The following is a 70,627-nucleotide window of genomic DNA, read 5'->3' on the forward strand; positions in this document are numbered from 1 at the left end:
GCCTCCTTCCCAAATAAGTCTCTTTCTTAGAAGAGTTTTGGGTAAAGATCTTCTTTTGTTGATGTTCCCTTAGGGAGACTGAGCAGAAAAAACAAAGAACCTTTGCTGAGATGTTCCCTTGGGGGGGGGGGGAAGGGCTGAGGAGAAAAAAGTAACAACTTTTCCCCAGAGCCAGAGGAGATTGCTACATTTCTGCAGGGATTTTCCCTTGAGCAGAGTGAAGCAGAAGTTACATCTGGGGCTGGAGCAGAAGGAGAAACATAGAGCTCTGCGAGGATGTTCCCATAAGGGAACTGAGCAGAGCTCAGCTGTAATGGCTCTCTCTAGGAGAGGACCAGGATTGACACATCCTGCACGGAGACCATCCTCCACCCCTGTACCCAGCTTCAGATACAGCCTGGCTTCCCTATAAGTCAGGATACCGTTCCCTCCAGAGCTGTAACACTCACAATAAAGACACTTTTCATAACAGTTGAGGCAAAAGCTTTGTTCCTCCATCCCAGCGTAGCCTCAACTAGCTGCACTCTATGAGACGATATTCAGAAATAAAGCTGTCACACCCTTTACTGGGTTAGGGCTTCAATGTCTGAAAACACACAGATCACCAAGCAGCATTCCTCAGGCCTAGGTTCCAAGGAAAACACTTTGGAGAAAAGAAAAAAAAAACATCCAGAGATCTGGAGAACGTGCACTCCAGGCTGATCATGGGCCAGCTCCTCTTTACAGGGCCTCTCAGGATAAGTAAAAAGGTGAGGTGTGGCTTAAATAAACCTTTGTGTTGCATGAACCCCGAGCCTCTCCTGTTGGCTGCCCCTTGCCTGTCCTTTTCACGTTCTAATAGATACTGTACCCAGAAATAGCAAGGACACCTTTAAAATAGCATGGAAATTGTCACCAGAGGTTCAGATTTGGCTTTTGTTGAATGATTGAAATACCACAGCAGAGAACTACATCATGTTCTCCCCTTGGCAGAGTGCTGGTGTGTGTGTGTGTGTGTGTGTGTGTGTGTGTGTGTGTGTGTGTGTTCTTTTCCTCCTGATGCCTCTACACAGCCCAGGTTGGTCTCTTACTTACCACTATTCTTTTCCTCAGCCTCCTGGTTCCAGGTTTGGGCCTTCATAAGCTTTCTGGGAGTGTTTGCTTTGACATCTGAGGACTCACTGTTGGTTTTAAATACGGCACTTTTTTATGGCACTTTTACTCTGTGAGGAAAGGTCATGAGGCATGACAGAACCCAGTATCAGAGCTTTATTAGGAGAGGGGGTTACAGAAGAGAGTGACCAGGCCTGTGAAAGGCAGGGAGAGAGGAGGGGAGGAGGAGAGAGCAGAAGAAAGGGGAGGAGTCTGTGACAGGCTTTTTAAGGATTCACCTGCACATGTGCATGTGGGTTTATGGAGCTACACCACGCATGCACAGATTGCATAATCATGCAGCACACTGATGACGTAAAGATGTAAGACCCCTTGCTTAGCTAGTGAACCGCATGTGCGGTCATATAGCTGGAGGAGTGGCAGAATCCTAACACTCATCTCGGCTCAGGTGGCTCCAGGCAAACCTGTCAACAGCTCCTCACATTGTCACCAACAGCTTTATGGCTGACATGAGCTCTGTTGAAGCTCTACAGGAAAATTTTTATCATTACATATGTGATTTCTCTTTGGTTTGACGGCCTCACAACTGCAAGAGTTCACTGATCTTCCCCAGGGGCTTGTTCACTTCAGGAGATGCATCTTTCCTCAACTGCATCATCCTGACCTACCTTTTCAGGATCTTTTATTTCTCATCCTATAGAGTATGGGTCTTAAGGAGAGAAAGGGTAAATCCTGGGCACTGTTTTGAAAGTGAACCGTTAACTCCCCACAGATAAAAAGTTTGTAATGGAGCAGAGACTTAGATCTCTGGCTTTGGGAGGAGGAGATATTCAAGGGCTTCCCCTGTGACCCTGGGGAGTCTCCTTAAAGAGCACCTGTTGGGGTCCTAGAGACGTCCCACAAAGGACCACCATCCACATATGCAATTGGCAAGAGTATTTTTATTATTCCAGTATACTGAGGCCATCTGACCAGCCCAAAGGCAGAATGTCAGCAACCCAGGGGAAGGGGTGATGGGTCCTTTTAAACCTAATTTTGGGGAGTGTCTAGGGAAGTTAGCTCATCTTAGGTATAATAGTTTGTGCAAGTGGCATTATTGTTATTAATGTCTATTGGCTAAAAGTTAGCTGGGGGCTGGTCAGGGTTATACTTTTTCTTTGGACAAGCCTGGATGTTTTTCAGGCTTTGTCCTTATTTGGTTATTTGTCCCTGTTATCTGGGACTTTAGTGATTAATGGCTTTTTGTTTTTGAGAAGCCGGAAGTGGGGTCCAGTGAGGCCTAGTTTTTAGACTTATGTGTCTAGATATTTGTCTGGCCTTTTCATACCTTGTATTAAGGTCAGTTTGGGGTGAGCTAGTTAGCAGGGAGGCAAGGACTATACAATATGACATCAGCAGTCTCTTTCTGAAACATTCTATCGTATCCTGGAGAGCCTTGGCATCTCCTGTGATGTCACCAGTGTTGTGACAACACCAAATGCCGGTGGGGGCATTTGTTCAGTGCCCTTATATTGATCCATACACGTTTGCAAGACTGTGCAGGATGCTTTGGAGAGAGAATGGAGAACATAAGGAGACCAGAGAGAGGCAGAAGAAAGCTGGCCTTCAGCCTCAGTGTCAGACACTGGGAAATAAGTGGTCAGGGGAAAGGCACAGTGAGTTCTGGTCAGGGGATGGGTGTTTCTTAGAGGATGTGGGGCTCAATCTGGCTCTTCCAGGAGTGGGGCTCAGGAACTGGCAGCTTCTGGTCAGCAATGGGCCTATCCTGCTTCTTTAGGTTCCTAAAGAGCAGACCCTGAGTCAAGGATTTCTGATGATTAGTTTGTCAAAGTGTCAGGGATGGTCAGTGCTGAAGCTGCAGTTCTGGGGGCCCTCTGCTTTCACACTGAGTGGGAAGGAAGCACCGAGGGACTAATGAGGTTTCAGTACCAGCACTGTACTTCACCTCCACTGGAATGATTTACATTGTGTGTCACTAATAATTGGGAGTTAAAGGATCCCTGGCCAAAGCTGGAGATTCTCACACTTTACATTATAGCTATTAGCAGACTAGGAACCACCAAGTACCACTGTATGCCACTGACACCTAAGGCTTCTGAGTTCCTAACTGTGGGTGGCACAAAGATCTCTTGTGAAGTCTGGGAGCTGTTAGAGGCAATGGACTATGACAGAGACTGTCCCTTTCTTGGCTCTGGATGTCCTGGGCTGTCAATGAGGGTGGTTTTGTGAATCTGGTCCATCAACATGAAGGTCTGAAGCATCCAGCAAGTGACTTGGGCATCTGAACACCACCTGAGTGCTTGTGAACAATGCAAATTTTCTCCTGTCTTCTGAAACTATATGGCCAAGGACTTTGAAGCCAAGTTGCATCCTGTACAGCTGTGAATAAGCCAGAGGAGGCTGTTGTAACCACTCATCCCAATGGCACAGGTTGGGGTGGGTTTGGATATTACAAAACAGGAGTTCTAGAACCTCCCAAGACCCTGAGGATATGCCATCTTGATAGACCCAGTGCAATCAAGGCAGAACTGTGTACAGACGTCTTCACAGAGCAGCTGGATTCTCAGATGAGAGTCCAATGACCTTTCCAATCCCTCTTCTGAGGAAATGCAACAGTCCACAGGCTTCTCCTGTTGCTCTCTTGCAAGTGGGCACAGATAATCTGATCATGGTAGCTGTTTTGTTTGGAGGACCATACTCCAGGACATCTGTCTTGAAATATCACCGCCCATGTGTTGTGCCGTAAGTCTTAAATCTGATGATCTAAGGCTTAGATTATTACTGTACTAACAGTATGTTGGATCTGGCTTTGCTGCAATCCACTAGGAAAGAACACTTCTGGTCCATGAAGACCATTGAGAGTCCTGCCTCCTTGGAGTTACTTCCCTGGCATCTGAGAATGGCTTGGGGATGATGCTATAGTCGGTTTCTGTTGAGGACCTGGTCACTGACTCCACCAAGATGGATGAGGTCTTGTTGACTGAGCCTGGGCTGACAAGACACTGGCCTGTCAACTTGGCATTGAATGGACTACACATGATGTGATTGGGCCCACCATATTTGACACCAATCAGGTGGTTTCCAGGGGTCACTGGAGTGTACATGACTTTGTACACTTGTGGGGTTTGCTGGTGATCCATTTTGACTTTGGTGGTTTTTCAGTGGCAATAGATAACCTGCTTGATTGGTTTTGATAAAGAATTCTGACTGGATATCTATGGTACTCTCCTCAAGCCCAGAACCTTAGTTCAGGTTATGTCAGGAGCATGACACTTGGCCAGGCCCTCCAACATGCACGTTGAAAGGGTTCCCAACCATATGGCTCTCATTGAACTCAACATTGATTATCTGGCTCTAGTTCAGACACATGGCATTCCTCCACTGCTCCTGAGGGTTTATGCACCTTTGCATCAAGCTTTCTTTTTGCATCATTCAGCCTTATAGCAAAGGATGCTGGCTGGTTAACTTTTAATCCTGATTCCAGTGGCTTATAACAGTGAGGCAGTGAGTGTCATCTAGATGTGATGATGAGCATCAGGTAGGGTCTATCAGAGATGGCCTCATGGTTAAACTTTATAGATACCTCATAGTTACCAGGCTCTTGGGCAATATAAGAAATACCACATGACACATTTTTATGGTTAACAAATGTAATCTCTGCCTTTCTAGGCACTTAACTACAATGGAGAGGCCTCCAGAACCTGCTTTCCAAGTCATGATGCTGGATACCTGCTTCTCTCCTCTCCAGGCTAGGGCCTCCTGCCTGGACCTTCTGAGCACTCCCTTCACCAAGGAGTACCATGGGAATTGGAAGGGGTTTCCTGTTACATGCCGTCTGTGGTACTTTACACTGATTGTGTGAATGCCCATCTCCTGGCACAAATTGGACACAGTGAGAGTTCTTCCCCACAGATACAATCTCCACCTTGGGTGACATGGCCAGAGGGGCTGGGGACATGGGCAGATATGTCACTACTGTTGACTTCTGGGGTCTTCAGGTTCAGGTCACAGATACTGCCTACTGTGGTCACAGATAGAGCCTGGCTAGTCCAAGTGATGTTCTCTTTGACTCTTCCCTTACCCATGATCTTCACAGTGAATGGGCTTCTAGGCACATGCTCATCAGCAAATTTGGTGGAGATGATATAGACCCCAGACACAGTGGGGAGGTAGGATACCTTGCAGGCAATATATTCCAGGTCATCTCTCTGGATGTCCACATTGCTGGATTCTTCTACTACCAAGGACATACCACCATAACCTGCATATCTTGTGTCCACAATGATGTAAGATATCTCAAAAATCTGGCCTTCTGACAGGCTTCAGCCATAGACTTTGGTGCAGTACAAATTGTCAGTTTCAGACTGGACCACCATAATGGATATGGGGCTCTGGCCACACGGTTGCCATTCTTGATGCTGACTAGAGATTTACCCACCTCTCAGAGGATGAAAGAAATGCCAATGTGGCTGTTGGGCAGCCTCTTCAGCAGACAGGGCTCGTTATGTCCAGATGGGGCTTGATCCTGGCTGTCATGTGTTGAGGTCAGTCTCACTGATGTCCAGAAGGAAGTTGGCAGCTGATCCTAGCTTCACTTGTGAGTAGTGTCTGCTCTCATTGGTGATCTTGACAGTGAAGAGGCTGCCAGGGATGTGCTTGTCATTATACTTGACCAGGATGCTGTAGTCACCAGGCAGGGTGGGCAAGTAGGTCACTGTACATAACCCATCTTTGTTGTCAATGCAGCTGATGTCTGCTTTTGAGGGTCAGTCCTTCAGTAGCAAAATCCAGACCACCTTCTCCTGCATCTTCTGTGACAATGGTAAATGAGGCATTTTTTGTTGGCTACTCCATACACAGGGCCTAGACTGTATACAGAAAGGCTCCCACTATTTTACAGTTCACATAGAACAGGAGAGGGCTTTCAGGGATGTGGCTGCCCATGTATTTGATGTGCATCTTGTGAAGCCTGACTTCAGTGTGGGCATATCTGACAGTGACCATGCCATCTTTGTTGTCCATGATCTCAGGTGTTGCTTTCTTCCCAGAGGCATATACACCTCTCCTGTGATTTCTCCTTTCTTGACAGCAAATGAAATCACCAAGTCAAAGGGCTTAAAGCCTAGACCATTCACTGACTGGAACAGAGGCCTCTTCAGTCACCTAGTACCTAAAGGACATGCATTTACCTGGGCCTGCTCCCTGGCTATGACTTCTCTATCAGTGGCCATGACTGTGAAGCAGCTGTTGGGAATATCAACACCACAGAAGAGCACATGGATCCCATAGGTGCCTGGCTTGGCAGCAGTGTAGAAAATGTCATAGGTGCCATCTTCATTTTCAATTACATCAGCCTCAGCCTCTGTGACATTCAGAATCATGCAGGCCACTTTTCCCTTCCCAGCAGTCTTGGCACCCAGTACGAAGCCCATTTTCTCTCCAGTTTTCACAGTGGGGCAATCTCAGGACCTGTGGCCAGGCACCTGCTGGATCCACCTGTCTGCATGGCCCAGATAAGGTAAGGAGAATGTTGTCTCCACTATAGCCAACCCAAATTACATAGTGTCTGGTCTTATCAGAGATATAGGTAATGGCGTATGTGGCGCTTTTATTCTTGTGGGCAGTGACTCTCTGAGGCTTTCCGACCAAACCTCAGCCGCTGCAATAGCCGTGGCCAGCCCCGAATGCCAGCTGCACCCCTTCACTTTGGCTGTTAAATTTAGTCTGAAATTTTTCTGTAAAGAAGTAACTTGAAGAATAGACTCTGCCTTTTTATCAGACAAAGAGAGGCGATTGATTCCAAAGAATACATAATTAAAATAGAGCCCTGGCAGCAATTAAGGCATGGCATAGTTTTATCTATACAAAGAAGCTTAAACATTTTTAAATTTAAATTTAAATTTTAGGGGACTAAGTGAGGAATTGATCATATTAATATTGAGAATATTTATAGATACAGTTTTGAATATAATAGATTATGATCATTTCTAATATGATCAAGCAACAAATTGTATTATTTAATTAGCTTATAATTTAAGTTGTATTGTTTAATTGTCCTTAATAGTTTACAATTTAAGTAAACCTGTTTTTAACAATTTATAACTTAGTTGTCTCTATAAATTTAGGACTTTGTTTTATCCTGTTAGATTTAGCCTTAAAAATAATAAGCTTGAGTTGAAATTGTAGTATGGAAATAAAGACTCTTAATCATGAATCAATAAAGAAACAAAAATAGCTGTTTCATGAGTGAAGGGGGGGAAGTTCATTTTTAAATTAAGAGGAAAGATTTTTAGAGCTGATGAGAACTGGAGAGTTTAACTTAAGAGGCAGGCAGCAGCAGGGTGCCTGTTTAGGCCAGCCAGCCACCTGGGACCACAGGGGGGAGGAGGGGATGTTGGAGATGCAGACAGGCAGTCAGAGTTGGAAGAAAAAGGCAGAGACGCAAAGAGAGTAAGTGTCTATGCAGCAAGGTTTTTCAGTTCTGAGGACATCTCCAATCAAACTGAAAGACCTTTAGAATTTTCCAACTCATAGGGAAAGCGTCCCCTCCCTAGTGACTTGGTTTGAATGAGTTAACCGGAAGTTACTGGACACAGCCATAATTTTGTAAACAAACAGAAGCTTCATAGTAACAGTTAACCCAAAAACAGAAAGGGGGAAGGGAGAGAGGAAGAGAGAGAAAGAGAGAGAGAGAGAGGGGGGGGAAGGAGGGAGGGGGAGGGAGGGAGGGAGGGAGGGAGGGAGGAAGGGAGAGAGACAGAGACAGAGACAGAGACAGAGACAGAGACAGAGAAGAAATAGGAGAAAACAGCCAGCGGGAGAAATAAATTTATGGTGCTGGGAGTGAGAGTTGGGGAATCTTCTCTTGAGTTTCCAAACCAGCATAACTGTCTGGGCCAACACAGCCAAGGCTGTCAGCCTATCAGGGAAACTTATTTTGTTATTTAAATGAAGAGCTGTCCCAGCTCCAAGCTTCCCAGTACCAACAGTTTGCAAGTTAACCCTTTTGTTTTCAGTGAATCATTTCACTGAGAGCTCTGATTGTAGCAAACCCCACCAATTTTTATTTATGTTCTCAGGGGATTGTGTGGAGTGATTTATAATTAGGCAGAACAGAGGAAGCCAAATGTGGGTTTTTATCTTGCTCAGATCTATTGGAGCAGCAATGCCCACAGTGAAAGGACTTAGGAATGGGATCACCACTGTGTGTCACTAGACCCTGCATGTTGCCCTGCTCAGTTGGGGTGTCTTTAACAGCATGTGAGTAGTTGTAATTATTGATGATATCCAAGTCCTTCACTGCATCATCAGGAAGGAGGCTGCTGAACTGTACATTGAGTGGGGCTTTTTTGGCTCCCTTGGTGTAAACTGTGAAGTGGGTTGGCTTCCCATTTTCTACACCTGCTTTACTCACACCCAGGCCTTTCTGTCTTCACTTTGTTGGCATTGTGGGAAGAGTCAACTTGACTCTGAAAGGGCTGGCAAGGATTTTCCGAGATGCAAAGAGGAATATTGATAGTGTATCACCCAGCAACAGGAATCAGGTATTTAAGTGTAAATGTGTCACTGATGTGAAGACCTAGACTTAACTTTACAGGCTCAGGAATATACCATAATAACTCAAACGAACAGGATCCTGTCTGTGGTTTATGGCCCTTGGAGATATCTAGATAATCTTGCTGAGCAGTCCAGATAATCCTGCTCAGTGGGTTGTGGTTCCCTGCCAAAAGTCTAGACCAATAGTTTCAAAAAATCACCTTACCCCCTCTACCCAATCCCAAATTGCCAATTCCTGGCTTGTGGGTTTTCCCTATAAAAAACCCTCTACACTTGGGCTCATGGCCATTGCCACATTTCCTTCCATCTGCCTTGTGGCGGCCCAGGTTGAACCTGAATAAAAGGGCCCTTATGTGCTTGGATTGGAAACCGGCTCCTTGGTGGTCTCTGGGGATTTTGAGAAACAGGTACAACAACTGACATTGTAAATAATGTCAAAATCCACATCTTCCTCATCCTCACTTAACACTTGGGCATCACACTTAATGCCAACACTGACATCAGCTTCCCTGGCCTCTGTACAATCCACTGTGAAGTGAGTAGGCTCATTTGCCTTCAGACTACTTCTTTCCACACCTGGTCCAAACACTTTGACCTTCTGTGAATGGCCACCTTGCCAGATGTTGACCCTGTAAGTCACACTTCTCTAGACCATAGCTGTGGTGTGCTTGATGAGTTTAACTGGGGTATATGAGTAGGCATATGTGCCATCCATGTGACTCTTCATCTGGATGTCAATGAGCTGGCCTTCTCTATCTTGACCCAGTATCTACAAGGGAGTTTTTCCAGCACCCTTAGGATTTATAATGAACTCAACTGGGTTGTTGACATTGCAACCAGATTTCTTAAACCCAGGCCATATGCTTGGACTAGATCTGGGTTATAGTCTCTGGTAGCAAGGTGGATGAAAGCCATGTATTGGGCTGTTCTTCATGTCTTCATCATCATATCTGATGTGAACAGCATATTCTCCAGGCTCCTAGGGCCAATATTTGACATCCAATGATCTAATATTCTGATAATCACATTCCATCTTTGCCTAGGAACAGTCTTCAATTGTGAAACTCAGAGTCCCAACCTCAGAACCAGTGGACTCTACCACAAAGTCTTCTGACTGACCAACAATCTACCATGGAGACCAGGGGCCCATGCATGAACTTTCTGTATGCCTGCTTCTGGGCCACCTTGAACTTCAAAGGAGCTCTTTAGAATGAAACGCCCTCCCTGCCCAACCCAAGTAACTGAAATACTCTATTTCCTTGGTGTGCTGTTGTAGTACTAAACAAGTAGATCCCATCGGAAAGTCCTTCCGCATATGACCTCCTCCAGACCCTTAGGGCCATTCACAGTTACACCAAGCTCCCCGACTCCAGCAGCTTTGGTGTCCACTTTAAAGTTTGCAGTCTCCCAGATCTGGAGTCCTTTGAGCTATAGGCCTTAGCCACTGGCCCAGGAGGCATTTGGATTGCAGGCTTCCCCAACTTGCACGCTAAAGGGACTCTCAGGAATGGCATCTTTAGCAAAGGAGACCTCGACCACATGGGGGATGGATTTTACTTGTTTCCTCTGTCTTCCACCAGCAGCTCCACAGTGTTCTTGCCCTAGGAATCCTCCACCTCAATGTCATTGTCACTCATGCCAGTTCCAGCCGTGTAGCTGTCAAAGCAGGTGGGCTTATTGGCAATGTTCCTGGAGTTTCCAACCCTGGGCCTTTTGCAGTGACCTTGCTGGCATCTCCTTGGGCTTTGTCAACATTCACTTCAAATGTGCTGTCCTGCAAAAAGGATATGACTTTGTGGAGCCAGGTGACCTGGGGCAGATACTCGACAGAGTATGCCTTGTTCTTGTCAGTGTCAGGGTCACATGTGCCTCTTGTTTGTTTCCTTCTGGGTCCTCAGCAAACACCATCACATCTCCTTGCCCAGAGGTGATGATACATATCTACAGTGAACTTGGCTGGCTGCCTTACCATGTTCCCATGGGTTTGATTCCTCTCTCACAGGCCCTGGATTTCACTGGATTGAGTTTGGATTTAAGAGGAGCACCTAGCTTGAGTGTGTCTTTGGGGAACTGAGACATGTCATCATGGAGTGCTCCTCTATTTCTAGGTGAAAATCTCCTCATGAATGATGACCTGTGCGATGCTCAGCCAGTCATCAGTCTGCTGCATGACTTCACAGGCATTATCCACTGGCTTTGTGGGCCTCAGGATTCCCAGTCTGGGCACAGACCTGGAGCACAGCTGTCTACCAGGGCTCCCAGGATTAGCCATCTTGCCAGTTCTGGTTGAAATTGGTGATGGGCAAGTATGGATCTTGTTCTGAATCCATCCTAGTAGCCTCTGATTTGGTGTCTGCTTCTTAGCATCATGATCCCCTTCATCTTTCCATACACACATGGGTGAAGGCAATATGAAAGCCTAGATACCTTGTCCCATACCCTTTTTACCTAATCTTAAGGCACCAAGGCATGTAATTCCCAGCTTGTGGTTTTTCCCTAAAAACTCTCCCAACCTAAGGCCTGCTGCTGCCACTGCACTTCTGTCTATCAGCTGGGTGGCAGCCATGGTTCAAACCTGACAATAAAAAGACCCTTGTGTGCTGGCATCAGAAACCAGCTCCTTGGTGGTCTCTGGGGGTTTTGCAACATGGGTACAACATTTGGTGCATTGGCCAGGAAACCCCACCACCCCACAGACTCCAGAGTGGAGGGTCCCTGACCAGCTGGTAAGTGTGTCTCTAAGCGTCTGTCTGTCCTGTCTGTCTGTGTTCAGTTTTATTTCTGTTGCATGCCTAAGTCGGTGAAATCGGTGACTGTGATCAGGAATGGTTAAGGGGTGGGTGTGCCCAAGGACCATGATCACAAGGGCCTAAAAGACATTTCAGACGCCGGTAGTGGGGCAGATACCACCACATCTGTTTAATTGAGGACAGAGGCCCTCAGATCTGTAGTGGGGCAGAGACCCCAACATCTGTTTGTGGTTAGCTGATACTGTTTCCCTGGGAAAATTGTTTGCCTTTCTGTTGAAATGTCCTGCCTATATGAATGTGTAAATGTGTGAAAAATGTGGCCACAGGTATTCGTGTTTTATGCCTGGGCTTGTGTGTACATTGTGACTCCTGATAGATGCTATGCAGGAACAGCCTTTGGGGCCAGATGGCCGGCAGAAGGGATGCAGGGTCCCTTTGGTTGGGCTGGGCTTGCTCTCTGGGTAGGAGTGCGGACAGCAGTGGGCCAGGAAGCTCACGGTTGTGGCAAGGCCAGGGCAGCCCAGGGGCTACTGTGGGGACCTAGGGTGCCACCGATCAGCTGGGAGCTAGGGCAGGGTGTGAGCCCCAGGCCTGGACATGGCAGGTTTGTGGCTGGGCTGCCACATGGGGAACCGCAGGGTGGAGCAGTATGGAGCAGGTGAGGTCTCATGTAGCTTGGAGCATGCTTCACCCAGGTGTGCTGTCATACTCAGGGCTAATGGAGAGCTGCCCCTCTGGGGCTGTGACCAGGTCATGGAGTCCCTTCTAGTCTGCCGATCTTGTGCACTTGAGAATCTGGGGTTGGTCGTGATTTTTTTGTCCCCATGCTGTTCTCCATTTCCCATGCTGAAGGGTGGGATGCCCAAGACATGCCCTGGGGCTGCCTGCTAAACCTGACCAAGGTTTGGCTCCAAGGGTGGAACAGAATGTTACTGCCTATGGTTGCTAAGCTATGGCTATGTTATAATGCTGTAGCCAGGGCTGCCTTGATCATTCAGATCCAATAAATTCTTCATGTTCGTACACTGTTGATGCAAATTTAGAGTTATTCTTGTTATGGTATAGGCATGTATTTCTGTTCTTGTTTAAAATAATGTAGCTTTATGATATATCCTAGACTACTGAGGGGAATCACAAAAAAGACCTTGGTAGGAGTTTCTGTATTTAAAAAATAAGAGAGAAAGCAGGAGACTAAAAAAATAAGAGGACAGAAAAAGAGAAATTTGAAGTAAATGTCTGAGGAATCAAAGGAATGGACTGAGGGTACATAGAAGGTTGTAGAAGGTCAGAGGGGAAGTGAACTGTGTTCGTTGTGGTTTCTTATACATACAAATACTAGATTTGAAAGTTAATTCTTGGTTGGATTTCATTTTAAAATTAGCTGATAATTCTTTACTGCAAACTGTTTGTTAAAAATGGAGATATATGTGTGTGTATATCGACAGGTATGTGACTTAGATTTAACTCTATTTGCAAATGTAAGCTAGTTTTAACTGTATGTATGTGTATGTAACTTGGATCCAACTGTACTTATGTGTGCCAATAATTATTGTCTAGAAAAACATGTTTTAAACAGCAAACATGTGGTTTTCCTCCATCTTGGCTGGTGAACTCCTCATGATGTAGGCAGCCACATGGCTGGCAACCATCTTTTACTAAGGTTATAAAGATGTATTCAGTTACAAAATCTAACTTAGAGATTTATCCCTAAGTCCTTATGTCTTTGCCAACTGTTCAGCAGCAAGCTTCTAGAGATTTTAAGTAGATGGCTACATGTGTTTAATAAATAAGGTGTTTGATAAATATTAAAGCTGCACCTCAGTGCTTTTATACACAAGAATATACCTTGCTCTGGCAGCTAAACTTTGTAATTTAGGAGCCACCCAGGTGATAGTAACCAGGAATTGAGATGTACATTTTTTCCTTTCTTTTTTTAAAAAGATTTATTTATTTATTTATTATGTATACAGCATATATTCCTGCAGGCCAGAAGAGGGCACCAGATCTCACTACAGATGGTTGTGAGCCACCATGTGGTTGCTGGGAATTGAACTCAGGACCTCTGGAAGAACAGTCAGTGCTCTTAACCTCTGAGCCATCTCTCCAGGCCAAGATGTACATTTCTTGTGATACAGCAAGACAATGACCTAGGCCAAAGGGCTTGGAACAGCTTCTGACTTCATGAGTCTCCACCCTTTGGGGGATGAAAAAACTTTTTTACAGGGTTAGCCTAGAATGACCTGTATGTCAGATGTTTGTATTGAGATTCAACAATGGCAAAACCACAGTTATGAAACAGCATTGAGAAAGTTGAGAACCAGTGACTTGGATTATGTTTCTCCATATTCAAGGTCTAGTCAGGCTTAAGAATGTATGTCTAGCCTCCTTGTCTTTGGTAAATTTTTTAAGTTTAAGCTACTTGGGTAAACTGAGTCATATAAATGTTTAAGATTGACATTTTGTTTTGGTTTCTTTACTGAACCTGTATTTGATACTAGAAGAGCTTCAATTTAAAATCATTGTTTTTAAGGCTACTTATTGTAGACCGTTAGAGAACATAAGTAAATAATCAGTCATCTTATAAATAATCAAGTTCTTTAATTATAGTCATGCTAAGTACTGATATAATTAATTACAGGGATTGTGGGGCATTTACCCACCACCCCCACAGTTCCGCAGAGTTTTCTTGAGTGCGAGCAGCAGGAAAGAAGGATTTATAGCAGAGAATCTTGCAGAGATAAACAGATAGAAAATAAAGGATAGCCTCGACTGTCTCTGGCCCAGGGTTTTTATAGAGACGCCAAGGGGTGGAGCAAAAGACCTCCTCCCCCAGCACAGCCAAGTGCAGACCATCTCAGACACCTGCACTCAGGCCCGTGGTCCTGATCATCCTCTATTTGGACCTGCTGGGTAAAGCCACAAGGAACCCGAGAATGGGCTCCCACAAGGGATAATCTTTACTCAGTCCCTTACATATGTTTTCAGGGTTGAGCTTAAAACAAGTAACTAGAAACAAAGTTTGTCTATTCAGATATACCTGGAAAGACTTCATACTTCAGAGATATGCAGAATATGGCATTTAAAATGTTGATCTAAAAGCTTATTATGTCAGACAGACATCAAGATCCTAGCTGACCCAAGGTCTTCAAAGAAGATTATGTACGAGGTACCACAATGCCTCTGCCTGGATTATGGCAACACTGACCACAAGGCAAGATGCCCCCAATGCAATGCCTGCCACCAGTATTGGGTCTTGACTGTGGACAAGCAGCAGGACTTTGGAAAATTGATTGCACTGTTTTGCCTAGATAAAGTAAGGTCAGTCTTCCCATGTGTTTCCCTCTTCCACAGGAAAAACTCTCCCTTATGGGTCTGATGGCCAAAGAAGATTGATGCTGTTCTGATACTTGGGCCTCCAACACTATAGAGACATGGGTATGGACTGGTCCCTGTCATTTATAGAATTGGAAGCTGCTTGCCCTGAACTCAGATATAATTTTTTAAAAGATTTATTTATTATGTATACAATGTTCTGCCAGCATGTATGCCTGCAGGCCAGAAGAGGGCACCAGATCTCATTACAGGTGGTTGTGAGCCACCATGTGGTTGCTGGGAATTGAACTCAGGACCTCTGGAAGAACAGTTGGTGCTCTTAACCTCTGAGCCATCTCTTCAGCCCTCAGATATAATTTATCCTTGGATCTCTGATAGTACTGACAGTAGGCTAGCTATAACTTTGTCAACTTGCAGCATCAGACAATCAGATCTATAGCCAGCTTGTTAGCTCATTTTTAAGAAAATGTTCTAAGATATAAAAGTTTAAATAAGTCATAAAGGTGTAAATATGGGTCTAAAATGTCTGAGGATATGAAAGCTTATAAGTTTTGAGAATCTCAAAAAATGATTTAAGATATAAATACAAGTTGTAATGAGAAATGCTTCAGATTGCTCTCTCCTATGATATAACAGTTCAAAGATTAACATTTAATAGAGTTCTGATAAGCTGGTAGAGCAATGAATACTTACTGTTCAGTCACAAGCTCAACATTTTAGATTTATTTTAGTTGTCATTTAAATATATCTAAATATAAACTCAAAAGTGCCTCTCATCAGGCCAAAGATCTCTGTCTAATTTTTACCTGGCTTTCTATACAGAAGGAAAATGCACATACTTTTAACCAAAATCTGTAGTTCTTGTTGGGACTCAAAATGAGTCCACTTCTGCTGTTTTACAGATACCCATCACCTGCTTTGTCTATGATATAGATTTCAGTACAGGTTGGTAATACTAATGTATCTAAAAATTCTATGTCATTTTGTAAGATAATTCATATAGGCCTCAGAGAATTAAAAGAGTCATAACTTGGATCTACTTTACAGAGGTCAAAAGGACCCCAGATAAGTACAGCTTAAATTTTACCCACTTGTCTATTCCTAAGAATGTTATTTTTTTCCCTCTCTTGTGGTCTTGGGACTCCTGCTCTTCCCAGTTACTAAGAATATGGGCCTAAACATTCCAAATCAGTTCATAAATTTTAACTGCAGTTCCTAGTTTAAGTTTGTCTCAACAGGTTTCCACTTGGCTGGCAGATACCTCCAAGCTTCAACTGCTGACTACACTGCTCTGGATGTGCTAAAACCTGACATGGACCAGCCCAGCCAATGTGATTGTTCCCTGTCTCTACAGCTGGGTCAGATAGCCACCTGCTTCTGACAGATGCCCCATTGCCCAGCCTTTGACTAGCCTTTCAGTCTTTTGGGGGTCCTGACAATGGTGCCCCAATGTCAGCTAGAAGCAGTTCCAGAAGAGAATACGACATCCTATGTTCCCTACCCAGAATAGGCTGAAATGCTGGGTCAAGAGGAAACTTCCTGGCATAGGGGCAAGATGGCCAATTATAATGCCCATTGACATATCAGGAAAATAGGTTCAGAGTCATCAGTAGATAAATTTATTAACTGAAATGGTTTTACAATAAGATAAGACACTTGACCTTCTTTTTGCAGAACCAAAGAGGTATTATCTAAGATCATAACCTGGTTGTTGTGGAAATCAGAACTACAGGGCCTTAAGAATGACTAGATACAGATGTCATTGCCCTAGAAAAATCTGTTAGCTAATTGTTCTTAGGTCCCAATACCCTTGAACCTCTGGACAGGAAGTACTCATTATTGTGTCTTATCATGGGTACTTATGAAGGGGGGAATGTGAAGGCAATATGAAGGCCTATACTTGACTTTACAGATTCCTTCTTAGGAAAGGGCTACCACCAGACCACCTGGTGACTAGGGGCTATACTCAGTTCCAGGAAGAACCTCAGGAATGTGCCATCACAATTCAAACAGATACCCTAGAAGCAACTAATTAAGAAACAGGGCAGTAAAGTTTAACAAGATCCAGATGCTCCTGCAGACATCCTGTTAGTAGTTTATGGCCCTTGAAGATATCCAGATAATCCTGTCAGCAGGTTGTGATTCTGTGCCAAAAATCTAACCCAATAGTTTCAAATGTGGTTTCATGCCAAAAGCCTAGACAATAGTTTCAAAAAAAATCTCCTTGCCCTGTATCCCTTTTACCCAATCTCAAGACACCAAGGCATGTAATCCCCAGCTTGTGTTTTTTCCTTTTGAAAACTCTCCTACCCCTGGGCCTGCTGCTGCTATCACATTTTCCTCCATCAGCTGGGTGGCAGCCCAGGTTTGAACTTGACAGAAAAATGACCCTTGTGTGCTTGCATCAGAAACCAGTTCCTTGGTGGTCTCTGGTGGGTTTGTGACACGGGTAGAACACATGAAAATGGAGTAGAGAAGGATCAAAGAACACAGCAAGCCCAAGATGAGCTTCAGGTTCCCATCCACAATGACTCTATCTGTGGACACCAACTTGATGCTTTCATGGCCCAGAAACTCCAGCACCACCAGCACGTTCTCCAGCTTCATCTGTTGGAAGGTGGGCTCCTCGTGGGACTTGTGGTGCCTGTGCTTCTGGCTGAGCACCTTGAGCAGCTCAATGAGCCATAACTTGTCAATCAGGTCTGTCTGCAGGTTCCGGATGCATTTGTTCACACATGAGGTGCTCATTGTACCAGTGAATGAACATGTTCTGCTGAATCTTGGCTCATCCTTCACCAGGTCCTTCTCAGTCACCAACATCCTCGAGGCAGAGAGTGTGATGAGACAGTGAGTTACAGGGGAAGATATAAAAAGCCCCAAGGACCCACAGAAGGGGACAGAGGCAAAAAGGAAGGGGGCTCAAACTTGCTGCTTCCAAGCCATTATAGGAGCTGCTCTCAATAAGCAACATTTTTGACAATATATTTTCATAGTTGAAAGTGCTTTGAAATACTTTAATTCTGACTTTCCAAAATATTGAGGAACAAATTTTAAAACAAAATAACTGTATTTATACTTAATTTTCTTAATTCTTTTCAGAGTACTAAAATTTTTACTTTTATTTATTTTATTTAGGGTAGGTAGGAACAGCTAGAGTAATTCACTATGAAAATCTTAATCTCTGTTAAACCTGACATTTTTTTCATTTCTCTCTTAAGGCTTTTTGGAAGATATCCTTTCACTGTGAAATATGCTTAAAAGTGATCATTATCTTACTATTCATATGAAAAACATTTAGCAAGTTTTAATTTTGAGTCCCTATATCATACATTTGATACTTACAAACAACAACTTTCTGATACAGGATGTCATTATGTAGCCCAATTTGAACTCAGAGAGATATGCCTGCCTTTTGCCCTGAGTTTTGGGATTAAAGGCATGGGCCAAAACATGGCACAAACAACTTTGAATTCATTCTTCAACAGTTGATTATGATTGATGACTGCTGTTCTTACCATCTTTTTTTCATTTAGAAAGAGCTAATCAATCTCATACCCAAACTGCTGGCAAATAGCTACCTTATTGAAGAGTGTTTAGAGGGCATCATCCTGGACATTAATGTTGCAGTTGCTTTTATTTAACAGCATAACCACATCTGGATAATTATGAGCACATACATAATGCAGTAAAGTCATACAAATTAAGAGGACATTTTTAAGAAATTACATAATACTATGTCAAAGGACATTCAAGTATAAGTACTAGATAGGATGTAGGTCATATCCCCTCAGGACAGTTCAACAGAGCCAACAGGCCTATTAGAGATTTGTTAAACTTGTTGAAGCCCTTAATTGTAATCTGGTTTGTTTTGCTTCTTAGGTAATTGATATAGGATGTTAACAGTGATTCATTTATGCTGGGGAAATGGAATTTTGCCACCTATGACTTCCTAACGCAGTGGGTAGCACTTATCTGGTTGACTGCCAATGGACAGACACCCTGCTTAGCTTTTGTATCTTATAGTGCATTCCATAAGCCATCGTCACCAACTTCCCTCCCACAGAAATCCCCCAAGTTCTTTAGGAAACAAACTATTCAACAACTAAGTGTTTCTCATTACAGTTGGGAATGAGATAATTAGAAAATATGCCACCAAGAAGCATTTCCTAAATTCCTCCTGGGTTTCTCTTTTTCCAGCACTTCTTATTTGCACATACAGTTGCCAGTGACTTCTTTCCTGACCCACATGCTCTCTTCTCATCTATTTCTTACACCATGCCCTGACGTTTTCCCTGGAGAGGTGCAATTTTCTCCCATGATGATGAATTTTCTTGAATATTCTCTTTTATCTTTGTCCTAACCATTGAGATTGTGAACAATCCAGTCCTCTCCCAATTCAAGATGCAGAAGAATGTCTTAGCAATACATCTGGAATGCAAACGTTGTTCACAGGTACAGCCCTTTGTATAATGTACAAAGTCCTTGGTTCTGTTGCCAACACTGGAAGAAGGAAAAGAAGGAAGGTAAAAATATGAGCATGGGAAAAAGAACAAATCCCAAATGTTTTTAAAAGGTGACACATTCCTTTAATCCCAGCACTCCAGAAGCAGACAAATCTCTGAGTTCAAGGCCAACCTGGTCTACAGAATGAGTCCAGGACAGCTAGGGCTACACAAAGAAACCCTATCTCAAAAAACAAAAACAAAAGGATGACATGATTTTTGTAGCATCAACTTCTTCCCCTAATTGTACCTATAGTAATTTAAGGATTATTGAACAGCTCTCTCTCTACCTCTGATTCTCTTAACAGTGTTTGCATTAGGACACTGAGCATGGATAATGTGTCTTTAGTCTCTGTGTGATTATGGAGGTCTCAGTACATGAACCATTGATCCTGAAACATGAGCTCCCTGATTCCTAGAGATTTGTGAAGACATTAAGGAGGACCTGTGGGTTTTCCCAAATATTTAATGAAAGTTCAATGGGCTCTGAAGACTGTCTAGGACATTAAAGTTTCTATGCTGACTTCCCAATCCATAATAAAAATTTCCATCTTAGTTCTCTTCTAAGGCAATATGGAAATGTTTAATTCAAAATATTATTAGAAAGAAAGTGATTTTTTGTTTTTCTAGTTTTATATAGCTTTTATGAAACTTACAAATCAGAACTTACTGTCCAAGTTGAAAGCATGCCTTCAACCTTTTTTCATATGATAAAATGGAAGTATATACTAACTATGCTTCAAACCTAAGACCTTCCATCTATAAAAGTGTCATTTTTTATTACATTTTGACTCTAGTATAAACAATTAGCAATGGCAGGCTGAAAAGCTTACCCAGGAAATAACTCTACTGAAAGTTCCGCAGTGTGAAGCTGAAGGCAGCTTGGATGAATGTCTCTCTGGTTTCTGTCCCAGGGAAACAGCTCGCCTCTGACTTTTATGCTCTTCCTGCCACATCTTGCACAATGATCCCTGAGACATAGGAGGGGATTGAGCTCTCTATGTCCATTAAAGCCTGAGCAGTCCCCAGTCACTGCAACTTTGCCAGTTGTGTACAACCATGTTAATCACAATCGGCTTCAATTGGAAATGTCTAAACTGAGAGATGGTAGATCCATTGCTCTATGGATCTGTTGGTAAGTTATTTTAAGTCATTTTCATTCCTATGTCCTTTTAGCAGCATACTAATAATACATTCTTCCTTAATGCCCATGACTTGTCCTTTGTTAGGTTCTTAGTCTGATAATGGTGCTTAGATAGTCAGGTAGTGGTTGCTTACCCCCACAATATTTGTACCACTATTGCACTAGGTCTGTTATTCTTGCAGGTAGAAATGTTTGTAGTTGAGCATGACTGATGATTACTGGTATCCTCAAGAAGCTTGCATAGCACCTTACAGCACTCTGAAAGCAAGTCAGGAGGGATAAATGTGCTTTTTTTACCACTTTGATTTTGCAGCGCTATCTGACTCAAACATATGGAGGCTTTAGCACTAGGGTCTTGTGGTTAGAGTTTTCCTGCCTGGCCCACAATCAGGACAAACCAGTCCCACAACCGCTCAGACCCGACCAAGTAAACACACAGAGACTTATATTGCTTACAAACTGTATGGCTGTGGCAGGCTTCTTGTTATCTAGTTCTTTTATCTTAAATTAACCCATTTCTATTAATCTATGTTGCCACCTGGCTCATGGCTTATGGTACCTTACATCTCGCTTGTCATGGCAGCACCTGGCAGTGTCTCCCTCCTCAGCCTTCCACTTCCCAGAATTTTCCTCTCTGCTTGTTCCACCTATACTTCCTGCCTGGCTACTGGCCAATCAGTGTTTTATTTACTAACCAATCAGAGAAACACATTTGACATACAGAACATCCCACAGCAGGGTCTTATCATCAAGTTCCTGAGAAGAGCCAAGAGCAATTGCAATACAATGTAATGTTTCAGGGGTTTTTGGGACCTAATTGACAAGAACTCCAAAAGAAGTAACTTATATGTGGCACAGAGTTATTATATGTTATCCTATGTTGTCTAGTAGGGGCATTGTTCCTCTGTTTAAGAGTAACTCCATTTTAATTTCTGTCTCTCTCTCTACTTTCTCTATTTTCTTTTCTGTGTATGTGTTTGTGACTCTCTGTGTGTGAGTGTATGTTAGTAATATTAAAGCACATTAAATTTTGATGTCTTTTTCAAAAGGTCTTTGGTTTTATTTATCCCTTCCTCTTCTCCCTCTGGTAGCCTACCTCCACTCCTCCAGCCCAGTTTAATTCCACTTGGTCCATGTTTCCTTTTTTATCTGTGTATTCTATCTCTGCTCTACTCATAGCCATTCCCATGGCACTTTATTAAATCATGAACATTATGAGTCTTGCAATTGAAACACATATCTGAAGATTTAATACCAACTTTCACAGGGATAGAAAACATGTGATGTTTATCTTCCTGGGTCTGGGTTTCTCAAAATAACTGTTCCAGCTCCATCTGTTTAGTTGTGAATTCCATAGTTTCATTTTTCTCAATATCTGAATAACATTACCCTGTACGACTCTAACAATTTTCATTATTCATTCATCAGTTGATGCAAATCTAGGGTGCTTCCATTTCCTGGCTATTGTAAATATAATCATAATGAACATGGACTAGTAGATGTCTCTAGAAGAGGATGTGGACTCCTTTTGTATATATATGGAAGTGGTATTGCTGGGTCATATGGCATATCTAGAATGACCTTTTTGAATAACCGCCACACTGATTTTTAAAATGGTTGTACCAGTTTGCATTCCCTCAAGACTTGAAATGGAGTTCCTTTTCCTCAATGACAGCATGTGTCATTTTTTGTTTTTTGTTTTTTCACCTTAGGCATTCTGACTGGGGTGAGATGAAATTAGAGAGAAGTTGTAATTTGCATTTCCTCACTAGCTTAGTAAGTTAAACACCTTTAATTGTCAGCCATCTCTATTTTGCTTTCTGAGAATTCACTATTTAGCTCTATATCCCATGATTAATATTTAAATTATAAAGACATTAATAATTGTCTTCTCCTTCCCTTTTCCAATCACTTCATGCCCCCCACTTACTCCATCTCAAATTGGTTGTTTCTTGTTTTTTGTTTGTTTGTTTGTTAATATTATTGCATTTATATTTAAATAAGGGCAACCATGTGGTCTAGCAGCCATCTTGGCTAAGGTCAAAACAGGTGGGTCATAAGACCTCACTGCCACCTTTACTAAGGGCAGCATGGGCGGGGTGCCCAGTGCTCTCCAGCCTCCAGCCATCTGGGAAGAGGGAAGTTCAGTTGCAGCCTCTGCAGCCATATGGGTGGGGACAGCATGCTCTTATGCTGGGATAGGATAGCAGCACTAATGCTTAAGATTTTACATGTCAGATTCTAACAATACAATTCTGATACACTTTGTGTCATAAGCTCAGGATTTTAAATTTTTCTTGGTTATCTATGACCTGTTTTTCTATGATTTGGATATCAATACTGATTGATAATGGTAATTCAGCTAAAACTTTTATGTTCTTTTATGTATTTTTCTCTCTCCTGATCTCCAATTACCAAAACCACAGGCCTGAAGATTTCAAATAAATTCATAAATTTTAACTCCTGTCTCTAGTATATATTCCAGCAAGCTGGCAGTGGTTATGGACCATAGCCAAACATAATTGTTCCCCGCCTCGACAGCCAGGTCAGACACTGACAAGTGCCCCATTACTTAACCTTTGACTAAGCCTTTCAGCCTTTTGGGAGGCCCTGACAACAATGCCCCAATGCCAACTCAAAGCAATTCCAGAAGAAATACATTGAGCCACATTCTCTGTCCAGAATAGGCTGAAATTCTGGGTTAAAAGCACAGAGGACCAATTGGCTATCTAATGCCCACTGATATTTATTGATTAAAATGGTTCTGCAATAAGGTAAAACACTTGCCCTTCTTTATGCAGAACCAGGGATATATTGTATGACCTTAAGGAATAATTATTTCTATATAATTCATTCAGGCTTATAATCTGGTTGTACTCAAAGATCACCTCCCCCCATCCTTGCTAACTTCATTAAGCTATAACTAACTGGGAAACCTGTATATTCAGATTTAAGTCATGTATATGCTCTCAAAGTTATAAATACATCTAACAGATTTTGTTCCCTCAGTCTTCAAACACCTGTAGAGAACTGAGAATATGGTATTATTAAACAAAGCTTTTTGTGGTAAAGAGACATGTCAGCTCCTGGTAGCATCCGGTATCTTCTCCTAAGAAGATGGATGGCCATAGAACCTTCACCTGGAAGCTAATGGAAAGGCCAGCCTAGCAGGAAAATGCTGAGATCCTGTCCAGACCATGATAAAGAGGAACAACAGAAATCAGTTGTCCTCTCTGCCAAGACAGGTAAGATGACCTCCCCAAATTTCTATTTCACAAAGAATCTGTCAGATCTTCTGGGCTTATCAGTTGAAAAAATGTTTCCTTTGGGGCTTCTGTCCAAGCCCCCAATGACCACTGAGAGACCTGGGATTGCTGCCCAGGTAGCTGGAAAGCTGTCTCAGTTCTTAAATTTATCCTTCTCATACCTGACAATGTTTGATGAGTAAGGTATATCAGTTGGACAGACCCAATCCCAAGACTACTGACAGTTCATTAATTAGTTTCCCATTAAAATTACAGACAGATATGCCTCATTCACAGGCTTCATGGTACATGACAGACCAGTTTTAGATATAACTCCAGAGGTTCAAAATTTTAATACTGATAAATGCAGCTTTGATAAACTGATAGAACATTGACTACAAAGAGTTTGTAAGAGTCCTTAAATGGATTTTGAACCCTTTTGCTATGATATGAATCTATTCCAGCTCTCGTACAGATACCTACAAGTCCCTGGGGGAAAGTTCTGCTACTGCATCAAAAGAAAAAAAAATCTGATCTGACAAAAATTAACAGTCTCCAGAGCCCATTTTGACCTCACCCATTTTCGAGCCTATCTTGCAGTTTCCCTCCTCCTGCCTGGGCCAAGGGACTCTCCAGATACACCAGCCCCTGCACCAGCTGGCACCAGCTCCAAGGATCCCAACCCCCAAATGTGGACACCAACTGAGATGGATGCATGCCCCCTTCCAGAGAAATGACAGATGTGATGACTCCTACCATCCTGAAGAACATTCCATTCCTCAGGTCACTGCTGGTACCACCTCTCCAGGCTCAGGTGCGCACCTGTCCAGCAACTGGTACCTGGTTTTCCAAGATGTCCCAAGGAAGGACATACCTGCTCTCATGTCTCACCCATTCACCCTTTGCCTTTTCTGTACAACCAGAGCACTTCCCTGTTCCATTCTTTCTGGCGGTTATCAATCTTTCCATGACTACCCCTGCTCATGAGGCCAATGATAACAAATCTTTTTTTTCCTCTCCTAGTAACTTGCCCTCTCAGCACATTCAAAGGAACAGATGCCTGAGATTTTCATGGTGACATGGCTCACTCAAGGTACAGATGCCTGAGATCTCCATGGTGACAGCTAACTAGATACTTCACACTCCTACCTCCCACCATGTGTGACTCCTGGTCTTCCTCCTCCCCACTTCACCCCTCGATAGCTTGAAGTAGCCTTGAGAATCCAGTGTCCTTGTTCCTTTACTTGCTTCCATAACTCATCTCTTTTTATAGTACTCAAAAGGGAGAAATGTTAATATTCTGACCAACCCCTTGGCTCCACTCTGTATCCTGACATAGAAGCTTCTTCTTAAGGGAAAACTACGCCCCTTTCTCCCTTTCTTCCTGTTTCCTCCCACAAGGTGTGTGCACCCCTCCCCCACCCCCTCTTCTCTTTTCTTCTTTCTGCACCCACTCCCCCCCACCACCACTAAATAAAACTCTTCAGTGAGCTCTGTCTGCATGGCGTCTCTGTCTCTCACCCACACCACTGGGCACCTTGGCTCTACCCACCAGGGCCTTCTGAGTACAATATAAGACCAGGTCTCCTCTTCCAGGGTGCTGTGGTTGCAGCTGATGGCTGCCCTGCTGTCTCCACTGACTTGGATCTTAGTGCAGCTCTCCAGTTTAGCAGACAAGCTCTCCCCATTCTGCATATATTCTAAGAGCCGAGGTCACTACAGGATTCTCAGGTCCTCTAATTCAGGATAAAAGAATGTCTGGAAGGGCCTTCCCTGGGAGGGGGTGGTATTTCTGTGAGCTTGTTGTGTGGATGTTTCTATGAGAGACTTACCTGGGGATGTACCTGAAGGTTACTGTGCTTCAGGAGATGAGTGGAGGAGTTTTTGCTGGGTTTGCCTCAGGGAGAGGGTGCATTTAGTAGGTGATTGGCAGCCTTGGCTCAGCAAGGCAGGAAGGCAGGGGCTGCACAAGCTCATAGGCCCTGCTCACCAACCCAGCTCTTGTCTTGCCTATATGTGAAGAATGTCAGTGGAGCTGAAGGAGATATTCCAGGAACATAACCCTGCCTGATCCCTTGCATCCCTGGAACTAGTCCCTGGAGATTTCCAGGACCCGAGTCTTGCTGAGCAAGGAGTCAACCAAATCTATGATGAAACACAGAGATGTGGAGGTCATACTGCTTCCACTGTAGCTGTCAGGAGTGGTGGGATGCTGGGAACAGCCCAGGAACAGCTCACCTTGGCCGTACAGGTGAACCTCTTGATGCAGGGAAAGTGAGGCAAGTATCTCTTTGCACTTTTTAAGGACCTTCTCACCACAAGGTTGCCTTCTGATTGCTTAGCCTGTAAACTACTCTTTAGAACCTTCTTTGAGCCCAAGTGCCTTCCAAATACTTCCTAGTGCCCAGCTACTTTACAAAGCTTTCCATGGGGCTTCTACTGCCTTATGAGCCTTTAGAAATTGCTAGAGTCAGGCCTGAGAGATGGCTCTGTCATTAAAGGCTAGGCTCATGACCAAAAATATAAGAAGTTGCTAAAGTTTTGAGTGTTCCTGGGGCAGCCTGGCTAATCCTCATAGGTGAGCTCCTTGGTAAAAGTGGAAATTTTATGAGACAGACAAACTCATAACTGTTGTCTTGAGGCATTTGCTGTTTTGTATTTTAAAAACTATTTATATTGGTCATTATCAGAATTATGGAGGTTATTATACATTGTTCCTCTTTCTAATAGAAATAGGAACAAGTTTTGGTCTCTAGGTAAGAATTGTAATTGCAGTCAGAATGGCAAAGACCCACTAATCAACTGACAACAAATGCTGGAGAGGAAGTGGGGAACAGAGAAACGTCATGAGCAAGAAGGCAGATGTGCATAGTTAGTATAACAAATGTTAGACTTTATTATGCTGATGGCCATCACACAAGGTTCACAGTCTGAATTCCTAACTATGGTCCTAAGCCTATTTCTCCAGGGCTGTGTGTAGTGTATCTTAGCTGGAAAGTCAGGTCCAGTCTCTGACAGAAATCTCTGATTAGAGGGTCAGGATCCTGGGGGAGACTCCCCAGCCACAGTACAGATCAAGGTGGCATATCTCCAGATGTGGAGAGCAGATCATTACTCTTGATCTCTGCTGATATACTGTCCAGTGAGCATTATGGGGTTTTAGGACTGTGTCCGGTTATCTTGAGTGAGTGATGTCATTGAATTCTGGTTGTCAGGTGCAGACTTGGGTGTAGTGGGGTTCCTGACTGAACTATTTTTACATGTCTAAAAGACATGTATGTTTTTACTATGCTCATTATAATAAGGCATATGATTTATATATATTTGTCCATGAATAACAAATAAAACACTAGGATGCCTTGGAATTAATAACAGTATGACTTTTTCTTGGGCAATGAAAAAATGGGAACAACAACAGTTTACCCTGTTCAAGTTATTGGAAGCAGAGTTATTAAAACCGGCATCTCAAAAAGCATAACTGTTATGCCCAGATTGTGACCCCCCCATCCCCCCCCCAAGAGACCACTGAAGACCTTGGATGTCCAGAATGCAACAGCAAGGTTTATTCTGCAGATACAAGTATAGACAGGGACTCATTCCTATACCCAATACAGTGAGGCAGGGAGGAGTCCCTCTTTCTTGGGGAAGTTAGTTTTTACAGGCAAAACCCATAAAATTTCTTAGATGGGAGGGGGTTAGTACGGGTCCATCCTTGATTGGTCCAGTTTTTCCCAGGCCTGGACTTTATCTTATTCTAGCTTATCTGTTTGCCCTGTCAGGAGTTTTACGACTCATCTCAGGGGTCTGGTCTTGTTATCTCTGGAGAGGGGCATCTCCTTGTTAATTGGTTACCATCAGACATCCTGACTCTGTTCTTTTGTTCCTGGGGCTGGCACCATCATTTCTGGTGACTTGAAACTGGCCTGGGTCTATCTATATTGAGATATCTTTGTCTAAGGCCCCCTTTTTGAGACAATAGAGTGAGGGTCTTGTTGTGCCTAGATCACAGTCCCCAAAGCCGCCACTGGAGACTTTAGGTACAGAATGCAAAAGTAAGGTGTTTTCTAAGTTTACAAACCTCCAGGGAGGCTCTTCTAAATCTCTCACAGCAGGGAGGTTGGAAGGAGCACTCCCCTTTCTTTGTGAGGCTAGTTCTTAAAGACACAGACCACATAATTCATCTCCCACCGCCCGCATCCCTCTTTTAAGTTCATATCAGTAGTTTTTTTATGTTATCTTTATTTCCCGTTTGTTCAGCAACCGTGTTTGGGAGTTTTATGAGCTGTTTCCGGGGTTTGGGGAGTTTGGGATGTTTTATGACCACTTAGTCTCTGCCAAATGGTCGTATAGCCTAACTCTGTGTTTTCTTAAGTTTTTGTAGTTGATAAAGCCACCTGGAAAAAGGCGTCTAAGTTCTTATCTACACTTAAGAATCCTGGTTTTAGCTTCTCTTTGTCTGTAGGGGATAGAGTGGGGGGTTTTACTGAGGTGATGTCATTGAATTCTGGTTGTCAGGTGCAGACTTGGGTGTAGTGGGGTTCCTGACTGAACTATTTTTACATGTCTAAAAGACATGTATGTTTTTACTGTGCTCATTATAATAAGGCATATGATTCATATATATTTGTCCATGAATAACAAATAAAACACTAGGATGCCTTGGAATTAATAACAGTACGACTTTTTCTTGGGCAATGAAAAAATGGGAACAACAACAGTTTACCCTGTTCAAGTTATTGGAAGCAGAGTTATTAAAACCGGCATCTCAAAAAGCATAACCAGTGTTCAAGAAGTGCCTCATTTCCTCTGTGTCCTGTTGGAGGACAAGGAGCAACCTCGTCATTATTCCTACATTGGGTTACATGTAAGCCGAATACTTTATATAATCTATCATGGGGCCTTGGGTGACGCCACAGAAAGTTTCATGGTCTTATAAGTTATGGTGTGGAAATAAATATTCTTTCTCAATAGTATGGGTGCATTGTTTCCTCACACAGGAGAACATATCATACTTCCTTGTGAGCACCAATACTTAGTACCTGTGGTAGTCTGAATATAATTGGATCCCATAAGCTCAAAGAGGTGGCACTATTAGGAGGTGTGTCTTTGTTGCAGTAGGTGTGGCCTTGTTGGAGGAAGGTTGTCACTGTGGGCATGGGTTTTGAGGTCTCATATGTGCTCAAGCCAAACCTAGTGTCCCAGACCACTTCCTTTTCCTATGGGTCAAGTTGTACAATGCCCAGCTCCCTATCCAGCACCATGTCTGCCTGCACCATGATGATAATGGACTAAATCTCTAAGAATGTAAGTCATTCAAATTAAATGTTTTCCTTTATAAGAGTTGCCATGGTCATGGTGTCTCTTCACAGCAGTAGAAATCCTACCTAAGGCAGTACACGATTCATTTATTACCCTTTAAGGAGAAAATATTGTGAGAACACTGCTAATTTTACTTGTTTCTTTTAAGTATGGAAGATCACATTTTTATTTTATATTTCAGCTTTGCAAGCATGGCACAGGTACAGTACAGCAGTCTCGTGTACATATCCTATTCCTCCACTTATAGCTTTGACATGTGTATTTTTAAAATTATTATTTACTTTAAAAATAACATATAGGTTGAGTTTTTCATTGCATATAATAACTAATGTTATGTTTTTCATAAAGATCATAAAAGGACACGAGCATTGTCAAGTAATTATGGATTGAGTCCTGTACAGTTAGTATAGGAGTTACAAAGCCCTGTGTTCAATGTCCAAAACCACATCAACTCCATATGTTAATATTAGCACTTAGGACTTGAAGTAAATCCATTTTAGCATCAACTCATTAACATTTTTCTTCTAATTGTTATAACAAATTAAATTCATAACATCTACATTTTCTTTTTATATTTTTAAATCTCAGCTAATTTTACTTTTGATACAATCATATCACACATAAGCTGGTGTTGTTGGTCCTCATGTGTTATTAATAGAAAACTCAGCAATCCAGTATAGTCATTCTTTATTTCATGTAACATACAATAACAGCTATTTAACTCAATGTGTTGATAGCACAACAAATAATGACATAATTTGTGAACAACAACCTCCTTTTAGTTTTTGATCACAGAAAAATGTAAAAAAGAGTGGTATTACAAAAATTTCAATACAATACTTGGAAAATTTGTAACTATTTAAAAAAATTTCTTAACAATTCATTACATTACTGGCAGCTGGAATATATACTCTAGCAGGCATTCTTTCAGCCTCCACAATTGGAATCTTAGCATAAAACAAAATGTGTGAACAGCTCAATTTACAAACTAGTTAAAATGTTTCTAAATTAGAAAAAGTTCAAGAAAAATTGATATTGATATTATAGAATAATTGGATGGAGGAAAACAACCTAGGAATGTAAACTGTAAAATTTCTCCCACTTCCAGTTCTCTTCAAATATGAGTAAATATACAGGAAATTCCTTGGAAGCTCCATATTATATAGAAAATTTCCATGCTTTGAATAATGAGCCAATGGTATAGAAATGGTTGCTGGAATTTGTTTTAAAATATCCAGTAGATTATTTATTAAGCTGTTTGTAGATAGTGTTCTAAGCCAGCTGGAACTTTTTAATGAGATCCTGTAACAAACAAAAGTAAAATTATGTTCAACTGTATTTGTGAGTGTGTGTGTGTGTGTGTGTGTGTTATAAGACATGTCTTACTATCATACTCACTATGTAGACCAATCTGTCTCAAATTCAAGGAAATCTGCCTGGCTCTGCTACCTACTGTGCTTGGCTACATTCATTTCTGAGAATTTGACAGGAACCAGTGGTGACACCTGAAATGACCTAAAGAGATATCGTCCTGAATCTGCTGTGCTCTTCGTAATTTAGTTTTGTTCTTCTTTCACTCGTGCTTGTGTGTGTATGTGTGTGTGTGTGTGTGTGTGCCCGTGTGTGTGTGTGTGTGTGTGTGTGTGTGCGCGCGCGCGTGTGTGTGCATGTGTGTGCCCGTGTGTGTATGTGTGTGTGTGTGTCCGTGTGTGTGCCCGTGTGTGTATGTGTGTGTGTGCCCGTGTGTATGTGTGTGTGTGCCCATGTGTGTGCCCGTGTGTGTGTGCCCGTGTGCGTGTGTGCCCGTGTGTGTGTGCCCATGTGTGTGCCCGTGTGTGTGTGTGTGTGTGTGCCCGTGTGTGTGTGTGTGTGCCCATGTGTGTGCCCGTGTGTGTGTGTGTGCCCGTGTGTGTGCCCGCGTGTGTGCCCGCGTGTGTGTGTGCCCGTGTGTGTATGTGTGTGTGTGTGCCCATGTGTGTGTGTGTGCCCATGTGTGTGTGTGTGCCCATGTGTGTGCCCATGTGTGTGCCCATGTGTGTGCGTGTGTGTGTGTGCCCGTGTGTGTGCCCGTGTGTGTGTGCCCGTGTGTGTGTGTGTGTGTGTGTGTGTGTGTTTATATAGCACAAGTTTTCCTCAAACTGCCAGTGGTCTTCCTGCCTCTGTACTCCCATTTATGGCTCAAGTGGGCTCTCCTAAAATTATTTAGTGAGACTTGAGAATAGTCAGACAAAAACAGCAGTTCTGTGAAAGGATGAAAGACTCAGAGACACAGCCTCATGCTGTGTTGCTGCAAAGTAGGTATTTATTTATACGGACCTTCTCTACCTGGGACTGTGGTAATCCGTCCCAGCCACTGTGGACTTTGTTTATAATGTTCTAGAGATACCTTGTGTTACTCTTGTGCAATATTATCAGATTAGCCTCCTTCTGAAATTGTATACTTCCTTTTAAAACTGAACCCATAGGTTTACATAAACTAGAGACTTGCTGTGGAATTTGGTGCAAATCTCCAGCATTTATGGATAGGTTTGTGCTAAAGGTGGACGCTAGGGCAGAAATCCACGGAACTGCCTCCCTCAGCTCACCCGATCCTGTCACTCAGCCCTCACTAGCCAATCAGAGCTTCGAGCAGATCTGCCAGTCAGAGGGAAGGGTTCTTCCTCCCGACGCTAGGGTTCCCGCTTAGCTCTTTTGCTGAGGAAATCGGAAGTTGGCTCATGTGTTGTTCCTTGGGTTCTGCTGAGGCTAGAGCTCTCTGCACCCGCGACACGGTGATCAAGGGCTTCTGTTCCCATAGTGGGAGGAGTGGCCGGCCATGGTGAGCGAGGGGATGCTTTCTGCAGACTGGGAGGAGTGGCCAGCTGAGCCGTGGGAACCGGGTGTTGGGTCCTCCCGGGTCTGAGTGAGAGCCAACAGCCAGACGCAGAGTTTGGTCTGATCTTGCCCGGTTCTGTGTGTCCTGCGAGTCCCACATGTTCCTTCTCGGTCCTGCGTGTCGCGCCTGTTTCTTCCTGATCCTGTGTGTTCTACATGGTTCTTGCAACCCTGTGGGCTGGGGCAGAAGCCTCTGAATAACTTAACTCCGTGGGCTGTGTTTGTGCAGAGCACTGGGAACAAGACTTAGAAATATCCATGTTGTTGATGTCACTGTGAAATGCTGGCTCCTGTAGTCCCTGTATTGTCACCTTGGAAGGCAGATTTGCCAAACACAGAGAACTCTGGTCTCTCTAGTATCTTTCAGGAGTTCTGCACTTTCAACATTTAACATTTAGGTTTAGTATCTGTCAGTGGTTAATTTTGTGGAGCTGGTACAGGACATCTCCTGTGTAGAGTAGCACTCCACTGCTAAACTGTGATGTAGAAGAGTAGAACGATGGTAATAGAATTGATGGTAAAATGATTTACCCATTCTTAGGAGACATTAAGTCACAAAGTAGAATTAAGTTAAGGGAGGGCTGTCTCCCAGATATTCCTAAGATAAGTAGTATGCCAACCTTGCCTTTTAGAGATTAGTATAAGAGTAAATGCTTGTTCCCCAGAATTAACCAGCCATTAAGCAACATTCCCATAACAAAGGAGAAAATGCTAATTTACAACCAGCAAAAAGGGTCCCCCCATTGCCTGCCCCCTGTCAAAGAACAGGCCTCTAACATGCTGCTCAAGGGCTTGTAACAGGGTCACAAACAACATTAAGTCCTGATGTTCCTTCAAGGATATTTTAACTCTAGAACAGCTGTATCTCCAGTCTCTTTGAAAAGTGGTTTTGAGTCAACGTCTCTGATGTAGATTGAGGTGGACTTGAACCCTGTCTGTATCCCTACAGGGCATTCCCTTTGCTATTGTCCTGACTAAGCACCAGGAATTCTTGGACTGCAGGTCTGTAGCACCACAGAGTTCTAAAGTCACCACTTTGAGTCACATAGTGGACTGTCTGTCCATTGCAGTAACAGGAAAGGATTTGTGTGTGGATCATGGCATCTCCCTTCAGACCAAAAGAGGAGGAACAGTGTCCTGTGTACACTGCACGGGGAACAGAGTAGGCAATAGCTAGACCATGGGCTGGAGTTTAAGGCAGTGAGCTGCAGAGGTCTCCATCATAAAAAAGGACCTGCTGGGCAGGGGGAGTGACTTCCTGTGTAATTTAACTCCTGGTATTATTCCTTCCATGTGAATGAAGATAGGCCGAATTGGTGGGTGTACAATTTAGGGAGGGTAACTTGAAGTACTGAGTCTTCAGTTTCCAGTTAGGGAACTCCCCTGTGCAGATATGTGCAATCCTGGTTGACACAGTTAAGTCAGCTCAGAGGTTTGAGACACAGGCCACTGGCTTTACCTCCATGTGTCAGCTTATAGCACCCAGCAGCTGACAGTTTACATGGGAAAGTCATGCAGTGTCTTATGAATGGCATTCTCTCTAGCAGGGAAGTGCCTACTCTGTTGCAAAGTCAGTACTGCTAAGTGTTCTTCCAGTTATTTCTATCATTTTAAAAAGTCAATTAGGGTTATCATTTTTAAAATTTCACTTTCTTTAAATGCATTACAGCTTGAATCTCTATTTCCCAATGTTTCCCTTATTTCCTTAGGTGCTATTTATTTATTTATATTGGTTTATAGAGCAGTGGTTCTCAACCTGAGGGATAAGGCTACCTTTAACAGGAGTGGCCTAAAACCATTGGAATACACAGATATTTTTATTACAATTCATAACAGTAGCCAAGTTTTAGTCATGAAGTAGCAATGAAAATAATTTTATAGTTGGGGGCTCACCACCTCATAAGGGACTGTATTAAAGCATGAGAGCATTAGGAAGGTTGGGAACCACTGGTTTAGACCAGTGTCCCCTGTAGCCCAGGCTTGCCTCACACTACATAATTGAGAATTGCTTAGAACACCACATCCTGCCTCTGCTGCCCAGTGCTGGGAAGACAGTCCTGCAAATCCTTCCATGCTGGGCCTTGACTGCTCAGTGAGATGGAAAATAGACCAGTGAATGAGTGTCCTCCAACCTCTCTAGATTTCACTGTGAAATTACAGATGAAGTGGGACCTGTGTAAGAGTTGAGTTCACTGACCCACTGTAAAGCAGGTGTAGTCACAGCACGGAAAGGGATGGCAAGAAGAGGGCGAAAGCTTTCCTGCTGTGACAGTTGACAGACAGCAGCAATGAGTATTGAGGTCATCGATTTTAGACATTCCATAAATGTCCTAACTGGCCATTTCTCTGTTCCACAGACTAGACAATCAAGAATCTGGATAAAGAACTGAATTTTCGTGAAACAAAATTACAGTCGTTACACCAGTTCAACCTAAATAGAAAAACTGGATAAAATGGTCTGGCCCTGCCTCACGTGACTCTTTTCCAGGTTTAAGATTTACAGCCTGGGAGAAATGCATGAGTAGTACTTAGTGTGCTCTAGTACACATCCCTAGTCTCTGGAGCACATGGCCATAAAGCCTGTTTCAACTTTCTAACATAATTTTTGGAATTATAATTACCTAATTTCCACTATCTCTTTCCTGGTTCCAAGCCCTCCCATAGATCCTTCATTGTGTTCTAATCCATGACCTCATTTTGGTTCTACAATAGTTACTGTTTGAATGTGACCTGTGTTTGGCTTCAGGACCTCTCAGCTATGAAGCAAAGGGTTGGCTTCACTGGGCATTGAGTGTGTAATGGAATGTGCATGCAAAGGACCCAGTGCCTTGAAAGAGGAATAGGAAGTGCTCTAGAGAATGGAATATTCTCTAAACTACAAGTTTCTCACACTAGATACCTGTCCAACCCTAGTGTGGAAGGGCAGAGCTGGGAAGGCTTGTGCTGTTTGAGTCATTGGATCTCTGCTCACCCAGTAGGTGGTGATGTCCTGAGATAATGTCCTGAGATACAACTGGGTGGTCCTGACTAATGAGGAGCTTTGGGAAGGCTTAGCCATCAGGAGCACCAGTGGGAGGTAGCTTCCAAGTTCTCTTTGGGATTCTCCTCTGCTTCTGCTATAGGGAGCTCTAATGAACACCATAGCTATGCCATGGTGAGTGTGGGGGCCACTGTCCAGGAAGAGCAGGTTGGCTGAGCTGTCAGAGTCTGAACTGCTGGGACTGGGATAGACCATGAGCCAGACTGTGTTTCTGTTGGTCCCTGTGGTGACCTGGGTAGTGTCCCTTGGCCTCTGATCCTTACTGAGTATGAATTCCCTGGGGATGAGAAGGCTCTGCCACCCTGGCATGGGAGGCTATGATGCTTGTAATATCACTGTCCAGTGTGCACACACAGTCTTTGCTTCTGTGACAGTGGGAATCTGGGAAGACAGATTGGAAAACTGAAGGTTTGGTTTCTGCAAGTTCTGGATGTTTACTTTTCCCTTTCAGGTTTGTCTTATAAATGTTACAGACAGTTTAGAAAATGGTAGAAAGGGAGTGATGGGGATCATCCTTCAGCAATACATGATGAGAATGCTTTTAGCTTTCTGTTACTGCCAGCCACTGTGATGTGATTCAGTGAAGGTCAGTTCCAGGGGACAAAAGGAAGCTCTGAGCTGCAGAGGTATCTCAGGTTGCATGGTTTTGGGCAGGTGGATAGGGCAGATGCCACATCTTGTGACATAATCTATGTGGTTGGAATCAGACATTAAATTACTCTTCTACAGTGTTTTCCGTGTGGGCATCACTGGGGCTGGGTTTGCCTGAAAACACAAGGGAGCATGAAGGCTGCAGAGCTATAGCAGGGTCTGCAGGAGATCACCTCCCTTTGCAGAGAGAGCTCTAGAACATGGGGCCTCTCTTAGAGAAGTATCAGTAGCTAGAGGGTCAGAAACAACAGGTTAAGGTCACTTTGAGTTGAAAGTCGTGAAATCTGTGTTTATTTAATTTCTATACACATAGAGTCTTAGGCAGCTGCCTGCCTTTCATCTTGCCTTAAAAGCACTGGGCTATAGGCATGCACTGTTGCAACTGGCTTTATAATGCAGAAGTAAAGGGGTAGTTGCAAGATGAGTACTGTATATGTTAACCCACTTTCTTAGTCCTGATGTTTACTAAGAAGAGTTTTTGGAGTGATCTTTTGGATAGTGTAGTCTTGTGAGGGAGAGCCACACTTAAGAATTGACACAAAGCCATGTATACAGTTCTGTTGACTTTGTAAGTTCCATTTCAATGGATCCTTAGGGAGTCTCTCTCTCTGTCTCTCTCTCTCTCCTTCTCTCTGCCTTTCTGTCCCTCTGTCTCCCCCTTTCCTTCTCTTTGGTAAAAAAGATCATCAGTCAGTTGCTGAGGTGGCTTGGGTAGGATTCTGATTTAATGAAGTAAAAACATGGGCAGAAGGGTTCTGCACTGTGCCTTGCTCTACATGGAGTTCATAATCCTGTCCTGGAGGTTCTCAGCAAATTGCTGCTTACATCTGGGAAAGGAGCAAGTCCATACTCCTATGTTTTATGTACTTTGTCTTCAAACATGGCTCATTGGTATTTGAGAAATCACTAAAAAAAGGAATAGTGTCACTGTCTACACAGGCAGTCTACACAGCAAATTTTATTAATTTTGTGTGATGGCTAATATTGATTTTCACCTTGATAAGAGTCAGTCAAGGGACACTCTTCCAGTCACACCTCTGAGGGCTTATTTATATCATGTTATGCTCTGAGGTGTGCTTATGAGAGATTATCTTGTATATTAAGTTCATTGAGATGAGAAGACTCTTCTGCCTTTTAGAAATGATAGCACCATTCCATTCCATGGATTTGGTACTGAATTATATAATAATGACCAACATTTATCACCATCTGCTTCTTGACTATGGATACAGTGTGATCAATCACCATTACCTGGCACCATGGTTACTTCTTATAAACCTTCTTTTTATTGACTTTTAAATTTTTACCTTTTGAGTGTCCACATGTTTACACCGCAACATTCAGTAAAGTGGAATAAGTCACCAAAGCAGATATGGTGTCCCAACCCTGTCATCACAAAACTTAGGAGGCAGAGGCTGGAGTTTGAAGGTTTCAACAACATCCAAGGACTGAGTGTACAATGGGTTATGGAGACAGGCCCCCAGGAACAGACAAGTCTAAGGTAGGCTCAGGAAACTGTCACTTGTTGTCCCCTACAGACCAGAACAAGCCTGTGGGCCTCTGCGTAATCTCACTCCTGATGCTGGGAATAGGAGCACTTCCCAGGCTCCATCAGTGCACCATCTCCAGGTCAGGACTAGATGGACCAGACAGGAGAGACTCCCGGGAGCTGATACTGGATCTCAGAGAAATGAAGCACCTCCAGTGCCCTGGGAACACTCAGGTCCTTTCCTGTCTCCTCCTGTCCTTTCCCATCTCCTTCATGTCTCCTCCTGTCTGCTGTGTTTATTCTTTACCCCTTTAGATCCCCTCAAATTCAGTAAGCTGTCAGGTAAAAGTAGAATCCACATACAGTAGACCGAAGGAATAGATACTACCTTTGCTTGATATCTGGGCAGAGCCCAGACAGTTTGGTAATTTGCTGGGATTCTTCTGCCTCGGTATCTTACCTGCCAATCCAAGACTGAAGGGCTCATGAAGAGCTGATGACACTGTAACAGATATGAAACACCTGCGGAGAGACCCTGAGAGGTCAGTGAGTACAGTGGACACCTGAAGGGGTGGTAGGTTCTTGGACTGTAGGATGACCAAGGAGAGCTGCAGTTGTGGAGTAGAACTGGGGTGGTAGGCAAGCTGTGTGTGCTAGGTGTTATGCCCAGATCATAACCCCTAGAGAGACCACCAAGGACGAGCATACCAGAATGCAAAAGCAAGGTTTATTTGTTACAAGTCATGACAGGGAACTCATCTCAAGCCATCTCAAGTGAGGCAGAGAAGAGTTACTCTTTCTTGGGGAAGTTAGTTTTTATAGGCAAAACCCATAAAATTTCTTAGAGGGGAGGGGGTTAGTACGGGTCCATCCTTGATTGATCAAGTTTTTCCCAGGCCTGGAATTTATCTTATTCTAGCTTATCTGTTTGCCCTGTCAGGAGTTTTACAACTCATCTCCAGGGTCTGGTCATGTTATCTCCAGAGAGGGGCATTTTGTGGTTAATTGGTTACCATCAGACATTCTGACTTTGTTCTTTTGAGTTCCTGGGGCTGGCGCCATCATTTCTGGTGACTTGAAACTGGCCTGGGTCTATCTATATTGAGATATCTTTGTCTAAGGCCCCCTTTTTGAGACAATAGAGTGAGGGTCTTGTGCCTAGATCGCATCCCCAAAGCTGCCACTGGAGACTTTAGGTACAGAATGCAAAAGTAAGGTGTTTTCTAAGTTTACAAGCCTCCAGGGAGGCTCTTCCAAATCTCTCACTCACAGCAGGGAAGTTGAAAGGAGTGCTCCCCTTTCTTTGTGAGGCTAGTTCTTAAAGGCACAGACCATATAATTTATTTTAACCCGCCTCCCTTTTTTTAGTCTTTTGGTCGAATATCCTGACTCTGCGTTTTCCAAAGTCCCTGTAGCAGATACAGCCACCTGGGGAAAAGGAGTCTAAGTTCTCATCTATACTTAGGAATTCTGGTTTAAGCTTCTCTTTGTCTGTAGGGGATAGAGTTGGGGGGGGGGGGTTACTGAGGTATCACACTAGGGATGGCAATAGGAGCATTTCTCAGGCAGAGCCTGAAACATGGAGCTTCTGCAGTCTCTGAGAGCCCAGGATATCATTAGAGTCTCAGAACCTATGGGATTTAGTCTATCAGTCTGTTCAAGCAGAGAACCTTACTAATACTGTTTTGTTTCGTTTTCTCTTGCCCAGGGGAAGATGTTGTAGATAACAGTAGTACTCATAAAGCACTTGTTCCATTTCTCTCTAGGTATTCAACTTACTGTGTAACGAGGACTATTGGGGTCCAGCCTCCTCTATTCGTCTTCTTCCCAGAGTTTCCAGAAGAGACACTATGCCAGAATAATCTGAGGGAAAGGAATCTAAGTACACCGAGCTCTTTTGTCCATCCACTTTATTTTTCTGAGACAAAATTTGCCAGTTCTCTTGGGGAACTGGTCCACAACCTTAAAAGCAGTAACTCTTTTTTAGTACAGTAAAAAGCTTTCAAGGTCCCCACAAGAGCAGTGATAGCTTCCTTTGCATCTCAAAAGGGGAGTGAATAAAGGAGGTGGATCAAATACAGCCTGGAATGAGTCAGAAAGGGAATTTATGTGTTCAAAATATATTCTTTTTTTTCATTTTTTATTTTATAATTAAATTTAATTTTACATATCAGCCATGGATTCCCCTGTCCTTCCCCCTCTCACCCCTCACCCCCACCTTCCCCCCAGCCCACCCCATTCCCATCTCCTCCAGGGCAAAGACTCCCCTGGGGATTCAGCTCAAAATATATTCTTCTAAGTGGTTAGGTGAAACGTTACAAGTTTATCATAAATGTGCTCAGACTGCAATCTTACATGTGATTAGGTAAAAGAGCCTAAGAATCACTAAAATATAATTGCTTTTCTTTTTCTATGTTGCCATTTTTTGCAGGGTGCGCATGGGGGCGGGGGAGTATTTGATAGCTAGGTTACTTGCATCACAGTTTGAAGCACCTGTTAGGAACAAAGCCATTTGTTCTAAGTCAGTTGTTCTAGGGTGCCACTTGGGCCCTGAAAGAAAGGGAGTTCTGAGCTTAATTTGCACAAGAAGCCAAGCTACCCTACCTAACATCCTGGCCTAGGCAGTATCTCCATATGGGTGTTTACCTTAATTCAGGAGCCTAGCAGGTGCTTTGTCTGGAGCTGGCCCTGGATTTGGATGCTCCCTGAAGGAGATAATTGCAGAAGGCAGACATCTAATCCTAATGCTAAAAAGGAGCAGAAAGCCTGGAGGCAGTAAACATTGCCTGCCTGACTATATCCAAATACCTTAATTGTACAAGCCTAAGAAATGATCAATCCATGCTGTTCTTGGGGAAGCTGAGAGTGCACATGAAATTCATAGCAGAAAACAGCAGATATATTAAAAACCAGGTAACACCAAATACTCCTTCAGACTTGAGTTTCTCTGGAAAAATTCCTTGATTCTTCTAGGTAATAGTTTTACCATAGTCAGCTGATTTCCTGATTCATATTCCTGTGACTCGTAGCAACTGTGAAGACTACACTTCATATTGTTGTTAATTGTCAAGAGATTGAAAAGAATTTCAGGAATAAAACTCTAAAGCAATGAAGCCATCATCCAGCCTTCTGATGGAAGAAAGATCTATCTTGTCTGTGATCTGATTCTGGCTTTTCTCTCCTGGTTGTCTAAAGTCCCTGTGGCAACCAGGTAAAATGTACCTGAGTTCATCAGACCTCAGTGTGAAGCCATAAAACAGACATTTCATTTTGTGTCCTAAAATCTCTCTTTAATTGTTAATATTCTGGGCATCTTTCAACCTGGTGGGGAGGGGAATCACTCCACTCCACATTGTGTAATGGGCTGTGCAAGCTAGTCACGTGGTGTCCAGGAGGAAGAAGGGGAAGTGCCTGTGGAGTGCAGGAATATAGCAAGGTCAGCTATTTGAGCCAGGGACCAGTGCTGTTGTAATGGAAATCTGCAGATCTAGAAAAGGTCTGTGTCTTGGTTGGAAGGCAGGGCCAGGAACCACTCACTGTACAGAGTCTTTAAGCACACTGTTACCCTAAGGAAGGTGCTCTTGTCACTCAGGCCTCACTAGCCAATCAGGCCCTCCAGTCTGACCTGCCAGTCAGAGGAGAGTGGTGGGGGTGGGGCTTTCCAGGAGACAAGTCTACTTGCCAATTGGAGCTATGTGGTTATCAGCCTCAAGGCCATTGTGTCTTTAGTCAGTAATGTTCTTGAGATATCCTGTGTTCCCCTTATGCAGCACTGTGTGAAATGCCTCCTCCTGAGTTTGCCCCATCATATGATAGTTTCTGTTGTCTTCATAGAAGTCTTTCATTTTCTTCCATTTCCCCACTGGAAGCAGTACACAAGATGCTATTCTTCTTAAGAAGTTTACTTGGCATGAGGCGTAGCTCGTGCAAGACCTCCCCACCTCAGCCTTTTTTTTTCTGCCTTCTACTTTTCCTACCCTTCTCATGCCCTGATACCTTCACCCCAGGACCCTGTCACTGAAGAATGACCTGCTGTTTCATGTTAGTGGTGAACATTAAGGAATAAATGTGGAATTATCTTTGCTGTGTGAGTTTCCCATCTGCCTAAGTGGCTAGACTTGCAATCTCCTGATCCTATTTAAATGTTCAAAGTGTAACTGGAGCCTGAACCTAAAAGCAACTTAAGGATGACAGAACATGTGGAATGCAAAATCTGTTCCAGGCTGGCTCCTCTTTGAGCATAAGCCAGAGATCGATGTATCCTATCATTAAAGAAAGTTTTCTTTATTAATCCCAAGTGTGTGGAGTGATTTCTCCTTTGGAAGGAGTATTCATTCTTGAACAGCTGCACCTCCAACTATTTAGAAAAATGTTTCTGAGACAAACTCTCCTATGTTGATTCAAGGGGCCTTGATCCCAGTATATTGGTCCCCAGGGCAATGACTTTGGTGTCTATGATTAAACATTATAAATTCTTAAATTAAAGGACTCCACCACCTCAGAGTTTTAAAATTACCCATTTGTGTCGTGTAGTTGACTATCCATTGAAGTCATAGGAAAAGGATTTGCATGTGGAACATGACTTCTGCCTTCAGACCAGAATAGGAGGAATAGTTTATTGTGTGCCCTTCAGAGGGAAACAGAGTAGGCAACCAGTTGCTGGAGTCACTATTATGAAGAAGGACTTGATTATAGTTTTCCAGCATGTTTTAATCCCTGTCATGTGAATGAACACAGACCAGATTGGTGGGTGTACAATTTGAGACAATTAGTTTGAGCCAATGAATATTGGTTTTCTAATTAGACAACTCTCCATTGCAGATATGTTCAGTCCTGCTTGACAGAGTTAAGTCAGCTCAGAGGATTGAGAAATAGACCATTGGCTGTAACTCTGTATGTCAGGTTACAGATCTCAGCAGCCAGCATGTGCATGTGGGCAAGAGCAATCAGTGTTTTATTAATTGTATTTCCTCAACTAGCGAAGGTCCTACTCTTTCCTAATGTAGTTAAGATTTTATCTTCAAAATAAATTTCTTTTGTCATGCTAAAAAGAATTATTGTTATTATTTTTTAGATTTCATTTTCTTTAAGTACATTTCGTTAAAGTGTGACACCTCTGGCAGCCTAGGTGCAGGGGGGCGGGCTTTGGACCTGCCCCAATGGAATGGACCAAGCTCTGCTGACTCTCCATGGGAGATCTTGACATGGAGGAGGTGGGACTGGTTGGGGGGGAATACTGGGGGTGTGAGAGGAGGGAGGAGGGGTATCTGTGGTTGTTATGTAAAATGAATAAAAAATTTCTTAATGAAAATTAAAAAATGCAATACTTCTGTAATCCCCATTTGTTTCTGTTTTCCAATGTTTCTTGGTCATTTATACTTTCATTCCTTTTCTCTCAAGTGCTGTTGATTTTTTATTTCTCTTAAGAGCAATGTTTCTGTAGGCTTGCCTCATGCTATATAGCATTGTTGAGCATTGTTTTGAAAACCTAATCCTTCCTCTGTTGCCTGGTGCTGGGAAGAGTCCTTCAATTCCTTCTAGGTTGGGTCCTGACTGGTCAGTGAGAAGGAAACATAGACCAGTGAATCAGTGTCCTCCAATTTCTCTGGCTTTTACCGGGGACATAGAAATGAAGAGGGACCTGGGCAAGAATGGAATTCACTGACCAATTTTGAAGCTGGTATAATGACAGCACAGAAAGGGAGGGGCAGGAAGGAGGGTGAAACATTTCCTGTTTTGGCAATATTTGAGATTAGCAATGTGGTAGGTAATCAATTTCAGATGCTCCAGTAATGTCCTGACTGGTCATTTCTTAGGATCCACAGACCAGGGCAATCAAGAATCTGGATAAAGGACTGACCTTATTATGAAATCAAATTATTATAGTTACACTAGTTCAACCAATATAGGATATCTGTGTAAAATAATGTGGCCCTGCCTATTGGGACTATTATTTTCCTGGTTTAATGTGTTAAGCCTGAGGGAGAAGGCGTGAGTAATCATTGGTGTGCTCTCATACAAATCTGCAGTTTCTGCAGCACATGGCCCTAAATCCTGCTTCAACTTTTCTAAATAGTTCTTTGAGAGTATAACTACATCATGTCCACAGTCTCTTTCCTGCCTGCAAGCCCTACCATTGTCCCTCATTGTTTTCTAATTTCTGGCCTGTTTTTGCTTTAAAAATAGTTAAATAATAGCAACACTTACTTTTTGAATGTGACCTATGTTTGTCTGTAGGAGTTTCCAGCTAAGAAGCAAAGGGTTGGCTGCATTGTACATTGAGTGTGTAATGGCTTGTTCACACAAAACACTCCATGCCTTGGAAGAGGAACAGGAAGTTGTCTGGGAGACTGGAAGAATTTCTACTAAAATACTAGGGACCTGTCTCCTGGGGTGGAACTGTAGAGCAGGGGAGGCCCGTGCTGTCTGAGTCACTTGACCTCTGATCACTCAGTAGAGCAGGTGCTAATGTCCTGAGGCCCAGCTGGGTGGCCTAGGCTAATGTGGGACCCTGGGAAGGTTTAGTAATTTGGAGTACCAATAGAAGGCAGCTCTAGAGAGCTGCAAGGGAGACCAGAAGCCATGCCATGGTGAGTGTGGGGTCACTGTCTTCACTGTCACAGAGCAGCAGCAGTTATACTGAGCTACAGAGGTTTCTCAGTTGTGTGTGGTTTTAGGTGGGTGGATAGGGCAGATTCCACATCTTGCGACATAATCCATGTGGCAGGAAATTGACATTTAATTATTCTCTTACAGTGTTTTCTGTGTGGGCATCCGGCCCCTCAAACAGACACAGCTTCACAACTATCTCCCATATGCAGAGAGTATAGTCTGGTCCCATGCAGGTTCCACAGCTGTCCATCTAAAGTTCGTGGGTTCCTTTGAGCTTGGTTCAGTTGTCTTTGTAGATTTCCCCATCATGATCTTGACCTCCTTGTTCATGTAATCCCTCTTCCCTCTTTTCGACTAGACTTTCGACATGGAGCTTGGCCAGGTGCATAGTTATGGGTCTCTGCATCTGCTTCCATCAGTTACTGGATGAAGGCTCTATGGTGACAGTTACGGTATTCACCAATCTAATTACCAGGGTAGGACAGTTCAGGCACCCTTTCCACTGTTGCTAGTAGTCTAATCTGGGGTTGTCCTATGGATTCCTGGGCATTTCCCTAGCACCAGGTTTCTCCCTTAACCCATACTGTCTCCCTCTATCAAGATATTTCTTTCATTGCTCTCTTACTCTGTCCCTCCCCTAGCTCGACCATCCCATTCTCTCATGTTCTCATCCCCCATCTCCTCTCCTCTATTGACCTCCCCTCATCCTCAGTTTACTCATGGAGATCTCTGTTTACCCTTCCCATTGTGATCTGTTCATCCATCTTAGGGTCCTCCTTGTTTCCTAGCTTCTCTGCAGCTATGGGTTATGGTCTGTTTATCCTTTGCTTTACATCTAGTATCCACTTATGAGTGAGTACATGTTATGGTTGTCTTCCTGAGTCTGGATTACCTCACTGAGGATGATATTTTCTAGTTCCATCCATTTGCCTACAGATTTTATGATGTCATTGTTTTTACAGCTGAGTAATACTCTGGCTGGTGTTGCCTGCACATGAGCATGGGCTATCTGCCTGATTTGAGTGCTGGAACATGGCCTCATTCCTCTCTTTCTGAATGAAAATATATCCTGTGCCACTGTATGTTGCAAAGGTTTAACTTGTTTCTTGATTTTAGAATATTTTACATTCAAGAGATAATCGTATCAGAAGAGACTTTGGATATTTGAACAGTGTTGGAGCTGTTACAGACTATGACAATCATTGAAGTTAGACTAAATGCACTTTCCTATCCTTTTTGTTGTTTTTTGTTTGTTTATTCTTGTTTTATTTATTCTTTTGTCATACAATACATCCTGACCTCAGTCTCCAATTCCTCCACTCCTCCCAGTCCCCATCTCCTTCCCACTCTCCCAGATCCACTGCTCTTGTTGGTGTATCAGTCAAATACATCATTACAAGATGCAATTAAACTAGCCACAAACCTTCATATCAAGGCTGGATTAGGCAACCCAGGAGGAGGAAAAGGGTCCAAGAGTAGACAAACTGGTCAGAGACATCCTTACTCCCACAAACATATCAAGCATGTATGCAGAGGACCTGGCACAGACCCATGCAGGACCCATGATTGCTGCTTCTGTCTCTTTGAGCCCCTTTGGTTCCTGCCTAGTTGATTCTGTGGACATGTTCTCCTGGTGTCATTGACACCTCTGGGTCCTACAGTCTACCCTTATGCAGGGTTCCCAGAGCTCCAGCTAATATTTGGATGAGGATCTCTGTATCTGCTCCCATCAGCTGCAGGAGGAGGCCTCTCTGATGACAATTGGACTGGGCACTAATCTATGATAATAGAATATTGTCAGATATCAATTCATTGACTTTTTTTCTTTTTGGTCAGTTGTATATGGTTCTACCCTAGTTCTCTGAGCCATCCAACTTCTGGTTCTTATTCATCCAAGCAGTGTTGGACATGGGCTTCCTCTTTGATCTTGGGCCTCAAGTTAATTCAGCAATTGGTTGATTGCTTCACAAATTCCAAGACACCATTGCCCCAGAATATCTTGCAGACAGGACAAGTATGGGTTGAATATTTTTGTGTCTGGGTTGTTGTCCCATTCCCACCACTGGGAACCTTACATTGTTATATAAGATGGCCAGTTCAGGCTCCATATTCTCAAATACTTGGAGTCCTCATTAGGGTCACCCTGATAGCTTCCAGAAAATTTCTACCATACTAGGTTTCCACATCACTTCCAAAAGCTCCCCTATTGCACTCACCTTTTCTTATATTCTCTCCCTCTGTCCCTCCATTACTTACCTGATCTTTTCTGTTCCTGCCCCCAGTACACCCACAAAATCTATTTATCTCCTCTTCCCAGGGAGATCCATGGATTCCCCTGCCTCTACAGCCATCCTTGTTATTTAGCCTCTCTGAGTCTGTGGATTGTACTGTGGTTATTTTTTTACTTGACAGCTAATATCCACTTGTAAGTGAGTGCATATCATGTGTGTCTATGTGGTTCTGGGTTACCTTGCTCAAGACATTAAACAACTCAATAAACTAGACATCCACAAGCCAAATAATCCAATTATAAATATGGTACATATCTAAATAGAATTCTCAATAGAGGAATCTAAAATGACTGAGAAACACTTAAGGAAATGTTCAACATCCCTAGCCATCAAGGAAATGTAAATCAAAATTACTTTGGTATTTCACTTTGCACCTGTCAGAATGGCTAAGATCAATAACACAAGTGATGGCTCATGCTGGCCAGGATACGGAACAAGGGGGACACTCCTCCACTGCTGGTGGGAGTGAAAACTTGTACAGCCATTATGGAAATCAATATGGCAGTACCACTGATAATCGGGAATCTATCCACCTGAAACCCAGCTTATGACTCTTGTGCATAACCCCCCCCCCATTCTCCTCTATCCTGTCACAAATACACTTGCTTAACTATGTTCAAAGCTGGTTTGTTCATAATTGTCAGGAACAGCTATGTCTGTAAGAGATTGTGTTGATGATTGATGTGGGAAGGCTCTTCCAGTGAGTTGGCAATATCTCTAAGCAAGTGGACCTAGGATGGATAGGAGAGCTGGCTGAGCACAAGACAGTGACAAAGCAAGTGAAGGCCAGGACACAGTGTTTGCCCATGGTTTTAATCTTCATTTTCTATACCACAATGATGGATTGTGACCTGGCAGAATCAGCTAAATAAACTTACCTGAGATGATTTTGATTAGAGGATTTAATCACAGCAGCAGAAAAGCAAGTTAGAACAAAAGGTGGAATACCAAAGTGATTGTGCTGTTGGGAAGTATCTGGGAATGTTGTCTTCTAGAGGAATGTAGAAGATATCGGGACTTAAATGGCAGAAGTCATAGAAAGCTCACACAGAGCTCAATAGGCTGTTCTTGTAGGACAAGGAAGATGGGACTTTTGAGAGTAATCCACACAGAGGAGGTCAGTGTCATAGATTTTAGTGAGAAATAGACTCCATGAAAGATTAAGCTAGACATCCTTTGTGTCTTATTTTGGCCTAAAATCTTTCTTATTCTGTCCTTGCTCTGAGAAATTGAGTAAGGCCAAATTAAAAAGTAATGGGCTGATTTCTTAGATGGAATATTGAATCTGTTGGATGCTTATTACTGATGACTCATTCAGATCTACAGTGAAAAAAAGCAACAAGTTGGACAGAAATAAATGACAACAAAAGGTAGTTTCAGATGGCAGTCATGTGCTGAAACAGTGGCAGGAATTTTCAAGGAGATCACCATTAAAGAGCAGGCCCTTTTCTACAGTGGAAGCCTATCTAGGTACCCTAAGGGCATCCTGTTCTGCCTTCAATTAATGGAAGGATTAGGCAAAGTGATTCCTATCACCCAGAAGCAGCTTCATATAAAACCTGCTGCAACTGTGGTCCAAGCTTGGCAAGGTCCATCTGAATAGGAAGGGAAACTTGTGCTGGCTCTGGAAACAAGAAAGAATCAAAATCTCAGGTCATGGATTCCTGGTCTGTGGTTTTAGTTCAGCACTCTTGTAGTCATCTATGGTTGGCAGAGTCAGAGCCCCAGTTAGGAGCCTGTGAGAATCCATTGCATGAAGCTTTGAGCATGAGCTGGGTTGCATTTTGAGACCACAAGACACTGAGATACATAAGCTATGAGATATCTGCCATGGAGAGCTGCATATAGAGAGTAGAAGTAGCCACAAAGAGATATATGAGAAATTTTTGGGAAAATGAGACACCTAAGCCCTTTGAAACTGAAGCTCCATGTGTCTGAGACAGAAGTACAGGATTTGGTGTTTGCCTTGCTAGGTTTCAGTCTTGCCTTGGTCCAGTCTTCCCTCACTGTGTTCCAGGCCCTCTTTGGGAATGGTAATGGGTATTCTGTGCCAATGTGTGTTGGAAAGATATAACATGTTTTCTGATTTTACAAGATGTGATGAGTCAAGTGATCACCTTGTGTCCAAGGTGTTCAAAGAGACCTTGAACATTTGAAAGGGTAGGTGCTGTTAAAGATAATGAGGATCATTGAAGATAGACTAGATGCATTTTGATCATGAGGTGACCATAAGCATATAGTGACCTAGGTCAGAATGTATTCGATTGAATGAAAACCATCCCAGATAGGATGGTGTATTTGAATACTTGTCTCTCCTTGATATCTTTGTTTAGTGTGCTTATAGAACCCTTAGTAGAAGGAGTCTTTCTGGATGAAATTCCTCATTGGAGAAGGGATTTGAGTGTCTATAGTCTCAATCCATTTTCTATGCAGCTATATCTCTAACCCCAGCAACAACCCCCACAATAAGCAAGCAACACACCACAGCCCAGACACCTTACCAGACAGCACAGTTTCTGGTGTTATCATGCCTCTAGTTACAGCTCCATCACCACCAAAGTCCACCAACACTGGAATAGGATCATCAGTGTCTCCAGGCCTCAGAGAAACAAATAGGACCATGACAATACCTTCAACAGCATTAAGCACACCAGAGGATGCCATCCCATCATCTGGAACTGGGACACCCACTCTTCCTGAGAAGTCAGCTTTAACTCCACTCTTCTTAACACTGGCCAACGTCACTTATACAAACAAACTTTTGCCCATGATGAGTATGGCAGTTACAAATACCTCTTCACCAACTACAGCCACTCTAAGGAGAACTGTTCATAGTATAGCCCCATCTGAGATTCAGGAAAGGACACAGCAACTGTATCCCTAACCCCAGCACCAAGGTCCTCAATGAACAAGTCACCAGACCCACACCACAGCACAGTCACACAGACATCTTCCCAGCCAGCCCAGATGGGCTCAAGCACAGGCACTGGTACAGCCCAATCACCTGAGCATTCCATAGCCCTTGTCCTTAGCTCATGTTCTTTGTGTCTGGCTGTCATGACTTCACCGTGATTATAGGTGATATCACTAAATCCCATATGATACTGTTGAAGCAATTGCTATTCAGTGCTAAGCCATTTTGCAACCTGAGTTTTTGTCAATTTTGTTGTTTTTATTTTTTGTTTTTGAAGAGAAGGTTTCTCTGTGTAGCCCTGGCTATCCTAAAAGTAGCTCTGTAGACCAGGCTGGCCTAAATTCAGATATCCGAAGATTTTGGCTCCTATGTCCTGTGATTAAATGTGTGCCATCATGCCTGGGCTTTTTTTTTTTTTTTATATTATTATGTGATGGGCCTGGAATGTATGTTTTTGTACATGTCAAGCATATGCTGTTTTGCTTGAAATTTCAAATCTGGCAGAGTGTACTATTCTTTTTCTCAGGATGACAGTACTCATGACATTAAAGCTGTATGAGCCTTCTGAGTCATTCAGTTGCAAGTGTGTGACATTCTTCCTACCTATTGTGTTGGTTTTCAGTTCTTTTGAATGAATATTTATCTTTTGCCAGTATGCATGGATTTGCACTACATGTGTGTCTGGTCCTCACAGCAATCAGAAGATGGTTTCACAACCCCTGAACTTATAGTAATGGATAGTTGTAAGCCCCCATGTAAGTATTGGCAATTGAGCCTACCTGTCTGCAAGACCAGCAAGAGCTCTTAAATGCTGAGTCATCTCTACTGTCCTATGTTGTTTATGATCAGCATTTACATTGCTAATCTTTGCATTTGCTCATTTGTAACTATAAACATGCATTCCCTTTTAGCAAGATTTTATTATTGTTATAGTTTAAACTGGTTTCTGGAAGATGAAAACAGAGCTGGAGTATATGCATAATTCTTTGTAGGAACTTCCATAAAAACCTGGGAGTTCTTTCTACCATTTTTGTACAATTTATTTTTATGGGGGAGACAGGGTCTTACTAATATGTAACTGGCTATCCTGAAATTAACTGCATAGGGCAGAATGGCATACAATTCAACTAATTTCACCTTTCTTTTGCCTCATGAGTGCTGGGATTATAGGCATGAGCCAATGCACCAAGCTTGCCCATCTTGTTTATAGTTAGTAAGTGTTCATTCAATTTCTCTGATGTGTACTTTGATCTGTTTGCTTGCATCTCATTTTATATCTGTTAATAGGCATTTCTCCTGCAAGGCTATATCCTAGACAAAGTGTGAAGAAATGACAGAGGTGAACCTAATTGTTCATTTTTTTTTTCTAAAATGAATTGATGATTAGAATGTCTGTGTCTTGGAATAAGTGTGGGGAGTCCCAGAATTATACAAATATATTGTCAAAGAAATACACATTAGCATGCTGTCAGTATCACACTTTCTGTTGTATGGGATATTTTAGATTGCAGTGACCTATGATGATGTGCATATTGACTTCACTTGGGAGGAGTGGACTTTGCTGGATTCTCCCCAGAAGAATCTCTACAAAGATGTAATGTGGGAGACCTACAGAAACCTCACTGCTATAGGTAAGACTGAATTTTTCATCACATTTTAAAATAAGGGGACAATTGTTCTTTGGTTATTAATACTCTTCTGTAATTCTGATTGAGAAATGAGAAGAATGAGGTGAATAAATCTGGCATGGTTCTAAAATTCACTGAAGATAGTAACTTAAATTTTGCACAGTTTCCCATAATATATCATACATTTTCTGGTACTGTATTTTAGGTTGCAGTTGGGAAGATCATAATATTGAAGAACATTGTGAAAGTTCTGGAAGAAATGGAAGGTAATTTTCATGTGCTAGGTGAACAAATGAGCCTATGGAGAAATTGTAATGTGTCCCAGAAGTTTTAAACAGAAGCAACAATGTAAATAAGCACAGTTTAAAGTGTACTGATGATTGTTAAATTCTCACAAAACCAAATACCTCAATGTCAGGGAGCTGATATGTGTTTGCAAGGCATTGCTCTGAGAAAGAACACAAGGAAACAATGCCTTAAATATCCCCATTTGAATTACAGCTCCATGATAGCTCTGCTGTAGATCAGCCAATCTGTTTAATTTTATGCCAATCGGATATTGCAAAAGGAATATGTGTTGAATAGGTAATAAGTATATATTGAAAATGTTCTAATAAGCAAATAGTTCAGAGTAAATGAGTGTTACTCATATACTTGTGATTTTTCTAAGTTTAGGGAGAGGGTTAGTTTATGAGAGTCAAGAAAGTTGTGGTGGAGAATCATTAATCTCTATACCACATGTCTTTGAGGAAGAGAAAATCAAGCTGTGTGGATGCAGTGTGGAAACTTTGTTTGTTAGTTTTCCTTTATTAGTACATCATATTTCACTCTGAATAAAAGCCACGTGAGCAGAGGGATAGATATGGAAGGAAGCAATATAACTCTGTCTTAAAACAAAACAATTAGAAGATATGTAGTAGTCCCCACTTCGAGTAGAATTTTTGAATGTGATGCAAGTTTAAAATTAATTGGTTTTCCAACTTCATTGAGAATACATAAACAAAATTACACTGCAGAAAAGCCCTATGAGTATTGGAATGTATAAAAATGTCTGTTTGTCCTGCTTTGCAAATGTAGTAATGACTCTCACTATTAGAAAGTTTATGAATGTAATAAGTATGTTAAAGCTCTGAGTTCTTCCAGTTCTCTTTAAACATGTGAAGAATCTCATATAGAATAATGATGCTACAAATATAGACCCTGTGATGAAGACTCTTATCATTACAGATACCTTCAAAGACACAAAACATACCTAAATGAAGGGGAGCAGTATGAGTGTACACTTTTAGATCTTATTTGTCTTAAAAATTAGACCAAATTGTAAAATTAACTCATATAGATATAAATATTCATCAGTGTACTGAATATGATAAATCTTTTACATGTGCTAAGTATCTTTACAGGTTCAAAAAATGTCATAGTGGAGAGAAACCCTGTGAATATATTCAATGTGCAAAAGCTTTTTCACAACACAGTCATCTTCAAATGCATGAAAGAACATTTTCTGGGGAGAAACCCTACAAATGTAATCATTGTGATAAAGACTTTGCATATGCCACTAGTCTCCAACTACATGAAAGAACACATACTGGAGAGAAACCCTACAAATGTAATCAGTGTGATAAAGACTTTTCACGATACAGTGATCTCCAAATACATAAAAGAACACATACTGGAGAGAAACCCTACAAATGTAATCAATGTGATATAGCCTTTGCAAGTCATAGTCAACTCCAAATACATGAAAGAACACATACTGGAGAGAAACCCTACACATGTAATCAATGTGATAAAGGTTTTTCACAATATGGTAATCTTCAAATTCATGAAAGAACACATTCTGGAGAAAAACCCTATGAATGTAATCAATGTGGTAAAGCCTTTACAAGTGCCAGTAGTCTCCGAACACATGAAAGAACACATACTGGAGAGAAACCCTACAAATGTAATCAATGTGATAAAGCCTTTTCACAACACTGTCATCTCCAAACACATGGAAGAACACATACTGGAGAGAAACCCTACAAATGTAATCAATGTGATAAAGACTTTTCACGACGCAGTCAACTCCAAATACATGAAAGAACACATACTGGAGAGAAACCCTACAAATGTAATCATTGTGATAAAGACTTTGCATATGCCACTAGTTTCCAGCTACATGAAAGAACACATACTGGAGAGAAACCCTACAAATGTAATCAATGTGATAAAGACTTTTCACGACGCAGTCAACTCCAAATACATGAAAGAACACATACTGGAGAGAAACCCTACAAATGTAATCATTGTGATAAAGACTTTGCATATGCCACTAGTCTCCAGCTACATGAAAGAACACATACTGGAGAGAAACCCTACAAATGTAATCAATGTGATAAAGACTTTTCCCGACACAGTGATCTCCAAATACATAAAAGAACACATACTGGAGAGAAACCCTACAAATGTAATCAATGTGATAAAGCCTTTTCTGGACACAGTACTCTTCAGATTCATAAAAGAATACATTCTGGAGAGAAACCCTATAAATGTAATCAATGTGGTAAAGCCTTTGTATGTACCACTGATCTCCGAAGACATGAAAGTATACATTCTGGAGAGAAACCCTACAAATGTAATCAATGTGATAAAGGCTTTTCACAACACAATGCTTTCCAAATACATAAAAGAAGACATTCTGGAGAGAAGCTCTACAAATGTAATCAATGCGATAAAGACTTTTCACGACATAGTTATCTACAAATACACGAAAGAACACATACTGGAGAGAAACCCTACAAATGTAATCAATGTGATAAAGACTTTTCAGAACACAATGCTCTCCAAATACATAAAAGAACACATACTGGAGAGAAACCCTACAAATGTAATCAATGTGATAAAGCCTTTGCATGGACCTCTAGTCTCCAAATACATAAAAGAGCACATACTGGAGAGAAACCCTACAAATGTAATCAATGTGATAAAGCCTTTTCACAACATATTAATCTTCAAAGGCACGAAAGAATACATTCTGGAGAGAAACCATATGAATGCAATCAATGTGGTAAAGCCTTTGCAAGTGCCAGTAGTCTCCAAAGACATAAAAGAATACATACTGGAGAGAAACCCTATGAATGTAATCAGTGTGGTAAAGCCTTTGCAAGTGCCAGTAGTCTCCAAAGACATAAAAGAATACATACTGGAGAGAAACCCTATGAATGTAATCAGTGTGGTGAAGTCTTTGCATGTGCCAGTAATCTCAGAGTACATGAAAGAACACATGCTGGAGCATAACCCTATAAATGCAATCATTGTTTTAAAGACTTTTCATGACACATACTGGGCAGAAACCCTACAAGTGTAATCAATGTGGTTTAAGCCTTTGCATGTGACAGTACTCTCTAAATACATAAAAGAACACAATCGGGAAAGTAACCATACAAATGTAATCAATGTGATAAATCCTTTTCATGACACAGTCATCATCAAATGCATGGAGAACACATTCTGGAGAGAAACCCTATGAATGTAATCAGTGTGGTAAAGCCTTTACATGAATCAGCAGTCTTTGAAATCATCAGAAAAAAATAATCATACTACAGAGATACCTAGAAAGGTAGTGAGTATGGCAAAGTTTTGCACTTCAGGTTAGTCTTTATTACAAGAGTAAAATTTCAGTGTGTAATTGGTATTTTAAAGTCTTTTCATTTTACAGTAGTCCTTGAGGACCTGAAAAAACTAATACTCAAGGAAATCTGACCATAAAGAGTTTGATAAGATCTTTATCCAACTGACTTAAATTCAGTTACACAAGTTTATTCTGGAGAAGAAATCTGACAAGTGTCACCAATCTGTTCTAGCATTATGATGTCTCTCTTTATTTTATTTGCACCCGCAAACTCATATGATGAAAATAACTATGAATTTCTCTCTTTATTTTATTTGCACCCGCAAACTCATATGATGAAAATAACTATGAATTTAAATCATGAGGTAACCCTTTTAAATTCCACAGTTCTCTTAAATTACATAAAATAACAATCCAGTTGTAAAATTTAATGGATGTGTATTAATGCCTTTTCTGTTGCTGTGATAAAACTTTATGTCTAAGTCAACTCATGAGTGAGCCCTTGGTTCTAGAGGGATATAGGATCACCATCAAAGTGGCATGGCAACAAGTGTCACACATGGCAGCTAAAGCAGGAAGCTAAGAACTCACATCTTCTACCTGCGGTATGAAGGTGAAAATGGGAACTGGAAATGGTATGTGGATGTGAACTCATGCTCAACCCCAGGGGCATCCTTCTTCCAGCAGGGCAAGCATTACCCATATCTTCCCAAATGATACTACCAACTGAGAAAGATTGATTTCTCTGACTTCAAGTTTACATGCCTGCTTTCTGTTTTATTAACCAGTTCACGATGAAGAAAAACTCTGTAAGTAAGCCTTTTGATGCTTCCACACCTGGGTTACAGGAATAAATGCTTACAAGAGAAAAACATTCTTGAGTGTAAATCTGATTGTTTAAAGATTTGTTTTAATTTTAATTATATGATATCATTGTTTCTTTTTGTGGGTATGTGCATTCTGGTTTCCAAGTTTAGGCCATTGGATCTTCTTTTAGCAGGAATTACAGGGAGTTGTTGAAAACCTGGCTTTACATCCTGGAAACTTCTCTTAACTGTTTGGCTATGTCTATCACCCTGTAAATATATCAAAGCTGTCATATATAATCTTGATGTCAGGAAATAGGAAATAATTCATACAACAGAAATATCCTATTCTGGTAAATGATTTGGTTAAGACTTTAGACATCACAATTATCTTCAGACTCACAAAAAAATCTTGTTTTATGTCTTTTTCATCATACCCTTGAAGGAAGTAATTTATTTACCATGTTGACTAAAGACAGGTGGGGGAGATCATTGCATCATGGGTTTCTATTTTGCCACATTTGAGATAGATACTAAAATGTGGTATATATGTGGCCAATCCATTTAATGAAGTTTTATTTTGTGGTTCTTATTTTTTTCTTTGATTTCTGTTCATCTTCTGTTGCACTTTCACTTAGTAATAGGTATTTTTCTGCTGCAATGTATAGAATGGGATGCCCATCATCTAAGTGGTCCACTGTTTATTTAAATATCAGGCAGTATGTGATTGTTGAAGTAAGTGTCTGTGAAAGTGTGATGCGTTGTTTTTCCTGGTTTTGTTTTTTGTATTTTAACAATTTCCCTTGAGATGTTGTTTATTATCCAGTCTGGCTTCAACGTCAGTAATTAGGGATATATTTGAACTCATTATCCTTAGTTGTCACCCTCCTGAGTACAAGTCCAAGGGTAGATGATGTACCCCCATGTATGTTGTTTTAGTAGCACGTTTAAACATATATTAATGTTAAAATGCTTAATAGAAGAGAATATAAGAAACATTAAATACCTCATGTGCATCCAAACAGCATTTTCATATATCTGGTAGAGATGTAATAATGTAGGAAAACAGCAGTCAACTGTGTATTTCACAACATTGTTTGATGTGCTATGGATATGAATATATTATTTGAAGTTTCACGTGTCTGCATGTCCCCATTAGTTATCCATCTGATATTTCATCTTGAAGTACTGCATTCTAAGGCAATTATCCAGAGATGCCAGATAATGTAATGGTAATGAGATTTATTTCAAAAGAAATTCTGTTGTGTGTGTGTCTGTGCATGTGTGTTATATTATGGTTTTTTGGGCTGTGACACATATGTGGAGACTAGAAGACAACTTCGTGGGGTGTCCTTTTTTCCTTATTCATATGGTGATCAAGATGAGGTTGCCAGTTAGGATGAGGCTGAGGGTACCTGGTTTGCAATCTGAGTTCAGACTGGTGTGAAAGTTTCTGGGATTCTCCCATCTCAGCCTCTGGATTGGCAGGATTTTATAGACATGGACCACCATGCCTGACTAGAGGAACTTGTCATCAACAAAATTAAAGCTTTCTTCAGTTGATAAGTGAACAAATAACTGAGAGGTTATGATATTTGCCAATTATAGCTCATTTCAAATAGCCAAATATAGATGATAAAATAGGTAGTCATCGAATTCCACCATAGATATTTAATTATGGACAAACATGATAAATTCATGGTTTATATTTCCTCAGAATCTGAAATCTGTCTATTTCATAATTTACCCCTTTAGTTTCCTATATGATGTGTTTTCATTGACTCTGACATTGGGTAGGAGATTCACTTTACAAAGATGCAAGCTTCTTCATTTCAGTACACTGTCTAGAATTCACCCCTGCTCCACAGGTGATGTACTAGTTTCAGCTTCCTAAGTGGCTGCAGTTACAGGCATGAGCCACTGTTCCTGTTTGCAAATTAACATTTGCATTGGCAACACCTTGTCTTATTTCCCATTTAGAATGGTGCAGAGTTGCTTTATTTTCTATCATAAGCGAAATGTTAATTTTATATTCTGATATAGGTTCAATTTAGTCATGACAAATACACAATTATAAAATTCTCGAGGTTTTTTTTTGGGAAACAATCCTCCCCCTTTTTTGGGTTTTTTGAGATAGGGTTTCTCTGTGTAACAGCCCTAGCTGTCCTGTAACTCAGTCTGTTGATCAGGCTGGCTTCGAATTCAGAGATCCACCTGCCTCTGTTTCCCAAGTGCTGGGATAAATGGTGTGTGCTACTACCATATGGCACAATCTCCCTTTTTTGTGAGTAGTACATGATTTAACAGTGTTGTTACTAATTTGATTTTGGACATGTTTCTTGAACAGTAAACATTTCATGTATACTTGCTGGCTAGCTATTGTCCAACTGACCAAATATGAATTGAGACAAATGGTTAGTAATAGTAGTTTTGCTAATTTATTGAGAAAGTAAAAGGTCCTCTGGAGGGTAGAAGTTCACTAGCAAGAAAGGAAGCACAAAAGCTCCTGACCACCTAAGGTCTCATTGATGTCCTCTTGTTTCTCTTTGTTCATTGGTCTTTGATGTGCATACATGGTTTATGCATGTCTACATGTGTGGGGGCATACCATTTGTACACAAAAGTGTGGAGGCCAGAGGTTGAATTTTGATCTTTGTCTTAGATGCTGTTCTCTTGACATGAGGGGACTAGAAAATGAAAACAAAAGCATTGTTCACTGCATGATGTTCCGGGACATGATGGGGCAAATGTGGACAACAAATATGGAGCAAAGAAGTGTATAGCTTTTTTATTTTTTAACTCTTATGTGGCCCACCACTCAGCTCCCAAATAATAATGATGGAGAAGTATTCTTACTTATGAATACCCAGCCTTCACTTGACTTATTTCTAGCTAGCTTTTTTTAACTTAAATTATCCCACCTACCTTTTGACTGTGGGTTTTACCTTTTTCTCTTCTATATTCTTTGTGTGTTTATGGATGCCTCCATTTTGTTTTATGCCATAGTAATCCAGAAGTCACATGTCATTTACATTTTATGAAACCATTAGTGAAGAAAATGGCCAAGTTGTGACTGACATGGCTGATTCCATTTTGAATAGTTCACCAGCAAATATGGGGGCAAACCACATGGTTCCTTTCTGTTCAAGATTATCTCAGCCCCATGGGAAGGTGAGCCCATTCACCATCAGGCACAAGTCCCTGCAGGATACACCCATCTCTCAGGTTAAATGTGCACTGTCACACCATTTTCTTTGAAAACACACTTTAGTTAGTTTAGGATGTTTTTAGGAGGAGATGTTGCCTATGGACTAGGCAAGTAGGCTCTAAATAGCAAAGGAATATAGGGAAAGAAGTCCATGGTCTTGGTCAGAGACAGTTGAGTCCATATGTCTTACAAAGTAATTTTAACTGTGGAAGCCAAGTATTGTCATCCAGGAGTTTTAACTTAGTTCCCAAACACAAGACGTTTCTTGCCCCAATTATCCCAGGTAAGCATGCTGTCAGCTGAGATCAGATGGTTTTGTCACCCTCCATATGGACTATAATTTAAAACTTCTGGAAAGAAAACTTGTTGAAAGAGTTCATTCTAATAAAACTTTGGTAGTTTTTTTGTGGCACTTTTACTCAGTAAAGCATTATCTCATGGCATCATCTAAGATAGTCAGACGTAACTCCACCAAAGAGACTAACTTCTTTACTTCCACTAGACCTCATCCAAGGTTTCTCAGACTGTCTCGGTGACTTCTTGGGGAAGGATACAGTGAACAATGCCATGTATGCAGAGGAAATATAGGGACTTAAACCCAAGTTTGAGGCCTCCCATTGTTCAATCTCCTTTGTCAGGGTAGGGTAGGTGATATTAACGAAGTCTGTAGTCAGAGTACTTGGCCCCTCCTCTCCTTAGGTGAAATATTTTCTTTCTTCAGTTTCTTTATCTCTTTCTGTCTCTTTCTTTAGAGCTCTTTCTACATAGATTGTTCTTAGTGTCCATTTATTGAGATTTCATGCACTCAAATTTCATGTCAAACACATGTTTCAACTCTCAGGATGATGTGACCAGCAAAGGGATACTATTTTCTCTCCCAAAGCATTTCTCATCTTTGCTCTGCATACAGATGGGTCATGTGTTCCCTGGTAACTTCCTGGTACCACTGTCACTGTGATGTCCAGACATTTCCATCCCTGGGTTTCTTTTGTTGAACTGCAGAGTTCCAGAGGCACAGGGCCACTTCAGAAGCTGTTGGGAAGCATTTATCCTGTGAGACCATCTGAGGTGGTTCCTTGGGTGAGCTATGTGTTCTTAGAGTAACCTGTGAATTGTTACAAATACGAGTCTGGACAAGGCAAACTTCTCTTGTTCAGGAGGGTGTGCTGGTGAAAGGGGATCTTACCTAGACAGGAACTGCACTTGATTTTATCCTAAGGAAAGTCGTGTCTGTGTCTTTTCTCCACTATCTAGAGTCAGACTTCACAGTCTTATTCATTATGTGAGTATGAAAACAGTTGGTCCATAGGAAAGGAAGGAGGAAGGCATACTGCTCTCAGGAAAGAAGAGTCACTGTTCCAGGCCATCAGATTCCTAGAATTCAGGCTTGGGGCTGGGAATAAACAATATTTTACTGAATGGAGGAAGTGTTAAGATTTGAATTCTCTCAATTCTCCTCTCTGTTAGTCCCGCCTATACTTCCTGCTGGCTACTGGCCAATCAGTGTTTTGTTTATTGACCAATCAGAACAACACATTTGACATACAGAACATCCCACAGCAAACTACTGAACGTGGAAATACCCCTAAGCAAGTGGCCCAGACTTGATAAGAGAGCTAGCTGAGCATGAGACCGTAAGCAGGCAAGAGAACACACCACCAAGCAATGTTTTGCAATGATTTTACCTTTAGTTACTAACCTAAATATATTTCGTGAGTTTCCTCAATGATTGGATGTGCCCTGGCAGTGTCAGCTAAGTAAGCCTATTTATCACCTCAGTTGCTTTTAATAAAAATATTTAATCATAGCAACAAAGAAACAATCTAGAACAAAAATTGGTACCCTTAAAATGAGGTTATTGTAATAATCTGAAAATGTATTTTTGAGGAATGCAGAAAAAAATATAGGACTTTGGATATCAAAAGCCATTGTAAGCTCTACACCAATCTTAATGGGCCATTCCAGAAGGAACTGGAAGATGAGAGGGCTAACAGTAAAAAGGGGAGGGGCTTTGTTGTACCCTGATTTGATATGCCATGCTGTGTTGACACCCATGGGAGGCCTGTTCCTTTCTGAATAGTAACAGAAACTGTAGTCAATGCGGGGAGGGGCAAGGGGAGGTGGGGAGAAGGGATGGAAGGAGAAAAGGGAGGGGAAACTGCAGCCATGATGTAAAATTAGTGAATAAATTTAATTAATAGAAAAATTAGGAAATCCAGATATGCTACGAAATGGGGAACTGGAAGCCACTGAGATTGAGAAAAGAAAAATACAACTATTTCTCTACAGAAACTCCCCAAACCAACAAATTTCAAGGGACTAAGAAGTTGCTATAGCCAATTTTCAGAATATAAAAATACATGAAAGTCTATCTCTTCCTGGAAAAAGAACAATGAATAATTAGATGTATAATTATTTTAAAAATACAACATAGACAGCACCACTGGAGAAAGACACAAACCTACAAATATATCATGGTCCTTTAAACAAAGAAGTACAAGATTTTAATAAAACAACAATAAGAATAAACCACAGCCCAGAACTCACGCTGTGTGCACTCTAGTACTCTGCTTTACCAGTCATACAAACGGTGTGTTTGTGGTGTTCTTCCAAAATTTGAGACTTACTTGATAACTCTGTTAATTCAAACATGGGAATGCTACCTTTTGTGATCACTTAGAAGCTATTTTATATGTTCTATGATTAATGGTTGTAATTTTGTGTCACAATGAGGTAAAGTAATACAAACCTTTAAAAACCAATTTTATGTTAACAGATTTTAAAAGAAAATGTGTATGATTTTTATTATAAACCTAAAGCAACTTGTTTTGTACCAATTGCTTTATAAGCCATAAGCACTTTTGAAAAACAGTTTTAATTCCATTTTTAGGTGTGTCTGTATGGATGGAAGAATGTCTTTCATGTGTACAGGTGACACCAGTTTGTCAGATTCCCTGCATCTGGAGTTGCAGGTGCATATGAGCCTCCAAACATGGGTATTGGATGTGAAAAGAGGTCAGCCCCAAGAAGAGCACACACTGAACCACCTATCCAGCCCCAAAGTACATTTCATGCAATAAACTAAAACTCATTCACATATTCACAATACAATAAAAGAACTAATTAAATGGGGATTCATTAGATGATCCTTATGAACATGATGAATCAATATTAAGATGTTGGACATATTCAATTTGCAGGATAAATTCAACACACTGAAAGAAAACTCCCAACTATTTATAAAAGAAAAGCTGTTTCTAAAACTATATGAAAAGCTAAGAATGTCTCACTGTGATTGTAATTAGAGAGCAACAGTGCACATTTATCCTGTGAGACTGGTGGATCTGACAACCTCTTGCCTCCGCTGGTACCTGGCATGAAATTGGTGTACATACTTGCAAAACACCTAAATTAATTTTAATGAATAAACTAACACATATACAAAGTAAACCTTTTCCAACATGAAGTCACCTATATATCAGGACCCCATTTACATACCCAGTGCCAAAGGAGGCCAAAAGATTACATCATCTCTTCTGGACCTGGAATTACAGGTGGCTCTGAGCCATCTGACATGGGTTGTAGGAAGCAAACTTGGATACCTAACAGGAGCATTACTACTGACCCAACTCTCCAAATAACAAATATGTCATTATACTGTAGAAGATGAAGATGTCCCAATACTCCTGTCATCTATCACTTGAAGATAATGAAAGGCCCTGCTACATAGTCATTGAAGGATTCAATGGATTTCTGTGAATGGACACTCTACATTACTTCTCATTGTCATGGTTAACACACTTCTCTTTATATGATAAAGACAAATAAAGGCTTTGTTGAGTAGTCTACTAGAGTATATAAGAAAATTTCCACAACTTTAGTTATGATATTTTTCTTCTTAATTTTTTTGGAGGGGCAAATTTTAGAGATAGAATCTTTCTTGATAGCCATGGCTATCCTAGAACTCACTATATGGACCATGCTGGCCTCAATGTGAGAGAGATCCTACTGACTGTATCCAAAATGCTGTAGTTAAAATCATACATCACCATGCCTGGTTAGGATATGTTGCTTAGAGGACCTATCTGAACCAGAGAATGAAGTGATAATGCAAATTTTAAACAGGAACCATCATTGTTTTGAGGAACAGTAACTCTTCTTAAAATTGTACAGTATATTAATTTTAATTGTTAAATCGTTCCATATGTTCTCAAAATTTTGGTTATTTTCTTTGTTTTGTTAGTTTCAACTTTTTAAGCTCTTTTAACTCTGTATACATGTGTGCCATGATGTGCATAGATCCTTTACAGGACAAATTACAATTGACAGTTACTCCTTCACCTATGTGACTTCTAGCAATCAAATGTAGGTAGTCAAGTTCAGTTACAAGTGATCTCACTAGCCTTATTTGGTTTTAAAATTTCTTTTTCTATGGGTTGGTGCTTGGTTGTGCACATGCCACAGCCCAAGTGTAAAAATAAGAGAAAAGCTTGGAGAAGGAGTAGTGGTCTCACAGAGATTCAACTCAGGTCATCAGACTTAACAGCAGCCAACTTTACCCACTAATAATATTCTCTGGCATTAATTTCTAGTTCTGTGAAAGTGTTATGAACAGGTGTTTATTCCTTAGAATAAACACAATCCAAAAAGAAAAAAAAAGACAGCAGTATAAATACCATATTCATTTATAAATAGGATTCATCATTCAAATTGTCCTGTGTTCCTGTAGATACATGAAGTGTCTAAAGTTTCATATATTTTCTTCTATTAAGCCTTTCAACATTAACATTCTTGAAACATGTTGACGAAAGAGCACACATCAAGGTTACATCTTCTACCCATGGACTTATACTCAGTAGGCTGACACACGAGAATCATGAGTTCAAATGTAACCCTGACTAATTACTGACATCCAATCTGGGATAGATAACAAAGAACATCTGTTGGGAATTTGTGAAAATATGAAAACCAAAAGTAGTAACAACCCACCACCTTTTCACAGACACCTTCAGTGTGATCACACAATGTCTGATACTTAGTAAACAATAGACCACATAGATAACAGACATCCCATTCTATATATTTCAGCAGAAAATACCTATTACCAAGTGAAAGCACAACAACAGATGAACAGAGGTCAAAGAAGGAATATGTGAACCACTAAATAAACTTTAGTAAGTGGATTTGCCACATACACAGAACACTTCAATGCCTACTGCAAAAGGTTCAAAATACAAACCACAATACTGTGTCCTCCACCATCAAACTTGAACAAACCTGGCAAATAGTTTACTTTCTTCAGGGCTGTGGTGGAAAAGAGATGCAACAAGAGTTTTTCCTTGAGAAGGAAGACAACCTTGATGTCTAAAGTTTTACCATATTGTTTACATGAACAGGATTTTTCTCATGTATGAGTACTCTGCTATTTCCCCAAAACAACATGATATATAAAAGCTTTGAAATATTTACAGAGATCAAGATAGGACCAAGCAGTTAAGGCAAGTTCCATACTCATAATCCAGGTGAGGTTTTTCACATCTTCCTGTAATTACTGTTAGAAATCCAGGAATACTCCACTGTCTGCTGCTCTTGGGAACCATCAAGCACATGCAGATATCTCAAGTCACACTGTCATAACAAAATAAAAATTAAAACAATGCATTAAACAAACATTTTCACTCATGACCACTTTTACTTTGTAAGCATTCATTCATGTGACCCAGATGTTGAGGCATGTAAAGACTTATGTACAGAGTTTTGTTAAGTCATGAATTGGTTCATATAACAGAAAGCAAGCATTTGTGCTTCCAAGTTAGAGAACCAATACTTCTCAGTTGTTGGTATCATTTGGAAAAGTTTAGAAAATGCCACACTGTAGAGGAAAGATGTCACTGGTTGTGGGCTTTGGGGTTTTAAATCCTCACACCACTTCCAGTTCCCACTCTGTGCTCCAAACTTCAGGTTGAGGTTGTGAGCTCTGAGCTTCCTGCTTTAGCTGTTATGTCTGACATTTGTTTCCATGCCTCTCTCATGATAATCCTGTTTCACTCTGGAACCATAAGACAAATTAAGCTCTTTTATAGGTTGCCTGAGACACTGTGTTTTATCACAAGAAGAGAAGAGACTAGTATACATCCATAAAGTTTACTCTGGGTAATTGATGGAAAATGTGATATCTAAAAGGTTTGCCTTACTAACTAAATTCTCAGGGCTTTTGTCTATGAGTTTGTAGGTGCAGACAAAATAAAGAGGGACATCATAATCCTTGAGTAGGTTGTTGACACTTGTCAGATATTTTTCTCAATAATTTTGTGTAGCTAAATGTAAACTTGTTGGCTAAATATCTTAACAAACCCTTTATACTCACAGATTACCCTTCAGTATGAGGTCTTTCATTTCATCAAAGACTACTGTGATTTATGAAGGCTTTAACTGCCGTGGGATGGTCTGTACATCAAATGTGTTGCTCTGATCGGTCAATAAATGAAACACTGATTGGCCAGTAGCCAGGCAGGAAGTGTAGGCAGGACTAACAGAGAGGAGAATGGAGAGAACAGGAAGGTGGAGGGAGACATTGCCAGCTGCTGCCATGACAAGCAGCATGTGAAGATGCCAGTAAGCCACGAGTCACGTGGCAAGGTATAGATTTATAGAAATGGATTAATTTAAGATGTAATAACTAGATAGCTAGAAGCCTGAGCCATTAGGCAAAACAGTTTAAATAATATAAACGTCTGTGTGTTTATTTTATAAGTGGACTGTCAGACTGCCAGGGCTTGGTGGGATCCAGAGAGAAAACTCACCAGCTACATTTAACAAATTCATTCCACACTTCAGGCTTTACTCATGGGTGAACTCTTTTCATGGATTCAAAGGCTTTGCTGAAATGCAAAGACTTTATGACATTGATTATATCCATAGGGTTACTATCCAATATGAATTCTTTCATGCCTTTGAAGATAATTGTGGCATTCAAAGGCTTTTTACCACATTGCTTTCATTCATAGGATTTTTCTCCCAGGTGAGTTCTTTTATGAATTTGGAGATGACTTTCTTGTGACAAGATTTTCCCACATTGATTACATTCATTGGGTTCTTTTGTGTATTTGGAGGCTACTTTATTGTGGGAATGCTTTCCCACATTGACTACATTGTAGGATTTCACTCCAGTATGAGTTGTTGTATGAACTTGGAGATGACTGTTGTGAAAAGGCTTTACCACATTGATTACATTCATAGGGCTTCTATCCAGTATGTGTGTTTTTTTTTTAAATTTATTTTGTGATTATATTCACAGGGTTTTCTCCAATAGAACTTCTTTCATGTCTGTGAAGATAATTGGCACATGTAAATGCTATAACAAATTCATTACTCTGATGAATGTTTTCATCTCTATGACTTAATTTTACAGTTTTATCTAATGGCAAAGAGGAGTCAGACGTTAAGGCTTTACCATGTTGTTTATATCCACAGAGTCCCTCTTTATTTTATGGGCTCTTTTGTGTGTTTAAAATACCAGTGATGGTCAGAGCCTTTAGTACATGGGTCACTTTTATAGCATCCTTATTCATGAGTTTTTTCATATAATTGAAGAAAATTGGAACAACTCAGAGCTTTACCACATTGATTACATTCATAACATTTTCCTATATTGAGTCACACTACATTTGCAAAGTGAACCAGAACAAACAGAAGAATTTACACACTTTTTGTATTTAAAGGGCTTTTCTGTGATGTGAGTTTGTTGATATTTCCAAAAATGTCTGAAAAACTTATTTATAAGCTTATATTACATTCAGAAAGACTACATAGGGGCTACTACATATCTTCTAATTGTACTATGTACAAGAGAAATACATTGCTTCTTTCTATATCATTTATGCACACTTGGCCTGTTTCCAGAGTGATATATGATATACCTTTAAAGAAAGAATAACACACATTTCCTTATTGCATTCCCAAAGTGTATTTTTGTTCCACATAGGGATGTGATATAGGTATTCAGCTTTCTCCTTAACAATCTTCTTAATTCTCATAAACTGACCCTATCAGCCAGGTGGTAGTGGTGCATGACTTCAATCCTAGCATTCAAGAGGCAGAGCCAGGCAGATCTCTGTGAGTTTGAGGCCAGCCTGGTCTACAGAGTAAGATCCAGGACAGGTACCAAAACTACACAGAGAAACCCTGTCTTGAAAAACCAAAAGAAAAAATAACCTGACTCTATCACTAAACTTTGGTAATTCACCACAAGTATGTCAGTAACAGTAGCTTCACCAGGGACTATTTGGTTATTAGAAGATTTTGGACATATACCTATCATCCAATGCACAGGTATGCCTTTTCCTATACCTGAGTGGTACGGAACTGAATGAATTGACAGTTCTATAGTCTAGCTCTCATGAGGCTATGATTAAAATGGTGATATCTGTTAAGGCATTATTTGATTGTCTTCTTTCTGAGAAGAACACCTTGCAAACAGAGATCAGCTAACTAACATTGAGGTACACAGTGATGTGAGAATTTAGGTAATCATCAATACACTGAAAGCTGTGCTTATTTACATTGTTACTTTTTCTTAAAAATTTCAGGGCAAATTAAAATTTTTATATGGAATTCAAAGTCAGCCTGGTCTACAAAATAATTTCCAGGACAACCAGGACTTTTACACAGAGAAACTCTGTCTTGAAAAACAAAACAACCCCCTCAACCCCAAATTATTCTGTGGGATATTTGTATTAGTTTGCACATAAAAATTACCTTCCATATCTTTTAGATCAATGATTTTTGGTCTTCCCATTTGTAGCCTAAAATATAATACCAGAAAATGTTTGATTTATTATTGGATATTATGCAAAATTTAATTTACTTCATCCAGTTTACTTAAAAACCATATCTGACTTAATCACCACATTTCTTATTTTTATTGGTCCAAATTGCAGAAGAGCATCAAAAACAAACAAAAAACCCCATTGTTCCCTTATTTTAAATGTTGAAGGAAAATCCACAGTCTTAACTACAGCAGTGAGGTTCTTGTAGGTCTCCAGGATCACATCTTTGTGGAGACTCTTCTGGGAAGGATCCAGCAAAGCCCACTTCTCCCAAGCACATCATCATAGGTCACTGCATTCTAAAATATCCCATACATGTGTAAAACAGAAAGAGTGACAGTGATCACAATGTAAATGTATATTTCTTTGACAATATAATCATATAATTGCATGCTTTCCACACTTATTCCATGACAGATAATTTCTAATATAATCACCAAGTCAGTTTAGAAGGAAATTGAAAAGGAAATTCACATGTGTCATTTCTTGGTCCTTTGAATAGAACTTACCCTTCCAAGAGAAATGACTATTAACACACATATAGAGAGACAAGCAAGCAAGTCAACATACTAAGTACATGTCAGAGAAACTGTATGAACAATACTAACTACAAAGAAAGATGGGCAGCTTTGTGTATTGCATGATGCCTTCATTCCCAGCACTCAGGAATCTCATTCAGTTGGAGGCCAGCCTTGTCTATGAAATGAGGTCAGGATAGCCAGACATACATATTTGGATCTTGTCTGCTTCTAAAAAGATAACCAACCAAAGAAAGAAAAAAAAAGGGGGGGGTATCACTGAAGTTCCTACAAAGAGATAGGCATTCATTCCATTTCTGAATTCATCTCCCAGAAACGTGAATTGTAAATTTCATCTAAGATTAATAAGATCTTACTTTTTTTTTTTTGTTTTTTTTTTTAATGATTAGCAGCACTGGTCACCATGTGGAAAGGTCACAAGGCACGAGCCACAAGCCACGACAAAACCCAGCATCAGAGCTTTATTAGGAGAAGCGGAGAAGGGGTTGCAGGGACGGGACACAAAAGAACCAGGTCTGTGGAAGAAGCAGGTGCAGAGAGCAGAGAGGGAGAACAGAGAAGAGATAGTGGTGGGGAGAGAGAACAGAGAAGGGAAGGGAAGGAGTCTGTGTCTGGCCTTTTAAGGATTCCTGTGGATATGCACGGGCAGGTTCCGCAAAGCATGCACTGATTGTGTGACTGCGCTGTGCACACGTAATCACAAGCACGCCCTGATGATATAAGACTCAAGACTCCTTGCTTAGCTCCTAATCACCAGCATGCACTGATGATGTAAGACTAAAGACTCCTTGCTTAGCTCCTAATCACCAGCACGCACTGATGATGTAAGACTAAAGACTCCTTGTTTAATTCCTGAACTGCATATGTGCGGTCTCGCAGCTGGAGTGGGGGCAGAATCCTAACAATGAGCCCACCCTTTATGTAACAGGAGCATCAATGCTGACCCCTGCTGCATAGGTGTCCTGGTTCTTCCCAGAGGCAAAGAATTGAATGCCCAGGGAGCAAGAAAAGAAGGACTGAAATCTCTTGAAGAACAATGCATTCTACCAGGAAGTGTAGGGTCTTCTGAGCAGGGAGATTTTGGGGTGGTCTTTGAGACTGTCCTTTTATTGGGCCCTGAATCTTTCTTCTCTTTGATTCTCTCTGCCTGTACTCCATCCCCAGCTCAGGCAGCCTTGGCCTGGATGGAGGTAACCAAGGCAAGAGGTCCTGGTTGAATGATGACCCTTTTAGAAGTATTCTCCTCCTTAAGTGGGAAGTTACTTTCTGTTTTCCCTTTTCACTCTCTTCCCTGCCTGCCTTCCCCTCTCATCTCCTGACTCCCAGTCTTGTTTCTTTCTCTTTTCTTTGCTTATTGGTTATTTCAGTCAGTCTGTGTCCTTTGGAGCATGCAGGCCATTGATATTTAAAATTACTGAAATGTATTTCAGAAGTGGTAATCGTGTTGTTGATTTTTGGTAATTTTCTTCCTCTCTGTGGTTATTTTGTGTTTTAAAAATTAAGACTTGGTATTTATTCCCACAGTCTCACTCTCTGCTGTGCTCAATCCTCTCTTCAGGGAGAAATAATGCTGCATATATTTTCCTAATTTTTAGTTTGTTGCATGTAACTTGGTTAGACTGTTTATGTCATTGGAATGTTTTTCATTCTCCTTGAATCATCACAGTTTTGCTGGGCATATTATTTTAAATCTGTTGTTGTAGTCTTTAAGACTTAGAATGCCTTTCTCCAGGCTCTTCTGAATTTCAGTTTCCACTGAGAAAGCAGCTGTTATTCTGATATATTTTCCTTTATATGTGACTTGCATTTTTCTCTCACTCCTTGCAACATACTTTCTTTGTTATATATACTTAGAGTTTTAGCATGCCCTGAGGATTTTCTTTTCTGGTCCTATTTGGTGCTGTGTGTACTTTTTTGTTTTTGCATGGATGTGTCTTTCTTTATTGTGGGGAGTTTTCTTCTATTATTAAGTTGAAGACCTTATCTATGCCATTAACTTGGTATGATGGTGTTCCATCTCTCTCTCTCTCTCTCTCTCTCTCTCTCTCTCTCTCTCTCTCTCTCTCTCTCTCTCTCTCTCTCTCGTGTGTGTGTGTGTTATATGTTCATGTGCCTTTGAGTTCCTGCCTTAACTTCTCTACTTGCTGGATTGCAACTCAAAAGTAAAATAAAACTTTTATTCTCCAACTTGCTTTTGGTCATGGTGATATATCAAAACACTTACCAAGTCTAAACTTAGTAAGACAAACATGAAGCTGCAGAGATTGTTCCATGATTTGAATTTGTCCATGATGTTTAATACTCAAATGCATGAGTATTATAAAAAAATTAGAATTTCTAAGTGTCATCAGAAAGCTATAAAAACTTGGAACTTATGCTCTTACAGATTATGTATGGAAGATACTTGATAAGTACTTTAAAATTCTGATTAGTATCTCATAACTTTATGAGAGTGAGATCTATAGTTGAAATTTTCATAAAATATCAGAAGTAACAAATTATATCCAGTCACCACCAATGTTTTTGTAGAAAGCCAAAATGAATTTAGCCAATAATGTGGAAACAAAATGAGTTTCTTTAAACAATTTAAAAGTGTGATACTATTTTTCTTGAATGTTGCAAAGTGCATTTTTATCAACCTTTATAAATTTGGAATTGCAGTGGACTCTATTGTTAACTCTTAAAAACAATGATCCCTTATTCATCTTTTGTGACTATGGCATTTAAGGGATTTACTACTTCAGATTGTGTAAGGGTAAAGATGATGTTTAGATGCACTAGTGAGAATAAATTGCTTTTCTCTTTTATACTTATGTATTTGTAGTAAGTATTTCTTGATTTCAACTTTTTTAGGTTTAATTATGTCCATGTCTATAGGATCATTTGTTTCTGTTTCTGTAAAGTACCCAAGGTCCACCATTCTTCAAAATTTGAGAGTTTTATTTCTATAATACAAGATTATACTGCCCACCAACTTTTAAAAAGCTTTGGTATTGTTGGACTTGTTGAATAACTTAAAATAATTAAATTATTCTTATTGAGAAACATCACCATGTTTCCTAATACCTCTCAGGAAATAAGAATGTTCTGTTCCTAGGTCTCTGGGCTGTCCAGCCTCTGGTTATTGGACCTCCAGGAAGTGTCAAGCATGGGCTCCCCTCACGGCATGGGTCTCATGTTTGACCACTTGGT

At 41.2% G+C, this 70,627-nt stretch overlaps 1 protein-coding gene and 1 pseudogene across 1 annotated transcript; one reads left to right on the top strand and one right to left on the bottom strand.

Moving 5' to 3' along the window:
• Positions 1-3,635: 3,635 nt before the first annotated feature.
• Positions 3,636-11,047, bottom strand: LOC102912446 (filamin-B pseudogene; annotated as a pseudogene).
• Positions 11,048-31,595: 20,548 nt separating this feature from the next.
• On the top strand, positions 31,596-60,204 carry LOC102913074 (uncharacterized). The gene is made up of 4 exons (XM_076573831.1): positions 31,596-31,760; positions 50,318-50,444; positions 50,647-50,707; positions 51,845-60,204. Exons 1-4 carry the CDS (start codon positions 31,758-31,760, stop codon positions 53,718-53,720), a joined length of 2,067 nt encoding a protein of 688 aa, XP_076429946.1. The 5' UTR covers positions 31,596-31,757; the 3' UTR covers positions 53,721-60,204.
• Positions 60,205-70,627: the final 10,423 nt, after the last annotated feature.

This window comes from Peromyscus maniculatus, chromosome 6 (assembly GCF_049852395.1).
Source record: "Peromyscus maniculatus bairdii isolate BWxNUB_F1_BW_parent chromosome 6, HU_Pman_BW_mat_3.1, whole genome shotgun sequence".
Classification (NCBI taxonomy): domain Eukaryota; kingdom Metazoa; phylum Chordata; class Mammalia; order Rodentia; family Cricetidae; genus Peromyscus; species Peromyscus maniculatus.

Excerpts from the sequence above, each read along its gene's own strand:
- LOC102913074 (XM_076573831.1), top strand. Across the intron at positions 50,445-50,646 it reads CAGAAACCTCACTGCTATAG|GTTGCAGTTGGGAAGATCAT; the intron begins GTAAGACTGAAT and ends ACTGTATTTTAG. Across the intron at positions 50,708-51,844 it reads AGTTCTGGAAGAAATGGAAG|GTTCAAAAAATGTCATAGTG; the intron begins GTAATTTTCATG and ends GTATCTTTACAG.